This window comes from Rhinatrema bivittatum, chromosome 8, assembly GCF_901001135.1.
Source record: "Rhinatrema bivittatum chromosome 8, aRhiBiv1.1, whole genome shotgun sequence".
In the NCBI taxonomy this organism is placed as follows: Eukaryota; Metazoa; Chordata; class Amphibia; order Gymnophiona; family Rhinatrematidae; genus Rhinatrema; species Rhinatrema bivittatum.
In genome coordinates this window covers 45,309,860-45,378,129 of record NC_042622.1, presented here as the reverse complement: position 1 = coordinate 45,378,129, position 68,270 = coordinate 45,309,860, and the positions used below count along the sequence as shown (strand labels likewise).

General features: G+C 45.1%; 1 long non-coding RNA gene across 1 annotated transcript; it reads left to right on the top strand.

The window, feature by feature from the left end:
- The first annotated feature begins 20,791 nt into the window (after nt 1-20,791).
- Nucleotides 20,792-51,636, top strand: LOC115098048. Its single transcript, XR_003858398.1, has 3 exons — nt 20,792-21,215; nt 48,599-48,678; nt 51,268-51,636. It is a non-coding gene; the product is annotated as an uncharacterized LOC115098048 (long non-coding RNA).
- The last annotated feature ends 16,634 nt before the right edge of the window (nt 51,637-68,270 follow it).

Sequence of the window (68,270 nt, the reverse complement as noted above, 5' to 3'; positions counted from 1 at the left end):
CGCACTGTCTCAGATACAGACACACACTCTTTCTCAGACACACACTTTTGCTTTTCTGGCACAGACATACTTGCTTCTGCTACTGCTCATGTGTCACTTCCCCTGGAACTGACTAACCTATGGCACTACAGCATCATCACGTATAGTTTTCCACTTGCTGCTAGCCCTTAACCAGCCTGCAGCAGCCACCTTTACACTTCTTCCTCTTCCTTTAGGTCATAAAATCCTGGAGTTACACTCACGGCCGGGCCGTGCGCACGCCGAGCACATTTTAGAAACAGCCAAGCCATGCACGTATCTCCCAATACGTGCAGAAGTGCAGGGCCATCCAAAAGGGGTGGGCTTGGGGGCGGGGTATGGGCAGGGAGGGGTGCAACCGACCAGAACAGCAGCCAATAGGCCCTGGCCCGGAAAGCACGCACTGGCAACTGGCTGGCACGCCAAAGTTACTTCTGATTGGAAGGAGCAGTAAGTAATAAAACAAAAAAAATATTAGCAAACTAGGTAAAGGTTAAGGGTCGGGGAGGAGCGGGGAGAAGGTAGGAAGGGTAGTTAGGGGGATAGGGAAATTCTCTACCAATCTGCTCCTTAATTGGAGCAAACTAGGAGACGCACACATGTTATAAAATCGTCACGTCCATGTGCACACACCAGGAACTATACACACGTGGACGACCACGCGCATTTTCGAAAATCAACCCTTTACTGTATTCATGGCTGACTGCATTGCCTTTCTCTGAGATCAGCCCAGCCAGCTCACACAGAGGCCTTGTTAGTAGAGATGTGAAACGGAACCGGAATCGGTTCTAATTCAGGTTCCAATTCACATCGTAAATTTTTTTTCATGCGGCCCGATCGCATTTTTGTTTATCGGCTGCGCCCGAGCCAATAAACAAAAAACCCACCCCGACCCTTTAAAACTGATCCCTTAGCTTCCCCCACCCTCCCGAACCCCCCCAAATCTTTTTACAAGTACCTGGTGGTCCAGTGGGAGTCCCGGGAGCGATCTCCCGCTCTCGGGCCGTCGGCTGCCACTAATCAAAATGGCGCCGATGGCCCTTTGCCCTTACCAAGTGACAGGGTATCTGTGCCATTTGCCGGCCCCTGTCACATGGTAGGAGCACTGGATGGCCCGCACCAGATGGCGCTGGCCGTCCATTACTCCTACCATGTGACAGGGGCCGGCCAATGGCACGGATACCCTGTCACTTGGTAAGGGCAAAGGGCCATCGGCGCCATTTTGATTAGTGCAGCCGAATGCCTGAGAACGGGAGATCGCTCCTGGGACTCCCACTGGACCACCAGGTACTTGTAAAACATTTTGGGGGGGTTCAGGAGGGTGGGGGAAGCTAAGGGATCAGTTTTAAAGGGTCGGGGTGGATTTATGGGTTGTTTTGGTGTGCCGTTTTTTCTCGCCCACCCCCAAAACAATAAGAGAACCCCACAAACAATTTTGTGGGGTTTTCCTATCGGTTTCAGGGAGCCCCCGATTTCTGACGACATTGAAAATATCGTACGATATTTTCAATCGTCAGAAGCACGATTCACATCCCTACTTGTTAGCATGGCAGAGAACTTCCCTTGACTCCCAGTTTCACAGCAAACTCTGAAGATAAAATATACCCCCTCCTTAGTTTCTGTTCTGCTGCTGTAAGTCTATCTCAAGGTACTGCAACACCTGCTTTTTTTTTTTTCAGCTGTGATTTCTTCTTTCTCCTAGCAGAGAGAGCTCGGCTGTAATGTCATCAGAGTCTCTGGCAGTAGGGGATAGGGGAGAGATTGAACCAGCAAAGCCTGTTCTGAGGAGTGAGGGGTAATAGTGACAGGAGAAAGAGCAGGACCAGCCAGCATGGCACTCTAGCCAAAACATCTCACTCTCTTGTTGTTTCCTGTTCCATTCTAGCCAGAGGAGGTCTCATTCTCTTGCACTTCTTTTTGCTTGCAGATAGGTTCTGCTAAGTAGGAAAGCCAATGAAAATTTTACAGCTGTGAGAAAGTGTCTAGATTTGTAGCTAAATTGTCCAAAAATAGCTAAACTAGCTCCCTGTCTCATTCACAGTTCTAAAATCTCTATTTGGTTAAAAAAAAAAACAAAAAACCAGATCTAGCTACAAAATTGCTAAACTGGCAACACTGCCCAGGAAGAATCCCCTGCTTCCAAGTCAAAGGTTAAACATTTCTGTTCCCGCTGCACTGAACACAGCAGAAGCAGTGAATGTGCAGGCCGACCACCAGCAAGACTCACCCAAAGTCCCTGGTGGTCCAGGGTGAGTCTTGGGGGGGCAGGGGGTAGGAGGGGGGCTTTATATTTAATGAAATTTGAAGGTTTGGGGCAGGTTATGGGGGTGTGTTATTTTTTAAACAAAATTTTGAAGGAAAAAAATTCTGATCCGGGGTGGACCAAAATGGCCCATCCCAATTCGAAAATGAAATGGGCACAAACCCCCCCCCCCCCCCCCAAAACTGCACTATAGTATGTGTGTATAAGTCGAGCCAGATTTTTTGGCCTTATTTTCTGTCATAAATGTCTTGACTTATATACGAGTGTATACAGTAAACTCTCTGGGGAAGGCACCTGGAGCTAGTTGAATAAAGCACAGCCTGTCTGGATGGGTGGGTACCAAGAGCTCAACAGTAGTGCCTGCCTAAGAGAGCTTACCTTTGGAAATTTAACTCCTGGGTTTGAGGTGGAGTAAACTCAAATTTCTGGTGGCTAATGTTGTCTATTGTGCTAGTGTGGTACTCCATTTCAGACCCAGGAAGACTTACCATTGCCAATGTAAGTTCTCTGGGGATTCAACCTATAGCTGAACAATGTGTAAGCTCTCTAGGGTTGGCATCTACAGCTGAATAGAATGCCAAAGTCAGGAGGCACAACACCTAGTCCTGAGGAGATTCTGGCAGAGGAGACCCGGCATGCCATGAATGGAGTGCACGCCATTCGCAGCAAAGATGAAGCCCCGAAACACTGTTTGCAGCAAGATGAAGGTCCTGAGGTGCCACGAATGGAGCACACGCCATTTGCAGTGAAGATGAAGGCCCTCGCATGCTGCCAGATGCGCTCCGCTCATGGTGAAAATGAAGGCCCTGATGATAGTGAATGTGTGTAGAAGTGTGTGTGTACGTGTGTATGTGTGTGAGAGAGGGGAGGTGAGGGGGTGTGAGAGAAGGGAGAAAAGGGGGAGAGAGGAGGGGGAGGGGAGAGTGAGATAGGGGAGGGGGTGTGAGAGAGAGCAGGGGGAGGGGGTGTGTGAGAGAGCAGGGGAAGGGGGTGTGAGAGAGAGCAGGGGAGGGGGAGAGAGGAGGGGGAGGGTTATGAGAGAGAGAGCAGGGAGAGGGGGTGAGAGAGCAGGGGGGTGAGCAGGAGGGTGTGAGAGAGAGCATGGTAAGTGAGAGAGCAGGGGTGTGTGAGAGAAACCAGGGAGGTTGAGTAGGGGTGTGTGAGAGAGAGCACTGGGGGGGGGGGGGTGCTTGAGTGAGGGTGCCAGAGAGAGAGGAAACCTATATGAGGAGATTGTGAAGGAGTGTGTATGTGTGTGAGAGATTGGGAGCTGGTGTGTATGAAAAGGATTGTGTGTATGAAAAAGGGATCTTGTGTATGAAAAGGGATCATGTGTATGTGAGGGTGCTAGCATGTGTGAAGGGATTGTGTATGTGTGAGAGAGAGCCTGTGTGAAGGGGTGCGTGAGAAAAACACATAGGTAGCCTATGTTAGGGTGTATGTGTGAGAGAGAAAGGGAGCTTGTGTGGGTGTGTGCAAGAGAGAGGGACCCTGTATGAGGGGATGTGGTGTACGAGAGAGTGAGAGAGTCTGTATGAGGGGGGGGGGGGAAATATGTGCACTAGAAAGAGGGAGCATGTGTGTCAGAGAGGGAGAGACAGAAGGAGCCTGTGTGAGGGGCAGTACTGAGAATGGGGTCAAACTCTGGGAGTGATGATAGAGTAGAAGAGGTTGAGCCTAGAGCTGGAGGGGAGAGATACTGCAGGTGGAGGAGTTGGGGCCTGAGAGGGCAAAAGTGGCCAGGGGAGCAGGGAGAGCGAGTGGAAGGAACATTCTTACAGTGAATTTCTAGGGAAATTCTGCTCAAAATATTTAAATTCTGCATCCTTAAGTAATAACTTTTTTTCTGTATTAATTTAAAATGTAATTACTTAAAGACTCTCCTAACCACGCAGACCACTGAGTATGCAGTCTTGGACCGTTGGTGAATATGTAATCAATAACTTCACACTACCAAAAGGTCCATCCTTAACACTCAATTTCCAAACAACATGTATTAGATATTTATGACCTTCATACTAGGCTTCATCGTGTAGTTCTTCAACTTTAAAACTCAGCCTTTTATTTAATCATCGGTCATGTTATTCAAGTGACCCAATGTCCCCAATTCTGTGATGCAACTCTTATTTTGTGTCCAATTTTTTCTTTGTTATTTTGTATTAAGCTTTTTATTCTTATGATGCTTCACAAACCACAATTCAAATAATGAAATATGCATACAAATTCTGGAATATTTCTAATGAAATGTGATGATACACTTATCTGTGTGCCCAAATTTCATTACCGGTATCTTCTGACGGCTTCCATAAGATAATGAAATTTGGCCACACAGATAAGAGCCCTGCTTTTAACGCACATGTTAAGTGCAATCCATGCTATAATTTAACTCCGATTTTAGCATGGGTTTTATATTATCGGCCTGAAAGCAAGCCTTACCAACCAGTAAACCATAGTCCGGATGACAGGAAGGGACTTATGAGGTGATATTTTGTATTGGTAGCCGAACCTTAGGTAGAAGAACCATAGAGTTAAGTGTGTATTGCTGATACGGTGAGAGAGGACAACCCTCAGGCTGTTATGATGAAACAGAGTACATCCTTAGGTATTTTTAATTAAAATCATATCAAAAGGATTAAATAGCATTAGAATAGATTAGCATCCCAACATTACCGATTTTGAAGACAGAGCGTTCCTCTCCAAAACAAGAAAGGTCAAAATCAAGTGATTCTTTTGTACTTTTCAAGTTATTTATTATTTTATTCCCCTCTTTTCCTTCAAGTTGTTTTTCTTAATGCTTATGTATACATTCTTATTCCAAGAAATATATCCACCTGAGTTGTGGCAGGGCAAGCGGAAGATATTATAAAGAATTGAATGTACTCTCTGTTTTCCACTTTCCTCTTTTTAAGGGACTAGGAAAAAAAAAAAAAACACGTCACCACCGTTGCTGCCCTAGAATTCATTCCAACAGTGCAGTATGGTATTTTCTAGGTTTGCCACATAGGGTCTGTGCCACATGATAATTTGTGGATTCTAATTATTTTTTAAATGATATTGAAGGAGCTATATGCATTTGGGGTGGTCCAATGGAAAATTCGTCTTCATAATGTAACATCGCTCCCTTTCAATGGGGTCCTTACAATAAAAAAGAACTGCAGTTATGCAAAAAAGAAGTAACAGAATAAACCAAAAGAATGAACCAAAGAATGAAACAATCCTTTATCCCTTGCAGCTGGGCTGGTTTGGAGGGGAAAATAAAAAAAAGGAACAAGGATACTAGTTTCAGAGAACTACTTCTTTAATGCGATAATAAAATCCTTGATTGGCAATGCGAAGAGTGCAAACATTGGCCTAGATTAATCAAAAAACTATATTTATCCTGGGAATATCATGTGTTAGCGATGCATTAAAAAAAAGGGGATGTGGTTATGTAAATTTTAGAGATGCTGCATCGCACATATAAATATCGTACCTCCCGATAATTCTTTTTTAATCTCGGAACAATTTATCGAGGGCTGCGACACATTAGCGGGTTGCACACCCAAACCGGGAGAAATGCACACATGTCAGACCGACACACGCAGAACTTTTTTTTTTTTTATATGCCACCCGAGTATGCGTGTATTTCCCGTTTTCCCCTCACATGTGAAAAGTAGCAAAAAAGGGTTGGGGCATTGGCGTGTGGGGGGGAGGCCAATAGATGTGCGCATATAAACTTAAGTGCACCGGTACGCACTAAGGTCCCCTGCCTCATAACTTTACTATTGGTATGGATGGCATGTATGTCCTCAAAGAAAACTTTATAGGCTGGTCAGCATGTTATTATGGGTTGAGGCTAAAAGGGGGAAAGGAAAACATAAACTAGGGGGTTTAGGAAGTCCAATCCCTTGCCTGTCCAAACTGGGAACAAACTGGTGAAACTGGCGATGGTGTCGGTGCACCTCCCCTTTTAAAATTCCCCTACTTACGTGGTGGAAGCAGGATTTGCGCATGCATGCGCACATCCATTACGAATACATTGCAATGGACACAAAGGAGGGCATTTCACAACGTTTGTGTGTGCCTGTGCGCACACTTTGTAAAATGTGCATATGTGTGGATGTTGCCGGTTGTGCCCATACATATCAAATAGGGCACACATGTAGGCGCTTTCAGCCTATTTGATATTGTGTGTGCACGAAGGCGCGCATATGTAATAAAATGGCTGCCACCATTATAACATGGACGCATATATACGCGTTTGTTATCAAATAGGCTGAAAGCCCTTACATGTGTTTGCAAATCCCGATTCTAGCACATAACTGGATCAGGGAAGCAGCCAGTATCCCTCTACTATTAGACTTTCTCCTAACATAGAAAAGGGAGGGTATTTTATTTGGCCCAGCAGGGCTGAGTAGTGTGTGTGAGCAAAGCCCTCATTATTAGCCACCATTAGAGCTGCGAGAGTGGTGGCTATTCCATGATAAAAACGTTTTTCTCCCTCTACTGTACCAAAAAAAAGTGTTGTTATTTCCGACATTAAATCCCATGTTAGTGTGCGTAAAATTTTCGCAACATGCAGTAGGAGTCCTGCATTTGCATAAAAAGGTTAAATTTTGCATACACATTATCAAATTTGCATACAAACACGCAACGGGATAAAGGTTGCATGTTTATCATGTTAGACCCCTTTTATTGCACAAAGAGGCCCTAACACGATTTGTTGAACGACTGTGTTTATTCTCTAGCTGGGAAAATCAGGCAATAATATTGGGTAAAGCTGAGGAAAATGAAACGCCCAACATGGGGCACATTCAGAACATAAGAAATTGCCATGTTGGGTCAGACCAAAGGTTCATCAAACCCTGCACCCTGTTTCCAACAGTGGCCAATCCAGGCCACATCTACCTGGCAGGATCTCAAACAGTAGACAGAGCCCATAATGTTAATGCTCAGGAATAAGTAGTGACATTTCCCAAGTCTATCTGGTTAATAGCAGTTTTTGGACTTCTCTAAGAACTCCTACAAACTTTTTTTAAACCCAACTATGCCAGCTGCCTTTCCACATCCTCTGGCAATGAATTTCAGAGCTTAATTGTGCACTGAGTGAAAATTAAATTTTCTCCGACATGTTTTAAATTTGCAGCTTGCTCATTTCATGAAGTGTCCCCTAGTTTGTGTATTATTTGAAATAACCAATTCACCTTTACCTGTTTTATGCCACTCATGATTTTATAGACCTCTATCATAACCCCCCCCCCCCCCCCCATTAGCCACCACTTCTCCAAGCTGAACAGCCCTAACATTTTTAGCCTTTCCTCACAGAGGAGCCATTCCAACCCCTTTATCATTTCTGTTGCCCTTCTCTGTACCTTCCCCAGACATCTGTGCTTTTTAGAAACAGAGAGTAGGAGAGTGGTGGAATATGATCAGGTCCAACATCAGGCATTAGGTGGCATTGCCTCCCCCTCAACTGCCTCTCTTTCCTTACTGTATTACCCCCACCCCACCCTACCCTACCCTACCCTACCCCATCCCAGTCCTCCCAGTTCAGCAGGATAAGATTACCCCTAGCAGTGCTGCAGAACCCTATCAGAAAGAAGAGAGTGTGGGAATCACATCAAAGAGAAAGTTACGGAGATGTTAAAGCAGAAAGGAGAAAGTCGGAGAGGTAAAAAGGAGAAGTGTTATCATTTGTTTAGTGCCTCCTTTTCCATTGAATGGGCTGGGCTGGCAAGGAACAGAGACGGCGAGCAGTTCATGAGAAAGCATCCGTAGCATTCGCATGCACTCCCTCTCTAGAGGGGACTTAAGCTTCCTCCTCCCTTAGGCCTAGGATTAGTGCAGAGTTGAACCTTTCCAGATTAGGGTCCTGTCAGAGATGTAGACACAAGGTAAGTCACAGGGATGTTTATGTATTCCCTGCTAGGGTACAAAAACTAAAAAGAACCAGGTTCCTTACACTGGTCTGTGGGTTCAAAATACAGAGGTTGAGCAGATGGTGCAGCGCTCCGGGTATGGAGGCATTTTTGAGAATTCTCTCTACTGCAGTGGTTCTCAACCCAGGCTATGCAAATCTATCTCATGCATATTCATTTTGGATATCCTAAAAAAAACCTGACTGGCTAGGTGTGTCCAAGTTCTGGGTTGAGAACATCTGTTTTACTGGACAAAGCAACCTCCTTCCCTTCTGTGGCTTGAATAGATGTCCATTTCTGGATATGACTGCCTCTTTAGACCTCACCACAACTGCCAGGCATCGTCCACCTCGGAAGAACCTAAACCCTGGAAAAAGAATTCAGTTGATACTCTGGATATGGGTTCCAATAAGGCCAAATTTATTAAAGAAAAAGAAAAAACGAGTATAAGAAAAGCGTTCACAGGCTTCCATAGTAGAGAATTCAAGCAGCAAGTAGCAAAATAAAACACCTTAGCAGCACCACAAACGTCTCTCAGCATATGGAATTCATTTCTGATGCAATCCAGCACAGTTCTTCTGAGAATTTACTTATTTAATACTGAGGCTATATTTTCTTTTAATATTTAGCTCATGCTTTTTCATTGGCAGCTCAATGAAAATAAATGATGTCTTCCAAGGTAGTCTTCTCTCTTTTCATGGTGGCCTCATAATTCCTCCTAAGACTCCTCCCAACCATAAGCCTAGGAGTAGAGTATAAAAGTAACTCTTTCCATAGTTTCTGTAGTAGGGGGCCAAAATATAGAGGTCAACAGACTAAAGCTGGCAAAAAAAACTCCTGGACAAAAAAAATGAGCTGAAAAATGATCCCGCAAACACTGCAAATCTCATGTTTATATCCATACATGCCAATTTATGGCATCACCCAGGCTTAAATGCACATATACAACATTTACTGCTTTGATATTTAAATGAAACAGCAGACAATCAAGATTGTAAATAAACTAAATCTACCACTGGAAACTAATAGGGATGTGAATCGTGTCCTCGATCGTCTTAACGATCGATTTCGGCTGGGAGGGGGAGGGAATCGTATTGTTGCCGTTTGGGGGGGTAAAATATCGTGAAAAATCGTTAAAAAAATCGAAAAAATCGAAAAACCGGCACATTAAAACCCCCTAAAACCCACCCCCGACCCTTTAAATTAAATCCCCCACCCCCAAATAACTTAAATAACCTGCGGGTCCAGCGGCGGTCCGGAACGGCAGCGGTCCGGAACGGGCTCCTGCTCCTGCATCTTGTCGTCTTCGGCCGGCGCCATTTTCCAAAATGGCGCCGAAAAATGGCGGCAGCCATAGACGAAAAAGATTGGACGGCAGGAGGTCCTTCCGGACCCCCCGCTGGACTTTTGGCAAGTCTCGTGGGGGTCAGGAGGCCCCCCACAAGCTGGCCAAAAGTTCCTGGAGGTCCAGCGGGGGTCAGGGAGCGATTTCCCGCCGCGAATCGTTTTCGTACGGAAAATGGCGCCGGCAGGAGATCGACTGCAGGAGGTCGTTCAGCGAGGCGCCGGAACCCTCGCTGAACGACCTCCTGCAGTCGATCTCCTGCCGGCGCCATTTTCCGTACGAAAACGATTCGCGGCGGGAAATCGCTCCCTGACCCCCGCTGGACCTCCAGGAACTTTTGGCCAGCTTGTGGGGGGCCTCCTGACCCCCACGAGACTTGCCAAAAGTCCAGCGGGGGTCCGGAAGGACCTCCTGCCGTCCAATCTTTTTCGTCTATGGCCGCCGCCATTTTTCGGCGCCATTTTGGAAAATGGCGCCGGCCGAAGACGACAAGATGCAGGAGCAGGAGCCCGTTCCGGACCGCTGCCGTTCCGGACCGCCGCTGGACCCGCAGGTTATTTAAGTTATTTGGGGGTGGGGGATTTAATTTAAAGGGTCGGGGGTGGGTTTTAGGGGGCTTTAATGTGCCGGTTTTTCGATTTTTCGATTTTTCGATTTTTTAACGATTTTTCACGATTTTTCACGATATTTTACCCCCCCAAACGGCAACAATACGATTCCCTCCCCCTCCCAGCCGAAATCGATCGTTAAGACGATCGAGGACACGATTCACATCCCTATTAGTTTCCAGTGGTAGATTTAGTTTATTTACAATCTTGATTGTCTGCTGTTTCATTTAAATATCAAAGCAGTAAATGTTGTATATGTGCATTTAAGCCTGGGTGATGCCATAAATTGGCATGTATGGATATAAACATGAGATTTGCAGTGTTTGCGGGATCATTTTTCAGCTCATTTTTTTTGTCCAGGAGTTTTTTTTGCCAGCTTTAGTCTGTTGACCTCTATATTTTGGCCCCCTACTACAGAAACTATGGAAAGAGTTACTTTTATACTCTACTCCTAGGCTTATGGTTGGGAGGAGTCTTAGGAGGAATTATGAGGCCACCATGAAAAGAGAGAAGACTACCTTGGAAGACATCATTTATTTTCATTGAGCTGCCAATGAAAAAGCATGAGCTAAATATTAAAAGAAAATATAGCCTCAGTATTAAATAAGTAAATTCTCAGAAGAACTGTGCTGGATTGCATCAGAAATGAATTCCATATGCTGAGAGACGTTTGTGGTGCTGCTAAGGTGTTTTATTTTGCTACTTGCTGCTTGAATTCTCTACTATGGAAGCCTGTGAACGCTTTTCTTATACTCGTTTTTTCTTTTTCTTTAATAAATTTGGCCTTATTGGAACCCATATCCAGAGTATCAACTGAATTCTTTTTCCAGGGTTTAGGTTCTTCCGAGGTGGACGATGCCTGGCAGTTGTGGTGAGGTCTAAAGAGGCAGTCATATCCAGAAATGGACATCTATTCAAGCCACAGAAGGGAAGGAGGTTGCTTTGTCCAGTAAAACAGATGTTCTCAACCCAGAACTTGGACACACCTAGCCAGTCAGGTTTTTTTTAGGATATCCAAAATGAATATGCATGAGATAGATTTGCATAGCCTGGGTTGAGAACCACTGCAGTAGAGAGAATTCTCAAAAATGCCTCCATACCCGGAGCGCTGCACCATCTGCTCAACCTCTGTATTTTGAACCCACAGACCAGTGTAAGGAACCTGGTTCTTTTTAGTTTTTGTACCCTAGCAGGGAATACATAAACATCCCTGTGACTTACCTTGTGTCTACATCTCTGACAGGACCCTAATCTGGAAAGGTTCAACTCTGCACTAATCCTAGGCCTAAGGGAGGAGGAAGCTTAAGTCCCCTCTAGAGAGGGAGTGCATGCGAATGCTACGGATGCTTTCTCATGAACTGCTCGCCGTCTCTGTTCCTTGCCAGCCCAGCCCATTCAATGGAAAATGAGGCACTAAACAAATGATAACACTTCTTTTTACCTCTCCGACTTTCTCCTTTCTGCTTTAACATCTCCGTAACTTTCTCTTTGATGTGATTCCCACACTCTCTTCTTTCTGATAGGGTTCTGCAGCACTGCTAGGGGTAATCTTATCCTGCTGAACTGGGAGGACTGGGATGGGGTAGGGTAGGGTAGGGTGGGGTGGGGGTAATACAGTAAGGAAAGAGAGGCAGTTGAGGGGGAGGCAATGCCACCTAATGCCTGATGTTGGACCTGATCATATTCCACCACTCTCCTACTCTCTGTTTCTAAAAAGCACAGATGTCTGGGGAAGGTACAGAGAAGGGCAACAGAAATGATAAAGGGGTTGGAATGGCTCCTCTGTGAGGAAAGGCTAAAAATGTTAGGGCTGTTCAGCTTGGAGAAGTGGTGGCTAATGGGGGGGGGGGGGGGGGTTATGATAGAGGTCTATAAAATCATGAGTGGCATAAAACAGGTAAAGGTGAATTGGTTATTTCAAATAATACACAAACTAGGGGACACTTCATGAAATGAGCAAGCTGCAAATTTAAAACATGTCGGAGAAAATTTAATTTTCACTCAGTGCACAATTAAGCTCTGAAATTCATTGCCAGAGGATGTGGAAAGGCAGCTGGCATAGTTGGGTTTAAAAAAAGTTTGTAGGAGTTCTTAGAGAAGTCCAAAAACTGCTATTAACCAGATAGACTTGGGAAATGTCACTACTTATTCCTGAGCATTAACATTATGGGCTCTGTCTACTGTTTGAGATCCTGCCAGGTAGATGTGGCCTGGATTGGCCACTGTTGGAAACAGGGTGCAGGGTTTGATGAACCTTTGGTCTGACCCAACATGGCAATTTCTTATGTTCTGAATGTGCCCCATGTTGGGCGTTTCATTTTCCTCAGCTTTACCCAATATTATTGCCTGATTTTCCCAGCTAGAGAATAAACACAGTCGTTCAACAAATCGTGTTAGGGCCTCTTTGTGCAATAAAAGGGGTCTAACATGATAAACATGCAACCTTTATCCCGTTGCGTGTTTGTATGCAAATTTGATAATGTGTATGCAAAATTTAACCTTTTTATGCAAATGCAGGACTCCTACTGCATGTTGCGAAAATTTTACGCACACTAACATGGGATTTAATGTCGGAAATAACAACACTTTTTTTTGGTACAGTAGAGGGAGAAAAACGTTTTTATCATGGAATAGCCACCACTCTCGCAGCTCTAATGGTGGCTAATAATGAGGGCTTTGCTCACACACACTACTCAGCCCTGCTGGGCCAAATAAAATACCCTCCCTTTTCTATGTTAGGAGAAAGTCTAATAGTAGAGGGATACTGGCTGCTTCCCTGATCCAGTTATGTGCTAGAATCGGGATTTGCAAACACATGTAAGGGCTTTCAGCCTATTTGATAACAAACGCGTATATATGCGTCCATGTTATAATGGTGGCAGCCATTTTATTACATATGCGCGCCTTCGTGCACACACAATATCAAATAGGCTGAAAGCGCCTACATGTGTGCCCTATTTGATATGTATGGGCACAACCGGCAACATCCACACATATGCACATTTTACAAAGTGTGCGCACAGGCACACACAAACGTTGTGAAATGCCCTCCTTTGTGTCCATTGCAATGTATTCGTAATGGATGTGCGCATGCATGCGCAAATCCTGCTTCCACCACGTAAGTAGGGGAATTTTAAAAGGGGAGGTGCACCGACACCATCGCCAGTTTCACCAGTTTGTTCCCAGTTTGGACAGGCAAGGGATTGGACTTCCTAAACCCCCTAGTTTATGTTTTCCTTTCCCCCTTTTAGCCTCAACCCATAATAACATGCTGACCAGCCTATAAAGTTTTCTTTGAGGACATACATGCCATCCATACCAATAGTAAAGTTATGAGGCAGGGGACCTTAGTGCGTACCGGTGCACTTAAGTTTATATGCGCACATCTATTGGCCTCCCCCCCACACGCCAATGCCCCAACCCTTTTTTGCTACTTTTCACATGTGAGGGGAAAACGGGAAATACACGCATACTCGGGTGGCATATAAAAAAAAAAAAGTTCTGCGTGTGTCGGTCTGACATGTGTGCATTTCTCCCGGTTTGGGTGTGCAACCCGCTAATGTGTCGCAGCCCTCGATAAATTGTTCCGAGATTAAAAAAGAATTATCGGGAGGTACGATATTTATATGTGCGATGCAGCATCTCTAAAATTTACATAACCACATCCCCTTTTTTTTAATGCATCGCTAACACATGATATTCCCAGGATAAATATAGTTTTTTGATTAATCTAGGCCAATGTTTGCACTCTTCGCATTGCCAATCAAGGATTTTATTATCGCATTAAAGAAGTAGTTCTCTGAAACTAGTATCCTTGTTCCTTTTTTTATTTTCCCCTCCAAACCAGCCCAGCTGCAAGGGATAAAGGATTGTTTCATTCTTTGGTTCATTCTTTTGGTTTATTCTGTTACTTCTTTTTTGCATAACTGCAGTTCTTTTTTATTGTAAGGACCCCATTGAAAGGGAGCGATGTTACATTATGAAGACGAATTTTCCATTGGACCACCCCAAATGCATATAGCTCCTTCAATATCATTTAAAAAATAATTAGAATCCACAAATTATCATGTGGCACAGACCCTATGTGGCAAACCTAGAAAATACCATACTGCTCTGTTGGAATGAATTCTAGGGCAGCAACGGTGGTGACGTGTTTTTTTTTTTTTTCCTAGTCCCTTAAAAAGAGGAAAGTGGAAAACAGAGAGTACATTCAATTCTTTATAATATCTTCCGCTTGCCCTGCCACAACTCAGGTGGATATATTTCTTGGAATAAGAATGTATACATAAGCATTAAGAAAAACAACTTGAAGGAAAAGAGGGGAATAAAATAATAAATAACTTGAAAAGTACAAAAGAATCACTTGATTTTGACCTTTCTTGTTTTGGAGAGGAACGCTCTGTCTTCAAAATCGGTAATGTTGGGATGCTAATCTATTCTAATGCTATTTAATCCTTTTGATATGATTTTAATTAAAAATACCTAAGGATGTACTCTGTTTCATCATAACAGCCTGAGGGTTGTCCTCTCTCACCGTATCAGCAATACACACTTAACTCTATGGTTCTTCTACCTAAGGTTCGGCTACCAATACAAAATATCACCTCATAAGTCCCTTCCTGTCATCCGGACTATGGTTTACTGGTTGGTAAGGCTTGCTTTCAGGCCGATAATATAAAACCCATGCTAAAATCGGAGTTAAATTATAGCATGGATTGCACTTAACATGTGCGTTAAAAGCAGGGCTCTTATCTGTGTGGCCAAATTTCATTATCTTATGGAAGCCGTCAGAAGATACCGGTAATGAAATTTGGGCACACAGATAAGTGTATCATCACATTTCATTAGAAATATTCCAGAATTTGTATGCATATTTCATTATTTGAATTGTGGTTTGTGAAGCATCATAAGAATAAAAAGCTTAATACAAAATAACAAAGAAAAAATTGGACACAAAATAAGAGTTGCATCACAGAATTGGGGACATTGGGTCACTTGAATAACATGACCGATGATTAAATAAAAGGCTGAGTTTTAAAGTTGAAGAACTACACGATGAAGCCTAGTATGAAGGTCATAAATATCTAATACATGTTGTTTGGAAATTGAGTGTTAAGGATGGACCTTTTGGTAGTGTGAAGTTATTGATTACATATTCACCAACGGTCCAAGACTGCATACTCAGTGGTCTGCGTGGTTAGGAGAGTCTTTAAGTAATTACATTTTAAATTAATACAGAAAAAAAGTTATTACTTAAGGATGCAGAATTTTAAATATTTTGAGCAGAATTTCCCTAGAAATTCACTGTAAGAATGTTCCTTCCACTCGCTCTCCCTGCTCCCCTGGCCACTTTTGCCCTCTCAGGCCCCAACTCCTCCACCTGCAGTATCTCTCCCCTCCAGCTCTAGGCTCAACCTCTTCTACTCTATCATCACTCCCAGAGTTTGACCCCATTCTCAGTACTGCCCCTCACACAGGCTCCTTCTGTCTCTCCCTCTCTGACACACATGCTCCCTCTTTCTAGTGCACATATTTCCCCCCCCCCCTCATACAGACTCTCTCACTCTCTCGTACACCACATCCCCTCATACAGGGTCCCTCTCTCTTGCACACACCCACACAAGCTCCCTTTCTCTCTCACACATACACCCTAACATAGGCTACCTATGTGTTTTTCTCACGCACCCCTTCACACAGGCTCTCTCTCACACATACACAATCCCTTCACACATGCTAGCACCCTCACATACACATGATCCCTTTTTCATACACAAGATCCCTTTTTCATACACACAATCCTTTTCATACACACCAGCTCCCAATCTCTCACACACATACACACTCCTTCACAATCTCCTCATATAGGTTTCCTCTCTCTCTGGCACCCTCACTCAAGCACCCCCCCCCCCCAGTGCTCTCTCTCACACACCCCTACTCAACCTCCCTGGTTTCTCTCACACACCCCTGCTCTCTCACTTACCATGCTCTCTCTCACACCCTCCTGCTCACCCCCCTGCTCTCTCACCCCCTCTCCCTGCTCTCTCTCTCATAACCCTCCCCCTCCTCTCTCCCCCTCACCTGCTCTCTCTCACACCCCCTTCCCCTGCTCTCTCTCACACCCCCTCCCCTCCTCTATCTCACTCTCCCCTCCCCCTCCTCCTCCTCTCTCCCCCTTTCTCCCTTCTCTCACAACCCCCTCACCTCCCCTCTCTCACACACATACACACGTACACACACACTTCTACACACATTCACTATCATCAGGGCCTTCATTTTCACCATGAGCGGAGCGCATCTGGCAGCATGCGAGGGCCTTCATCTTCACTGCAAATGGCGTGTGCTCCATTCGTGGCACCCCAGGACCTTCATCTTGCTGCAAACAGTGTTTCGGGGCTTCATCTTTGCTGCGAATGGCGTGCACTCCATTCATGGCATGCCGGGTCTCCTCTGCCAGAATCTCCTCAGGACTAGGTGTTGTGCCTCCTGACTTTGGCATTCTATTCAGCTGTAGATGCCAACCCTAGAGAGCTTACACATTGTTCAGCTATAGGTTGAATCCCCAGAGAACTTACATTGGCAATGGTAAGTCTTCCTGGGTCTGAAATGGAGTACCACACTAGCACAATAGACAACATTAGCCACCAGAAATTTGAGTTTACTCCACCTCAAACCCAGGAGTTAAATTTCCAAAGGTAAGCTCTCTTAGGCAGGCACTACTGTTGAGCTCTTGGTACCCACCCATCCAGACAGGCTGTGCTTTATTCAACTAGCTCCAGGTGCCTTCCCCAGAGAGTTTACTGTATACACTCGTATATAAGTCAAGACATTTATGACAGAAAATAAGGCCAAAAAATCTGGCTCGACTTATACACACATACTATAGTGCAGTTTTGGGGGGGGGGGGGGGGGGTTTGTGCCCATTTCATTTTCGAATTGGGATGGGCCATTTTGGTCCACCCCGGATCAGAATTTTTTTCCTTCAAAATTTTGTTTAAAAAATAACACACCCCCATAACCTGCCCCAAACCTTCAAATTTCATTAAATATAAAGCCCCCCTCCTACCCCCTGCCCCCCCAAGACTCACCCTGGACCACCAGGGACTTTGGGTGAGTCTTGCTGGTGGTCGGCCTGCACATTCACTGCTTCTGCTGTGTTCAGTGCAGCGGGAACAGAAATGTTTAACCTTTGACTTGGAAGCAGGGGATTCTTCCTGGGCAGTGTTGCCAGTTTAGCAATTTTGTAGCTAGATCTGGTTTTTTGTTTTTTTTTTTAACCAAATAGAGATTTTAGAACTGTGAATGAGACAGGGAGCTAGTTTAGCTATTTTTGGACAATTTAGCTACAAATCTAGACACTTTCTCACAGCTGTAAAATTTTCATTGGCTTTCCTACTTAGCAGAACCTATCTGCAAGCAAAAAGAAGTGCAAGAGAATGAGACCTCCTCTGGCTAGAATGGAACAGGAAACAACAAGAGAGTGAGATGTTTTGGCTAGAGTGCCATGCTGGCTGGTCCTGCTCTTTCTCCTGTCACTATTACCCCTCACTCCTCAGAACAGGCTTTGCTGGTTCAATCTCTCCCCTATCCCCTACTGCCAGAGACTCTGATGACATTACAGCCGAGCTCTCTCTGCTAGGAGAAAGAAGAAATCACAGCTGAAAAAAAAAAAAGCAGGTGTTGCAGTACCTTGAGATAGACTTACAGCAGCAGAACAGAAACTAAGGAGGGGGTATATTTTATCTTCAGAGTTTGCTGTGAAACTGGGAGTCAAGGGAAGTTCTCTGCCATGCTAACAAGTAGGGATGTGAATCGTGCTTCTGACGATTGAAAATATCGTACGATATTTTCAATGTCGTCAGAAATCGGGGGCTCCCTGAAACCGATAGGAAAACCCCACAAAATTGTTTGTGGGGTTCTCTTATTGTTTTGGGGGTGGGCGAGAAAAACGGCACACCAAAACAACCCATAAATCCACCCCGACCCTTTAAAACTGATCCCTTAGCTTCCCCCACCCTCCTGAACCCCCCCAAAATGTTTTACAAGTACCTGGTGGTCCAGTGGGAGTCCCAGGAGCGATCTCCCGTTCTCAGGCATTCGGCTGCACTAATCAAAATGGCGCCAATGGCCCTTTGCCCTTACCAAGTGACAGGGTATCCGTGCCATTGGCCGGCCCCTGTCACATGGTAGGAGTAATGGACGGCCAGCGCCATCTGGTGCGGGCCATCCAGTGCTCCTACCATGTGACAGGGGCCGGCAAATGGCACAGATACCCTGTCACTTGGTAAGGGCAAAGGGCCATCGGCGCCATTTTGATTAGTGGCAGCCGACGGCCCGAGAGCGGGAGATCGCTCCCGGGACTCCCACTGGACCACCAGGTACTTGTAAAAAGATTTGGGGGGGGGGGTTCGGGAGGGTGGGGGAAGCTAAGGGATCAGTTTTAAAGGGTCGGGGTGGGTTTTTTGTTTATTGGCTCGGGCGCAGCCGATAAACAAAAATGCGATCGGGCCGCATGAAAAAAAATTTACGATGTGAATTGGAACCTGAATTAGAACCGATTCCGGTTCCGATTCACATCTCTACTAACAAGGCCTCTGTGTGAGCTGGCTGGGCTGATCTCAGAGAAAGGCAATGCAGTCAGCCATGAATACAGTAAAGGGTTGATTTTCGAAAATGCGCGTGGTCGTCCACGTGTGTATAGTTCCTGGTGTGTGCACATGGACGTGACGATTTTATAACATGTGTGCGTCTCCTAGTTTGCTCCAATTAAGGAGCAGATTGGTAGAGAATTTCCCTATCCCCCTAACTACCCTTCCTACCTTCTCCCCGCTCCTCCCCGACCCTTAACCTTTACCTAGTTTGCTAATATTTTTTTTGTTTTATTACTTACTGCTCCTTCCAATCAGAAGTAACTTTGGCGTGCCAGCCAGTTGCCAGTGCGTGCTTTCCGGGCCAGGGCCTATTGGCTGCTGTTCTGGTCGGTTGCACCCCTCCCTGCCCATACCCCGCCCCCAAGCCCACCCCTTTTGGATGGCCCTGCACGTCTGCACGTATTGGGAGATACGTGCATGGCTTGGCTGTTTCTAAAATGTGCTCGGCGTGCGCACGGCCCGGCCGTGAGTGTAACTCCAGGATTTTATGACCTAAAGGAAGAGGAAGAAGTGTAAAGGTGGCTGCTGCAGGCTGGTTAAGGGCTAGCAGCAAGTGGAAAACTATACGTGATGATGCTGTAGTGCCATAGGTTAGTCAGTTCCAGGGGAAGTGACACATGAGCAGTAGCAGAAGCAAGTATGTCTGTGCCAGAAAAGCAAAAGTGTGTGTCTGAGAAAGAGTGTGTGTCTGTATCTGAGACAGTGCGTCAGTGTCTGAGCTTGTCTAAGACAGTGCATGTGACTGACAGAATGTGAATATGCGTGTCACTTTCTGAGACAGCAAGAAAATATGTGTGAGCGTGAGCTACCCATCTTTCCCCACCAATATTAAGCTCACCAGCTTTGCTGACGCCACTGCACAACAACATGGTTTTAGCTACTTTTACCCAATCTGGAGACTTTTCACAGTGGATCTTATTCTTCAGGAAGGAGTTGGTAACACTGTTCCTGAGTGTTTTCCCCCTGTGTCTTCAGTCAGCTCTGTCTGGTCTGTGTGATTCAGCAGGTAATTTGGCCTAGCCCTGCAGAATAATCCTCTTCCTTCCTCTTGATCAGGGGTGGGCAGTTCTGGTCCTCGAGGGCCACAAACCAGTTGGTTTTCAGGATATCCCTAATATGCATGAGAGAGATTTGCATGGACTCTGCCTCAGTTGTATGCAAATCTATGTCATGCATATTCATTAGGATATCCTAAAACCTCGACAGGTTTGTGGCCCTCGAGGACTGGAATTGCCCACCCCTGCTCTTGATGCAAGACCAGTCCAGCAGAATGGGTTGTACCCTTCTGCCAGCAAATAGAGAAAAAAAACTCAAAATATTCACACACGCACCCTCCTCCTTTAAAGGTCTGGTGCTACCTTCAGCTCTTCAGTATTTCTTTGCTTCCAGCAGATGTTGCAGACATGCAAACTGGCCACTCCCAGGCAGGCTTTAGGTCTAGCTTCCTGGTGGAGCATAGGCTGAATCCTGGGGGTGTTCTAGGCAATGTTCCTTGTGGACTGATTTCTCCCTTCCCTCTTGGGAACTGACTCAGGGGCCGATGCAATACAGTGCGCTCAGCCGAGGCAGTCAGACACGGGTTGAATTGGCGCTAATGAATGCCCTAATGCAATAAGGGGATTAGCGCCTATTCAATGCATGTCAGATGGGGAGCGAGTCTAATAGCGCTAATCACAAACAAATGCATGTGACTGAGGCTATTAGCATTCACTCCAGATGGAAAAAAACAACGTGGGTCTAAGACACACATCTAGCGCTCAGTAATTAACGCCTGCTTGGAGCAGGCGTTAATTGCTGAGCACTCCTTAATCCAGTACAGAAAAGCAGAAAAAACTGCTTTTCTGTACTGCCTCCTACTTAATATTGTTGCGATATTAAGTAGAAGGAAAAGTGAAACTAAATAAAGTTAAAAAATAGAGAAAAAACCCACTGGCAGTCGGGTGCAGGAAACAGACTCTCGAATGACAAGTGTCTGTTTCCTGAACCCCCTGGCTGTGCAGGGTTTAGGAAAACCAACGCTGATAAACTTGGCGTCGGTTTTCATAACCGGCGGATCACCGACGCCGTTTGGGTTCACGATAGCAAGGAGGTGCTAGGGTGCGCAAGAAACCCTAGCGCCTCCTTACTAACACAACCTCTTAATTCCATCCTGCCATCTTCTCCGACCCGAGGCCTGCCGTTCCTGCCGCCCTGAGGCCTGCTGACCCGAGGCCTGCTGTCTCCACCAACCTGAGGCCCACCCCCTCACCACGCGCTGCCGACCCGACCTGGTGCCGCTCCGGTCCCACCGGAAGAGAGGGAGACACCACCGGAAGTGTAAGCGAGTGAGATACGCCGGGAAAGAGAAAAAGAAAAAAACCCTGATGTGAAAGATAAAGAAGAGCCGCTGACCCCCGTAGCCACTGAGAACGAGAGAGAGAAAGAAAAGAGAGAAAAGTAAGGACCGCGCCGACGTACTGTGCCGCCCACTCACCCTCCCTGCGTTCCTGAGCAGCCAATCAAGGGCTGGGAACCGCGTCCTGCCGACGCCTGGGAGGCCGGCTTTGCAGCCCTTTAAATCTCGGCTTGCTTCAATGGCACCGCGCGCACGAAGGAGCGCGACCTAAGGGGCCTGCCCCTTCGTGCCTCCCAATTTGGGCCCCGTAACACCATTTCAAATGGCTCTACCACAACGGCTCCACCCGCTACAAGTCTTTGAAGTGTAATCTGGGCTAGAAACTACTATCCTCCACCCCCCCTCAGCCCACGTCTCCCCAGAGATCTCCAATATCCTAACTCTGACCTGAGAAGGACTTGTACTACTACAACAACTCGCCTTATACCTTCTAGGACTACTCCTGGGAGTGATTCCTACCTCCCACCACCACACCCTACTTCATACCCACTTAGACACCCACCCCCTTCCTGCTAAAGAGTTTCTTATCCCATCCCAACTTTCCATCAATCACCCCTTCGCCCCCTACATTTACCTATCCTCTTCACCCTCTCCAACACTCACTGTGCTACAACTATGCACATGTTCTTCATATCCTCCATCAAACACTATCCCCTAGCACACCACTACCCCCTCCCCAAGTTCCCACCAGAGAGTCACAGAAACCTTCTTTCCATCATGACCACTCCCCTTACACAAATAATCAGCCTTACTACCTTCCTAATCCTCTTCCTAAATGCCCAATCCATCTCCAAAAAAACCTCCTTAATCAACGACATACTTACAGACGACAAAACGGACATACTAGCCATTACTGAAACATGGCTAAAGAACACTGACATCGCCCTTATCAATCAATTGCCAACTGAAACCTATGATATCTTCTCTATCCCCAGGCCCCCAAAAAAAGGGGGCGGTCTCCTCCTAGCAGCTAAAAAGACCATAAAACTCTCACATAAACCCATTCCCCCTCCTCACAAATTAGAAATCAGCATATTCACTGCTCCTAACCTACAAATCAGCTTAGCTTACGCTCCCCCAGGGCTTCTTGAAAAGAACCCCTCCCTCCTAATCGAATACATTTCTAAACACATAAATTAAATTGTCACTCGCCTGCCATCATCCTGGGTGACTTTAACATCCATTTTGATATCACTCCTATCTCACCCGCCTGTGATGCCATCCTAACTGCACTAGATGCACTAGGATTCAAACAGCTTATTTCTAAACCCACACACCGGGCAGGGAACACCCTAGACCTCATTTTCACTAATACCCAAATTCAATCCAACCTTCCCATTTTCTCCCCTATCCCCTGGTCCGATCACTACCGCATTGACATCACCTGCACTATAAATAACACCTCTACAACCATACAACCCAATAAAAAAACCATTCGCTTCAGACGTAATTGCAACCAAGAAGACCTAGTAGCAGCCCTCACTACAGAACTCAATAAACTTGATTTAACTAACGCAGACACTGCTCTTAACTCCTGAAGCCACTGAACTGACACTATAGCTAACAAACTCTGCCCCATTCAATCTTGTGTGATCGACCCAACGAAAACTAAAAAACAACCATGGTATACATTAGAGATGTGAATCGTTTTTTGACGATTTAAAAAATCGTCCGATATTTTTTAAGTCAAAAATCATTAGAGTGCGCGATACAATACAAATTCCCCCATTTATCGTGAAAAATCGTCAATCGGGTACGGGAGTTATTTGGGGGAAGGGTGGGAAAACCGACACACTAAAACAACCCCTAAACCCACCTGACCCTTTAAAACAAATCCTTTACCCTCCCGAACCCCCCCAAAATGTTTTAAATTACCTGGTGGTCCAGCGGGGGGGGGGGGGGGGTCCCGGCGCGATCTCCCACTCTCGGGCCATCAGCGCCATTTTGGCTGCCACTAATAAAAATGGCGCCGATGGCCCGATTAAAAAAAAAACCCACCGACCCTTTAAAACTTACCCCTTAGCCTCCCCCACCCTCCCGACCCCTCCCCAAAACCTTTTAAAATTACCTAGTGGTCCAGTGGGGGCGCGGGGAGCGATATCCCGCTCTCAGGCCATCGGCTGCCACTAATAAAAATGGTGCCGATGGCCCTTTGCCCTTACCATGTGACAGGGAAGCCGTGCCATTGGCTGGCCCCTGTCACATGGTAGGAGCACTGGATGGCCGGACATGGCCCGCGCCATCTTTAAAAATGGCGGTGGCCATCCAGTGCTCCTACCATGTGACAGGGGCCAGCCAATGGCACGGCTTCCCTGTCACATGGTAAGGGCAAAGGGCCATCGGCACCATTTTTATTAGTGGCAGCCGATGGCCTGAGAGCGGGATATCGCTCCCCGCGCCCCCACTGGACCACTAGGTAATTTTAAAAGGTTTTCGGGAGGGGTCGGGAGGGTGGGGGAGGCTAAGGGGTAAGTTTTAAAGGGTTGGGTGTTTTTTTTTTTTATCGGGCCATCGGTGCCATTTTTATTAGTGGCAGCCGATGGCCCGAGAGCCGGCGCTACCTTTGCCCTCACTATGTCATACGGGCGACGGGTCACCCGTATGACATAGTGGGGGCAAAGGTAGCGCCGGCGCCATTTTGAAGATTGGCAATACGGCCCGCATGCAGGAGGTCGCTCCCGGACCCCTGCTGGACTTTTGGCAAGTCTTGTGGGGGTCAGGAAATCCCCTCCAAGCTGGCCAAAAGTCCCTGGGGGTCCAGCGGGGGTCCGGGGGCGATCTCCCGCATGCGAGTCGTCGGGAGCCAGAAAACAAAATGGCGCTGGCGCTACTTTTGCCCTGTCACATGATAAGGGCAAAGGGCCATGGCGCCATTTCTCAACACAGCAGTGGCCAGAGAGCGGGAGGAGATCACGTTGGGACCCCCCCACTGGACCCCAGGTAATTTAAAACATTTTGGGGGGGGGGTTCGGGTGGGTTTTAGGGTTTTTTTGGTGTGCCGGTTTTCCCGCGCCCTATTTAACGATACAATACAAATGCCCCTGACGATAAATCGAGGGCATTTGTATTGTATCGCGTATCTAACGATTTTGGACGATTTTAAAATTATCTGACGATAATTTTAATCATTCAAAAACGATTCACATCCCTAAAAATCCAACTAAACAGGATCCAATTTGTTTCGCCTGAATAAAACTTCCTCAGGGAATGTTTCTCAGAACATATACTTATCCATCCTACACCATAATTCTTCCCATATCATTATCGATGTCATTTACATCCTCTTCAAGCACATGCTCAAATCAATATCGATGTCAATATCCTTAAAATGCTCTTCAAATACTTATTCACTTTAATCCCTCACAATCCTCTGTTGTTTTCCAATCAACTCCCCGTTTCAACTATCGCAGAGATGGTACTGCTATTTTCTCCAGTTTTCCTTCATAACGACCTCTGTCAACAGTAAACAAAGATATCCATTACAACTCTATATACTTCAACTCAAAATACAGTGACCCTAAAATCTCAAACTCACCCACATTTCCTTCTCACACCAATATTTCATATGCTGAATTTCTCTCCAACCTACCAACCTCCCGTTTTAACCACAACCGGATACTACACCACCACTATTATGACTTCTTCCGGTCCCCCGAACAATATTTTCAACACTTTCTTCTGTCTTTCCTCTATGTTTAAAAAATGTTTCAAAAATTATTCTCTTTACCATCAAAATCTATATGAAATATCCAACTTAACTCAGCTATCATAAAGTGTAACAATTACCTCCATGATTCACCTCCCTTCCCCAATCTTCTAGAAATTCAACTGCACATGGAACTCCTTCCACATCATTCTATCACATCAAAAAGACATAATACAAATATACATCATTATCTTAACAAATATTGCATCTACCCTTCAATCTAGAGAACCAGCCAAAAATAACAAATCTCCATATCAGTTACCTTCCTTCCTCGCGATCCTCAACGCTGCCTCTCGCCCAAATGCGGGCCTGCGTATTCCATCTATTTACTCCCATTTTTAAACTCCACAGCCTAACTATGCATTGATACTCATAATGCATAGTCCCCACTAAACTTCTACTTAAACTAACTACCTCTACATACAACCTCTTTTACTGCCTGTTATTTCAATCTCAGCCTTCAGTTGAACATCACCAAAATTCACATTCAAACCATTTCATGTGAATATAAAGTTTGTATTCCCCATAGGACAATTATCCCATTTTTTACACAGCTATTCATGTTCCAATCCCATAACCACCATCACACCACACCAGATAGGTCTATTATTCCCATTTTCTTCTTCATTTCCAACCCTTGACACAAAGTGACATTAGTGTTACATCTCTCACTTCTGGGGGCTTCTCACTCCAAACCTCTTATGGTTACACTGACCTCGAACCTCTCAGAGTCCTCAAACCTTCCCAGACTCTCCATATAATCAGCAGCATGCAGGATTTCCCATTCGCCTTCATTCTCTGGAACTCACTGTGGCTCACCTCCTCTTGGATCAATCCTATTCTCTTCCTTCTTCTAGTCTATTTTCCTCAATGGGAGGACCCACCACTTCTCCACTTTGACTCCTGGATATTCCTTCAAAGAGAGGAAAGCCTTCTACTCCACAACCTTGAGCCTCTTCCCTTGAGGAGAAAAGCCTCTGCAGGGCCCCAATTCAAAACTGGAGTAGTCCCAGGGCCCACCAGCTCACAGGCTTGCTACTACAGGCCATTACATCCTGGATGTTCTTCCCTCACCAACTCCAACCTGAGAGAGGGCAAATAATGGCCAGTTCCTGCCAAATTCTACCACATTTATACCTCCTAGTAAACCTTCTTCAACCAATCACGGAAACCCACATTCATAAGGGACCCATCCCTTAAACCCAAACAGTATTAACACAGCCTATAGCTTAGTTTCCCAAAAATGCCATTCAGTGGTCGTCATTCAACATTATTACAAGTGCAACAGGTAAGAAGTCCAAGAAAATGTCAAAATAATAACTCCTTGGGTCTCCCCCACCCAAAACATCTTGTCCTACTAGAATAGAAAAAGAAGAGAATAAATTTCAGGGTCTTCTCACATGTAAAGTAAGTTAAGCATGCTAGACTCTTTACCTCTTTCTTCACTCCAGAAGTCAAATGGGATATACCATGGGGGCTACAGAGTTACCCTCAAGGTCGACACATCTTACACAGCTCCATTTCGCAATGGAGTTATTATTGAAGGGAGATGAACTCCAGACATGTTAGAGTTCCTCTCTCCTACCCTCTCTGCCAGTGGAATTGACGGGGGCTTCATTCCATTACTTAAGAATTCCCTTTTTATTTTTTATTAATTATATGTTTATTAATTATATGATATCCTTCATACTACAGAATATAATAAAGCAATACATTGGTTAATCATAACTCAAACCAAGAAAATAATTCAATAGAAATATACATTTTAATCAAATTCAAGTCTACATCAAGGGGGGTATTAAGAAATATAAAAAGAAAGAAAAAAACACAATCATCAATCATGATGTACTGTTCTCTCAATACAACATTTTAAATACTCCACTGACATCATACTACTTAAGATCTTTTTCATCTTTACACCCCAGGTGCTTTATCATTAAGGAATGTCTCCAGGTGAGATGCATCTGAAAATACATAATTGTCTCCCTGAAAGTTCACTATACACTTTCAGGGAAACTTTAAGAAAAATGTGGCCACCAAGGTGAACGTTACGCTGCTTAAGTGCCAAAAATAGCTTCCTGCTTTGTTGCGTTTTACGGGATACATCTGCCCACTGCACTTTCTACTGCAGCCTTATATTTAAAGTATTTTTTAAACATTAATTCTATATCCATTTCTGAAAAAAAAGTAACTAATAATGCTCCCTGGTTGATATAAAATCCTGGGAATCTTGAAGAAATTCAGATAAATTAGAACTATCAATAAGTATAAATAGATCTAAACTCCCTTCAGGTTTAATCTCCCTTTTAAGTTCAGGAAGGTAATAACACTTAGATAGCTTTATCTCTTTATCCTAAGCAATCTGCAGAACATCACAGGTTAGTCCTGGGGGAATTCTCTGCTACTGTGGAGCGCAGAATTCCCTTCCTGCACAGAAATTCCAGTTTCTGTGGAGAATTTGGAACAGACCCCACTGTGCTGTAAGTGGATCCCATCCCACTCATGGCGAAGAAGGCCTTGGCGTGTCATGTCACGGTGAAGAGGGAGGAGGCCCTGGGGTGCTGAGGCACCGAGGGAGGAGGCCCCAGTGTGCCACAGTGCAGAGGGAGGAGGCCCCGGTGTGCTGCGTTGAGGCAAAGAGGGAGGAGACCCCATTGTGCCGCATTGCGATGAGGGAGGTGCAAGTCCCAACATACTGCAAGCGGAGCAGGCCCTGGTGAGTCTGTGTGTATTGGTTGTTTGTGTGAGAGATTGAGAGGCTGGGTGTAGAGGTATGTATTTCTATTTAAGGCTGCAAGCCAGTATGTGTGTATGAGAAAGAATGAATGAGGGTGGGTGTATGTGTGCCAGAAAGAGAAAGTCTTTGTGAGGAGATTGTGAAGGAATGGTATATGTGTGAGAGATTGGGAGCTGGTGTTTTGTGAAAAAGGGAATGTGTATGTGAGGGAGTGAGGGAGCTTGTTTGTGAGAGAAGGAGCCTATGTGAAGAGATATGTGTGTGTGTGAGAGAGGGAGCCAATGTGCAGGGGTGTGTGAGAGAGAGAATTAGGTAGCCTGTATGAGGGTGTATGCTTGAGAAAGAAGAAGCCTGTGTGAAGGTGTGTGTGTGTGTGTGTGTGTGTGTGTGTGTGTGTGTGTGTGAGAGAGAAAGGGAGCCTGTATGAGGGGGTATGTATGTGCATGAGAGAGAGGGAGCCTGTGTGTAGGGGAGGTGTGAGAGAGGGAGCTAATGTGCAGGGGTGTGTATATGAGAGAGAGATAGGTAGCCTGTGTGGGGGTATATGCATGAGAAAGAAAGGGAGCCTGTGAGGGGTGTGTGTGTGTTTGTGTGTGTGTGTGAGAGAGAGAGAGAGAGAGGGGAAGCCTGTATGAGCGGTTACATATTTGCATGAGAGAGAGAGAGAGTATGAGAGAGAGAGAGAGTATGAGAGAGCCTGTGTATGTGAGAGAGAATGATAGAGGGAGCCTGTGTGAGGGGCAGTACTGAGAGAGGGGTCAAACTCTGGGAGTGGAGATAGAGTGGAAGGAGGTTGAGCCTAGCAGGGAAGGGGAGAGATGGTGAAGGGTGAAGGAGCTGGGGGGTGCTTGAGAAGGCTAAGTGAAAGGAGACTGGCCAGGGGAGCAGGGAGAGAGGGAGGAATTTACATTTTTACAATGTACTTCTAGGGAAATTCTACTCAAAATATTTAAAACTCTGCATCTTTAACAAATAAATGTTTTCTGTATTTCATTTTAAATGAATTACTTAAAGATTGTCATGTATATTGTATTATTTTGACCAATATAAAGTATGTAGAATTTTGCAGAATTTTCAATTTTTGTGCACAGAATTTTAAAATTGTGTGTGCAGAATTTTCAGGGGTTTTTTTGCGCAGAATTCCCCCGAGTAATAGGTATACTTTTAAAACAATTCAGCTGCTGAAAGAAATCTTCATTTTGGAAAATTTGATATTCCCAAATTTTTGTACATCATTGTATTAACTAATAACTCTATTCTATTATGCAAAAATATGCAATCTTTAACATTAGAAGACACTGATAATTATATTTTCTTAACTGAGTTACTGGTAGCAAGCAGTTGCCCTTCCATAGCAGCTAACTTATGTTCAAGGTCCAAAACTTTACTGGAAGAACCTGCTGAGAAAGCACACAGGTGAGAGACTGACTGAGAAAGTAAAGACTCCATCCTAGAGACCAATTTCCAAATGTTATATTTACTGGCTTTTCAGTAGGCCACACTGTTGAGCTTCTGTCAGAAGCTAAACTAACTCATTGCCGAAGGAATCAGCCCCTGCGACAATACTCCCACTTCACACGGCTGCTCCCATTGTAAACACATGGTAGATGACCCCACAGCACAGGGTGTATAGGAGAGTCAGTAAGCTGTAAAGCGTTACCACTTTCACAGCCTCCCTGAACTAACTAACTCAAAAGTCACAGGTCCAACATTGGAGATATTCGTTAAAGATAGTGTTTCTCTCTCAATTGCAGGTCAGGGCACCCACACTCAGGGAAACCTTACCTGTTCCTCCTAGCTATTCCGGTTGTGCTGTAAACCTGATGAGCTGTTGATCCATTGGGTCCATCATGAGTGTCGAAGCCGAAGGGGTTACATTCATTTTCCCCTTTCTTTTCTTCCCTGTTTTAGTAACCACAAAAAATGGTGACATGCTACAGGCTGGCCACTTAAATCTCCAATGACCACCTCAGGACCTTTGGGCGCCTGCCTCCATGCCTGGTGGAATTGCAAGTGGGCGGAGACAAGACAGCACACCAGCGAGATGGAACAGGTCTCTACCTCTGCTGCAGGCTGGCCACTTAAATCCCTGATGGCCATCTCAGGACCCTTGGGTGCCCACCTCAATGCCTGATGGAATCGCAGGCAGGGGGAGACAGGACATCAGTCAGATGGAACAGCTCCTCCACAATTCTCATTTTTCATCTGCATGGAGGTTTTGTTATTCTGTAGATCCTCACCCATCTTTTGACCATTCCTATTTTTTGGGACGGGTTCAGCCTCTTAATATATTGTGCTGAATGTGCTTAAGAGAAAGAGACCATCTTGACTGAGAAGTTGGAGTGTTAGAGCTGAGGAAGGTGTTTTTTTATGTAATGTTTCTGGCTGGCCTCAAGGCTCACCAAGTAGAGAGTTTTTTGCAGACAGAGTGGAGAATTTTGTGATCTTGACTATTTCTCCAACAGGAGGGCCATTACACCCTTGCTGGAAGGGGTGGATTTCCAGTTACCTTATCCCTGTGCCTAGTTAACAGCGGGGACAGAGATAACTGGAATGGAAGAAGTTTTGGTACCCAGTTTTGAGTAAGAAACGTTTTTCATTTTTACCTCCTGCTTATGATTATGAAAGAGGAGACCTTTCTCATCCTTCAAGGGGAAAACATATTGGCCATTGATTCAGATCAGAGGAGGAAAGCTAAGAGGAAGAACACAATATAAAAGAAATTGCATTCCTTGAAGTTGTTCTTCTTTTTATGGTAATGATTTTTTCAGTTCTGGCATGGATCCTGCTTTCTCCGAGGACAAGCAGGATGGTAGCCCTCACACATTGGTGACATCCATGCAGGATCCCTCTTCAGTCTGTGGAGATGTCAGAATTGCGGTTGGATTGAGCTCTAACATTTTCAGCTTTTTGCCTCATGGAAAACTTCTTTTTTTGCATTTTTTCGCTGTCTCTCTTCAAAAGTCCATTGCTGTGTCTCTCATGGTGCCTCCCTGTAGTGTCCTCAGTCAGGATTTTCAGCGTTCAGGTAAGTTTTCTTTCATGGTCGGCTCTCCCCTGTGGTGGCGGTGCCTCAGTGCCTGCTTTACATCAATACCTGCTGCCATCATTAATCTTTCCTGATTGTTTCACCTCATCATGGCCATGTCTGGCTTCTGCCGATGCCCCCAATGCCCAAGGATATGTCGATCACCGATCCTCATGAGGTTTGCCTCCTCTTTCTGGGGGCATCACATGACATCCGGGATTGCTGCTTGTGTACCAGATGACCCAGAAGGGATGTCATCTTCTACTTGACAAGATGGACAACCTCTTCAGCTCAAAGAAGTCCAAGCTATCGGCATCGATGGCATCAGCAACAAAGGACCTCGGAGTCACACCAATGGACACCACGCCATCACCATTGATGGGACCATCGGTTCTGTCGAGGTTGCCGGTGCATAGGGGCACTGGAGGCTGACCGTTGTCGATCTCCTCCAGGCCAAGGACATCAGGCTTATTGTCCTCAACCTCAGCATCAGGGAAAAACTGGAACACGCATTGTGGGAAGACCAAGAGCCATCAGCACCGGTCATCATCTGCATGGTACCAGGCACTTGGATGCACCAGCTTTTGCCACGATACCTCCAAAGTGACCCCGTGTCAAGGAGTGCCAAACCTTCATCGATGCCCTGGCTCTGCAAAGGTCTCCACTGGTCCTATTGCCAATTGCTGATCCCCCTCGCAGGTCCAAGAAAGATCTGGCCACATCTCCTGCTTCTGAGGAGGAGCTTCAGAGTCGAGTCCGGTGCTGCCTGTGCTCATACTGCTTCTGGAGAAGCTCAATGTGTTTATTGGTGCCTCACCAACCCAGCTGGCGTAGATTCCTGGGACAGCATCAGTGCCCTGGAGGGCACCGAGGCCTCCCCTATTAATATGTTGCTCATCACTGGTTCTGAATAAGAGTAAACTCCGTCAAGGCCAGCAGAGATGCCAAGGCTGGTAGTCCCCTGTCCAGTTCCATTGGTGCCTGCACCTCTGGACATTAGTCCATCAGCTAACCCCCATCACCTCTGGTTATACAGTGAGGATGAGGGTCCCTATGACTCCTGGGGGATGATCAGACAGCATCCTCCAACAAGGATTCGGATTGTCTCCCGTCACACCATTCTCCACCTGAGGACATGATCTTCATAAGGTTTGTCAGGTGTTGGCAGAGACCATCCTATTCCAGCTTCTGACTGAAGAAGACGCCAGGCACAAAATGCTTGAGGTTCTTCAGTTCGTGGAGCCTCCTAAGGAGATTGTGGTAGTCCCAGTGCACGAGATCCTTATGGAGTTGCTGCTGAAGATTTGGGAATAGCCCCTCACAGTGCCTCCCATGAATAGAAAGGCTGCTGGATTCGATATCCGCCTTCAAGAGGGCCGAGGACTCTCAGATTCTCTCCTCGGCGCCCCCCGGGGAAGGACCACAGAGCGTTGGACGCTCTTGAGAAGAAGGTATTCCAAGTCACCATGGAGAGAAACTTGTTCCTCCTTTAGTCAGATATCCAACTATTCGGGGCTGAGAAACAGCAGGAAAGCCAAGGATTATGCAGTTATGGAAACCTGATGCTGACTGATGATTATCATGAATAGCATTTTTGTCCTTCCCAGTTTCTGGAGTTTAAGGAAGCTCTCATCTCTGAAGAAGAAAGTAACATAATAATATAGTAATGATATCAGAATAGACCAATTGGCCTATCAAGTTTGCCCAGTAAGCTGCTTAGTGTAGCAACTACTGCTCCATGCAGGTTACTCCCAAGCCTTCTGTTAAGAGTAGTAACTTATGATCTATGCAGGATTCCCCCATACCTTCTGATAAGGGTAGTAACTACCACTCCATGAAGGTTATCTTCATGTATCCTTTTCTTCATTTTCAACCTCTAACCTCTAGGGATCCTCAGTGTTTATCCCATGCCCTTTTTAATTCATTTATTATATTTGTCCTCATTACTTCTTCTGGGACGGCATTCCAGGCAACCACCATCCTCTCAGTGAAGAAATATTTCTTGATGTTGGTTTCTTTCTTTTTTTTTTTTAATCTTTATTGAAGCAAATTATGCCAGCTAAAGCTAAAAATAATCAGAAGAAAACAGTTTCAACCATTAAAATTAACCTGCATCAGTAACATGAATTTTGCCTCATGTAGTTTTTAACCTTTTTTGATTTACAACTCAACCTCATTCATGTCCTTTCATCCATCCACACTCAAACATTATTTTAATACGTTGATTATTTGAAGCACGGATCTCAAAATAAGCAAGATTTTACTTTTGCAACAAAATTTGCAAGTGTGACCACAACTAAAATTATTGTTTTTGTTTTAATAAATATTGTTGACCAGAAAGTTCTTGTTGCTTCAATTTTTCCATATTAGCATATTTCTGCGTTTCTGATTTATAAACAAGAATATTTAGTATTTCTTCATTATGCCAACAAGAAAAAATAACTTTTTTGTCAAATGTCAATTCTATACTAATCACTCCAGCACCACCTACAGGTAAGGCTAGTAAATTATCAAATAAGTACAGATACGACATTTTGCCATTCCAATTTATGGAACATTCGAACAATATATTAAGCAAATTGTAAATTGGTTGCAGAAATTGTATAGCTTAGTACAATCTGTGAGCATGTGACAGAGATCACCTCTGGCATTATTAAAGATCTGACATCCACCATTACATTTTTGCTCCCAAAGTTCAAAAAATATAAGTACAGTAGAGAATCTTAAATTTAATTTCCCTCAAATTAGCCGGCTGAATGTGCCTGTAAAGGGTGGAAAAAGCAATAAGAATATCTCGAATGTCCAATTGCATGCCCATATCCTCTCCCCATAGCTTAACTAATTTATTTACATCAGTATTTGGTAGAACTTGTTTAATATGTATCATCCAAATGCAAATTTTATTAAATTTGGATACTGTGTCTAAGAATGTCTTTTCTTCATCTGAAAACGCAACAGATTGTAAGTCATTCTTCACCAAAGATAAACAGTGATGCCTTGATTGAAGATAGGCATAGAAATTTTGCTTTCTGAATTTCCTATTCCTTTCTAAGTTGCTGAAAAGAACACAAACTTAAGTTACCAAGTTGAATTAGCTGCCCTAAACAATATAGTCCCTTTTTTTTACATTCTCTAAATATTCCATAATCTAAGCCACTGGAAAAATTTGGATTACCTGTTAAGAAAATAAATGGTGACACATGGACTGAGGCCTTGTTCATATCCTTCCACTACTTCCATTGAATAAATTAGAACAAAAAACTCCATCGATCTAACAGTAAATTTCAAAATGAAGAAGATGACTGGATACCTTAGTTTAGCCAAAATGGTCAGGATCGAATGTTGTGTGAATTGAAATCTAGTCCTGAATATAACAAAGTAAAGAAGCTACATTATATAGGCCCTTAAATCCGGTAACGCCTGACAACCTTGTTTTTTCTCTTTACAGAATAGATTATAATTAAGTTGCAATTTTTTCTTTTCCCATATAAAAGAAGTTATGGCTGATTTGAAACCTCGGACTTCCAATTTTCGGACACATAAAGGAAACATTTGTATGGCATATAATATTTTTGGAGGTATCACCATCTTTCACAGCACACCTACCCATTAAAGACAGCAGATAATCCATCTTGGTCATAAATGCAGAAAACAGAAAGACCCTCAGCAGATACAAAATAAAGAGATCAGAAAGTATAAACAGAAATGTGCTGAGAAGACTGAACTGGAACCCACAACTGTTGCACTGGAGGTGGACCCTTGGCCTGGTGCAGGATTGGTACGGCCCTCCGGTCGGACCCAGAGAGTGCCTGCCACCAGGAGGCAGAGCACAGGAGGAGACAGAGGCTAGCTGGAGCTTCAGGTTGAGCCCTTGATTACCCGGGCTGCCTGATCTTAGATGGGCCTCGCAGGGGCTCCTAGAGAGGAAGTGCACAGGAGTGCCCACCACGAACACGAGTGTGTGGTTGATATCCAAACCAGAATGTCCAGACGTCACAGGAGGCCAGAACAGAGAATCAGAATGAATAGTGAGAATCAAGGCCAGAGTAACAGTTCAGAATGATCAGCCGAAGCAGGGGTTAGTACCTGTAGTGAATCCGGAAGTAGTCAGGTCAGGCAGCGATCAGGAGAAGTCAGTGTTCAGGCAGAGGTCAGGTCCAGGCAGCAATCAAGAATAGTCAGGAGCAAGCAATGGTCAGTACCGTGAGATCAGTCTGAAGGGTACTACCAATGATGGAGAGACGAAGGAACAGAAGACGCTGGAACAGGAGACACAGGAGACGCTGGAACAGGAGACACAGGAGAGGCTGGAAAAGAGATGCTGGAACAGGAGACACTGGAACAAGAGATGCTGGAAGGCAAACTAGACACACCAGAGTGTACGACCTGATTGCCAAGACGAGGAAGTGGTGTCAGACCACTTCCTTTAATACAGCCATCAATCAGGGCGCGCAGCAGAGATGAGATCCGCCCCTGGCCCTTTAAGAGGTCGGGTGGTCCGCGCGGGCGCCTAGGGGTGGGGCCGATGCCATGGAGGATGCTGAGCTCTGCCGTGAGGCCTGGACTGGAGCCTGAGCGTGGGGGAGCTGGGGATGCTGCTAAGCGACTGCGGCTGCGGCGTGAGAGTGTCGGAGCTCGTGGACGGTCGGGAAAGGTGAGCAGGCCCGGCCATGGAGCGAACGTGGCCGGGAAGCACAAGAACAACAAGCCAGTCTCTATATGCAGAGCAACAATGGAAAAGAGAAACATTACTATTCTTCATAAAACATTAAATAATAAAATCAAGAAATATAAAACATCAATCATAATAGAAAAATCAAATTTCCCAAACATCAATAAAATATTTCAAAATATCTGATGAATAAAAAATCCAATAATTAAAAAATGTTCTATTCCCCCCCCAAAAAAATAAATATTTTGAAAGAGCAGAATCATCAAATTACACCCAGTAATTAGAACTAATAAGGATTAAAAACTCTTCTGCTTTCCCTACCTAGGATCTTCTGATTTCTAGTAACCCTGAGATTGTCATGTATTGGGGGAGGTAGGGCTGCACACATTTTGTCTTCTCTCTCACACACATACACAATAGCATATTCATTCTCTCACACACCTTCTCTAACTTATATAGGCTCCCTCTCCCTTTCAGGTGCATTATGTGTGTGTGTGTGTGTGTGTGTGTGTGTGCGCGTGTGTGCATGTGTGTGTACCTGTCAGAGCCTGTATGTGACACATGGGTTGTCACAGGCACACAAACATACAAGGACACAGGCTCTCACACAGTCACATTCATAGACACACAGGCTCTCACCCACTCACACACACACACACACACACACACACAGGCTCTCACCCACTCACACACACACACACACACAGTCTCTCACACAGACACTCACACGCACACAGACACACACTGGCTCCATGGCCTACTGACCTTCCTACTTCATGGTGGAGGGGAAGCGGAAGCTGTGGGTGGGTGCATGCACAACAAATAGAGAGCCCCAAAGCTAGGTGTGCCAAGTGGATTCCGATAAACCTTTTTTTTAAGTGCGTAACCCAGATTGCGATTTTATTAAATTTTGGAATAGTGTCTAGAAATGTATCTTCATCATCAGACAAAGATATTAGATTCAAATTCCCCTTGCACAGTTGGAGGCAGTAGTGTCACCCAGGCAAATAAGCAAAAAACTGCTTGTGTGGAATCCCCCAATTCATCTGCAGGTGCTGAAACTAATGAAAAATGAGAGGGTCATCATCAACCCACTGAGACAAGTTATGAAAGCCTTTCTTAGCCTATGGCCAGAAAACTCCACTCTCTCTTCCAGGCAGAAAGTCAGGGTTACCCACCAGAGTTAGAAAGGGGGAAACAAAGCTGTTTCTCTGAATAGAAGTTCGCCACCACGTCCATGCTTTACGTATAGCACCTAATCAAAACAGCATCCAGAAAAGGGAAGACGCTTTAGCCCCTGGGCATATGTAACAGTTTAAGAAGGTGATATGTAGTGATCCAATTTTGCATCAGGCCCTCAAAATCATATTTAGAGGGATCCGATACCCAATCTTGAACATAGCATAGAAGACACGCTGCATTATAAATCCGCAAGACTGACAAAGCTACCCCCCTGCACCTTTTTCAAAATTTAATGTGTGAGCATCTCCTGTGCCATATGAATGTTCCTATGGCTATCTTAAAAGCCCTTATGCCTTTATCCTTTATTCAAATGGACGATATTTGCAAGCAATATAGACATTTAGGGAGTATCACTATCTTAATCAATACTCACAGTCTCATAAATGATAAAGGAATTTCACCTTTTTAAGAATAGAGGTTAAATTAAGATCATATAACAAAATCCTGAGCAGCCAAGTGTATCCCCAGGTACCGGAGAGTGTTCTTTTGCCCAGGTCAATAAGAAATCACCAGACCATCTATCAGAAAAGGAATGATCCAGAGGAAGAGCCTCAGACTTATCATATTAAGTCATAATCCCGCAAAATTCCCAAATAATTCTATGCACCGTGAGGAATACCTTTGCCTTTCTTGGTGTCGAAGTGTGCTCTTTGTCAGGTTCACCACCCAACCCAGGGAGTGTAACCTCTACATGACCTTCTGCCCCAACTATTAACTCTGCGCTTCTGACTTTGCACAAATGAGCTAGTTATCAAAATATGGGTGGACTAGGATGCCTTCCTTCTGTAAGGTGCAGCTACTACTAGGGATGTGAATCGATACCGGACTCGTTTCCGGTATCAGGTTCTGGTAAAAACTGCGGGAAATCTTCGTTCCTGCGGTTTTTACCCATTTAAATCGGCTGTGTGGTGCCGAAAAAAACCCCACCCCAACTGTTTAAATTTAATTCTTTCTAATCCCCCACCCTCTCGACCCCCCCCCCCCAAAAAAACTTTTTTAAAGTACCTGGTGGTCCAGCGGGGGTCCCCGGGAGCGATCTCCTGCTCTCGGGCCATTGGCTGCCAGTAAACAAAATGGCGCTGATGGCTCTTTGCCCTTAGCATGTGACAGAATATCCATGCCATTGGCCAACCCCGTCACATGGTAGGAGTAATGGACGGCCGGTGCCATCTTTAAAAATCGCGCGGGCCATCCAGTGCTCCTACCATGTGACAGGGGCTGCCAATGGCACGGATACCCTGTCACTCGCTAAAGGCAAAGGGCCATCGGCGCCATTTTGATTAGTGGCAGCCAATGGCCCGAGAGCAGGAGATCACTCCCGGGACCCCCGCTGGACCACCAGGTACTTTAAAAAAGTTGGGGGGGAATAGAAAGAATTAAATTTACAGGGTCGGGGTGGGTTTGGGGGTTATTTTTAAGTGCCCTTTCTTCCCGCCCCCCCTCCCCCCCAAAATGATAAGAGAACGCCACGAAAAATTTTGTGGGGTTTTCCTAAAGGGGTTCGGGGGCCCCCTGAATTCTGACGAGTTTGAAAGTATCTTTCGATATTTTCAATCATCAGAAAAATGATTCACATCCCTAGCTACTACCACCTTCACTTTGGTGAAAGTTTGCAGGGCTGTCACCAGTCCATACAGTAGTGTTCAGAACTGATAATATTCTCTCAGGACCATGAATCTGATGATTCACACTAATAGCTATGTACAGATAAGCTGCTGTCAAAACCAACGAAGCCAGGAATGCCCCCTTGTGTACCGCCGCTATCACTGATCTCAGAATTTTCATTTGAAAATGCGGCACCATGAGGGCCACATTCACCTTTTTCAGGTTCAGGATGGACCGATAGGTTTCTTTGTTTATGGGAACTATGAAATAGATGGAATATCATCCTCTCCCCTGCTCTCCCAGAGGAACTGGAACTATAGCTTCCAGATGTTGCAGCCAATCCAATGTGGTGGGGGCCACCTCTCTTTTGACGGGATCCACAAGGGGAAACCATAAAGGCTTCTCGAACTGGATGAGCAAATTCTAAGGTGTAGGCATCTCTTATTATTTGCAGAACCCACTGATCCACTTGGTCTGCCCTTCATGGAAAAGGGCTAATCTTCCTCTTACAACATATATTGAATAGTGGACTGGCCTCACATCATTATGCGGGTTTACCTCCTCCAGCATTTTGACTGGAGCTATTCTGTGCTGGTTTCCGTGGGCCCTGAAAAGACTGCAACTTGCTAGAGTCTTGTCTCTGAGACAAGAGTAGCCCTTATTGGGGCGATATCTTCTTGAGTCCCGAAATTGAAATTGAAATTGTGAGGGAAAACTCCTCTTGTCCTTTTTTGCTTATTTTAGAGCAGCTTATGCCTTTTTGATTCTCCCATTTGTTTCACCAGCTGTTTCAGGTCCTCCAAACAACTTCTTGCCTTTAAAATGGAGATTACCCAGCTGTGACTTCGACTAGGCATCCACTGACTAATTCTACACGCACAGAAGCCTTTGGGCTGATTCAGCCAAAACCATAATCCTGGTGGATGTACAGATCAAGTCATATAATGCATCCACTACATAGGCCACTGCTGCTTCCAGGCACTCAGCCTGCTTGGCGAGGGCTGAGAGCACTGTACTCTTCACCTGCAAATGCTGCACCCAATGGAAATAGGTGTGCTGCATAAAAATACTACAGACCACAGCCCTGATGCCCAAGATGATACCTCAAACATTTTCTTGACGTGAATCTCTAGTTTCTGATCCTGTGTATCCTTCAAGACTGCCAACTACACCACTGGAATGGTGGTCTTCTTGGTCACTGCAGACATGGATGCATCTATCTTGGGAAGCATGAGCATCTCTAAGGTGCACTCGGGTAGAGCTTTGGCATCAATTTTCTTACCTTCAAGCCATCCTCAGGGGTATCCTCCCCTCTGACCATCAGCTTTTTCACTGATTTATGGAAGGAAAAAGCCTTTGTTGGCCTCTGCAGACCTTTTATTAGTGGGTCCACCCCTTCATAATTAGATTCCTCCTGAGGGGCCTTAATCCCCAGTTCTTTCAGCATATGTGAATTCGTGGGTCTCAACTCATCCTTCCTGAACAGCCTGACCACTTTCAGATCATCTCCCTCAGCCACCAGCACATTCTCTGGGTCGGCGAGATCCTTTTCAGTATCAGCATTCGGGGATCTATTCGTAGGGTCTCCTGTCCCCTTGGATCCATCTGATTCTTCTGAACCACTTCCCGACTGTTTTTTCAGGCCAAGCAGGTGGAAGATTTCTCCTGACCTTCCATTTATCTATCTTTGCTTGCTTCTGGAAAACTTGTGGATGGGATCATCTGTTTCCAGCTCTCCTCTTTGCCAGGTAAGCCATGTGGAGGAGGAATGCAAAATCAGAGGAAAAGTCTTCAGAATCATCTGACTTCTCATCCTTGTCTTCTTCCGCTGCTTCAGCACATTTCTGGATGCCCACAGAGTTGTCATTCACTGAAGATAAAGGAGGGGGGTGGGGGGGAGGAGACCCAGCCCTAGCCTGCTGTCTTACACATGCAGGCAAAATGGCCACCATTCCTGCAACTTCAGAGAGACCCTATCTGCCTGCCAATGACCAGATTGCTGCCCCACCTTCCTGTTCTGCACTGGCTGCTATCAAACTGACCTTTCCCCCCTTCCCACCCAGAGGCACATCTGCCACAGAGCCCCAACACATTAAGCCCCAAATGCTTGTCTCCACAGGCACAACTCTTCCCACGCTCAGCTGGCACTGCCTTTTTGTGCCACAGCATCCCTTGGGCTTCTGCAGTATGCGCCAGCTCTCCTCAACTCATCCGAGTCTCTGAGGCGCTCCCGGACTGATTCTCCTGGTTGATATCACAGCAGTAAGCTCTTTCCTCCCTTTGGCAACTCCCAGATTTCTCTCTCTCTTTTTTTTTTTTTTTAAAGAGACAGACCAACCATTGAGACCCAGCCAGTAAACCCAGAATTTAAATTCAGGTACTTCTCTTATTTACTGGTCTCACGGAGGGAGGGAGATCCATGGAGAAGAAGAGGGAGCCAGACCACTGGCTTTCAATTACCCCGATAGACTCCGGACAGAGCCACCTCAGGGTCACCAATCCCCTGCTCGCCTTTACTCTACCAGGGGTCTGGTTTTGCCAGCCACCTCACCCCCTGGGAACAATTTCTCTTCTGTCTTCCATCTCTTTTCTTTTCTTTTTTCTTTTTCTAATTCTCCAGACTGCAAGTTTTAACACCTTCACCATCTGCTGGAGACAGAAAAATACTGAAGTACTGCAAATGGCACACTCTGCTATGTAGCAGTGACAGTGAAGATTTGTTCTCTGCCTCCATCTGCTGGTAGAGATGAAAAACACATGCACCTGGACTGATCTGGGATATGAACAGGAAAATGAAATTGCAGATTTGTTACTGGTAGAGATTAGAGAGTGGCCAACTGTAACCCTGATCTTTAAAAAAAAGGCTCCAGGGGTGATCCAGGAAACTATAAACCAATGAGTCTGACTTCAGTGCCAGGAAAAATCATGGAAACTATTCTAAAGTACAAAATCACAGAACATAAAGATATGATTTAATGGGACACAGCCAGCATGGATTTACACAAGGGAAATCTTGCCTCACCAATCTGCTACATTTTTTTGAAGGGGTTAATAAACTTGTAGATAATGGTGAGCCAATGGATGAAGTGTATTTGAATTTTCAGAAGGCATTTGACAAAGTGCCCAATAAGTTCCAAAGAAATTAAAAACTCATGAGATAGGAGGCATTGACCTATTGTGGATGGCAAACTGGTTAAAAGATAGAAAAGATAGAATATTCCTAAATGGTCTGTTATGGCCACCGGCTGTGGCAAACCGTGACCGGGGCCGACCGTCATGGCCGCCTGCCGCGGCGGACCACGGTTGGGACCAGTGACTCACCCGCGACATCGGGGGAACCCGGAGGCTCCTGCTGGAGCAGGGAGCCTCCGTCCGAGGGAAATGAGGGACAATGGGAATGCTGGGAGGTGAGCAACAGCTTGAGCATGAGCAAAAGACACTGAAGACTGACCTTGAAGAAGACAAGGACCAAGGGCTGACTACCAGAGAAGACAGGAACTGAAGCAAAGACCAGGGCTGCCAAGACATGAATCAGGAACAAACTGGAATACAGGAAGAAGCTGTAACATGGAGAGGAAAAGCACTACTACCAATGGTAGTTGACCTATTGCCAAGGCACTAGAGGGATGTCCAGGAAGGCCTTTTCTACTACAGAGGTTGTGACAACATAAGGGCGTGCCTCCTGAGGTTTCCCACCAGTGGACCTTTAAATTTAGGGCAGTTGGGGTGCATACGCCCTAGAGAGATTGGGGCCAGACATTGTGCTGTGAAAGCAGAGTGGTATCTCACCGTGTTGGTGTGTGGCCTGTAGTGATGTCCAGAGGGACCATGTAATATTGGGGGATGCCCGGCATCAGACGTAAGCACAGTAGCTTATGGGAAGAGCCAAAAGCCACTGATCACAACAGTACCCTCGCTCTTAAACCCCCTCCCTGAAAGTTCCACTTTCTTAGGATGAAGGGCAAGGAACTCCAAAATGTTGGTGGCAGTTTTCAAGTGTTTTCTTCAGAACCATACCCTTTCCAAGAGATGAAGTACTCCCATTTCTTGCCCCTTTGGCAGGAAACCAAAATCTCTTACACTTCATAGACCTGATTCTCCTCGCTGTTGAGCTATGGTGGTATGGGTGGGACCCTGGAGGGCCAGGAGAGCACCAATGGCTTCAGCAAAGAAACATGGAAAACATTGTGGATATCCAATGAGGGTGTTAGTCTCAGTTGGTATGTCACTGGTCCTACTTGGCGGAGAATCGTGAATGACCAGATATATCATGGGGCAAGATGCATGGATGGCAAGCCTAAGGTGGATGTTGCATGTGCTCAACCAGGCTTTTTACCCAGGTTTAAACAGTGGAGCAGGCCTTTGGTGTGCATTGGAGATCTTTTTGGCCCTTTTGGCTGCCTTCTCAAGTATAGTGGAGGTACGGGACCATAAGTCTTGGAATTCCAGTAGGAAGGTACCAGGAGAAGCAGAGGAGACATACAGGGGCGGATTTTCAGAGCCCTGCTCGCGTAAATCCGCCCAAAACCGGGTGGATTTACGCGAGCAGGGCCCTGCGCGCCGGGAAGCCTATTTTACATAGGCCTCCCGGCGCGCGCAGAGCCCCGGGACTCGCGTAAGTCCCGGGGTTCTCCAAGGGGGGCGTGTCGGGGGGCGGGGCCCGGTTGTCGCGGCGTTTCGGGGCGTGTCGGCAGCGTTTTGGGGCGGGTACGGGGGCGGGGCTACGGCCCGGGGGCGTGGCCGCGCCCTCCGTAACCGCCCCCAGGTCGCGGCCCGGCGCGCAGGAGTCCCGCTCGCGCGCGGGATTTACGCCTCCCTCTGGGAGGCGTAAATCCCCCGACAAAGGTAGGATGGGGGTTTAGACAGGGCCGGGGCGGGTGGGTTAGGTAGGGGAAGGGAGGGGAAGGTGAGGGGAGGGCAAAGGAAAGTTCCCTTCTAGACCGCTCCGATTTCGGAGCGGCCTAGGAGGGAACGGGGGTAGGCTGCGCGGCTCGGCGCGCGCAGGCTATACGAAATCGATAGCCTTGGCGCGCGCCGATCAGGATTTTAGCCGATACGCGCGACTACGCGCGTATCTACTAAAATCCAGCGTACTTTTGTTTGCGCCTGGAGCCGCAAACAAAAGTAGGCTATTCGCGCTCGTCTGAAAATCTACCCCACACTATTTAGAAGGGCGAAGAGCGGTGGCACTATGGATGTAAGAATTATGTGAAAATTCAGCACAGGGCAAAAGGGGAGACCAGTTGTCTTGGCGTTCATTAATGTAGGCCTGGAGAAAGGTCTTGAAAGTGCTATTTGTGTTCTCAGATTGTTCATTACCCCTGAAGATGATATGTGTGGTAAAGTCCAACGTGATGCCCAACATCTTGCATAAGGCAATAGTGATCATGTTATGATTATTGCCAAACTGTCCCACCACTGTTACCCTCTCTCACCAAATCCTTTGCTCCACTGAGAAGTAGATCTAAAATTGCTCCCTCTCTTGTCAGTTCCAGAACCAATTGCTCCATAAAACTGTCATTTATTCCATCCAGGAATTTTATTTCTCTAGCATTTCCTGATGTTACATTTACCTAGTCAATATTGGGGTAACTGAAATCTCCCCAATATACTACACGTCCAATTTGGCTAGCTTCCCTAATTTCTCTTACCATTTCACTGTTCGTTCTCATTTGGCCAAGTGGATGGTAGTATACACCTTCCCCATCAAACAAGAGATTTCTACCCATAAAGATTAGATTGTGCATTTAGTCTCATGCAGGATCTTTATCCTGTTGGACTCTAAGTCATCCTGGACATAAAGCACCACCCTGCCACCAAGTTGCTCCTCTCTCATTGCTGTATAAGTTGTACCCAGGTAAAGCACTGTCCCATTGGTTATCCTCCTTCCATCATTTCTCTGCCAAATAAGTCTATGTCATCATTCACTACTATGCACTCTAACTCTCCCATCTTACCTCTCATACTTTTGGCATTAGCAAACAGACATTTCAGAGTGTGTTTTTTTGTTTGTATTAACATTCTGCTTTTCAGTTAACAGGAATAATTTGGAATAAAAACATAAGACCATAAGATATGCCATACTGGATCAGACCAAGGGTCCATCAAGGCCAGTATCCTGTTTCCAACAGTGGCCAATCCAAGACACAAGAACCTGCATGTGGTATTTTAGATACCATGTATTATCTCTGCATTAGACCATTTACCACATGGTAAAGCCCTAATATAGCTTAGTAAATCACCCCATGAGTTCGTACCCCAGGCAATAGAGGGTGAACTGAATTGCCTAAGGTCACAAATTAAAGAAGCAAGATTTGAACCTTGGCATCCCTGGTTCATAGCCTGCTGCTCTAACCACTAGGCTTCTTCTACCCTCCTAAGCCATTTATTTAACCTCAGGCAAAGTGTATCTCATTTTGAGCTCAAAATATTAAATAATAGGTACACCTATTTGTCTATTTTAAATTAATAGGAGATAGCTTACTATCTATTTTTGTGGGACCTCTCCTCACAGGGTCATGGTATTTTTACCAGACTCTTGCTTGTGGTCTCTGGTCCATTTTACTTTGTATTTTTTTAGATATTTTTTCATTTATATCACCCCACTTTCACCATTAAAAACTGTTATTAAATTTTTGCTAAATTTTTGTCAAAAAGCTGATGAAACCTTCAAACCACAGTCTGATATAGAAAATGTCACTTTAACTTAGTTTCAAAAGACGTTGTATATTCTGCAAAAGTACTTATCTGCTTCACCCAACGCGATCGCGTTTCGGACCCCCTCTCTTGAGGTCCTGCTTCAGGGGATAACCATTTCCATCTTTTTTTCTGTGACAAAAAAACAGTTAAGAAGAGTTCAATAGCTACATTCAATCCTTCTGCTGTTGTAGCCGCGATCCCAACGTAGACCGCCGTTGGGATCGCGTTGGGATTGCGGCTACAACAGCAAAAGGATTGAATGTAGCTATTGAACTCTTCTTAACTGATTTTTTGTCACAGAAAAAAGATGGAAATGGTTATCCCCTGAAGCAGGACCTCAAGAGAGGGGGTCCGAACGCGATCGCGTTGGGTGAAGCAGATAAGTACTTTTGCAGAATACAGCGTCTTTTGAAACTAAGTTAAAGTGACATTTTCTATATCAGACTGTGGTTTGAAGGTTTCATCAGCTTTTTGACAAAAATTTAGCAAAAATTTAATAACAGTTTTTAATGGTGAAAGTGGGGTGATATAAATGAAAAAATATCTAAAAAAATACAAAGTAAAATGGACCAGAGACCACAAGCAAGAGTCTGGTAAAAATACCATGACCCTGTGAGGAGAGGTCCCACAAAAATATATAGTAGCTAATCTCCTATTAATTTAAAATAGACAAATAGGTGTACCTATTATTTAATATTTTGTTTACAAACGGGGTACCCGGAATACATAAAGTGTAACAGAGCCTATTTTGATTCTCATTTTGAGCTGACATGATCATATGTTTTCTTTCATGACTGACTCAAACAGCTTTTCCTTATGGTGACTTATTAGCTGCCATTGAAAAAAAAAAAACATTGTCTAATCAGCTACTTGAACAAGCTATTCCTGTGAATAACTCACAAACTATGAGCAAATACCTGTGAAGATCAATCATACCAAAATGTGAGGTGCCAAATCAATCCGCAGTCTACTAGCTAGTAAGGAACTTGGTCTAAGAATACTAACAATGTTTTGTAATCTAATAAGAACATAAGAACATAAGAAATTGCCATGCTGGGTCAGACCAAGGGTCCATCAAGCCCAGCATCCTGTTTCCAACAGAGGCCAAACCAGCCACGAGAACCTGGCAATTACCCAAACATTAAGAAGATCCCATGCCACTAAAACAATTAATAGCAGTGGCTATTCCCTAAGTAAACTTGATTAATAGCCATTAATGGGCTTCAGCTGGTTATCAGCAGTATTGTGGGTGCTCAAAATAGACACTTAATATTATAAAGTCCCCTGCACTGGTGATCTCTTTTTTTGTTTTTTAAAGAAAAGTTCATTGTGTTGGCATTAAGAGGCAGACGTGAAACTGGAATGGAAGAAGACAGAAGGGTGTTCTAGGAATAGCTGGCCGACGCATTATCCCTCCCACCTACCCTAACCTCCCATCCCCTTCCCCCCTCCTCCCAATCCCCTAAATGTAACGTACCTTCCTTTTTTTTTGTTTTTTAAGTTTTTGCTCCTCCAGTCCTGTTCAATATCTTTGTGAGCGACATCGCGGACGGGATAGAAGGTAAGGTTTGTCTTTTTGCGGATGATACTAAGATCTGCAACAGAGTGGATACACCAGAAAGAGTGGAGAGAATGAGACGGGATTCAAGGAAGCTGGAGGAGTGGTCAAAGATATGGCAGCTGAGAGTCAATGCCAAGAAGTGCAGAGTCATGCATATGGGGTGTGGAAATCCAAAAGAACTGTATTTGATGGGGGATGAAGGGCTGATATGCATGGAGCAAGAGAGAGACCCTGGGGTGATAGTGTCTAATGATCTGAGGTCGGCGAAACAATGTGACAAGGCGATAGCTAAAGCCAGAAGAATGCTGGGCTACATAGAGAGAGGAATATCTAGTAAGAAAAGGGAAGTGATAATCCCCTTGCACAGGTCCTTGGTGTGGTCTCACCTGGAGTACTGTGTTCAGTTCTGGAGACCGTATCTCAGAAGGGACAGAGACTGGATGGAGGCGGTCCAGAGAAGGGCGACCAAAAAGGTGGATGGTCTTCATCAAATGACTTATGAGGAGAGATTGAAGAACCTAAATATGTATACCCTGGAGGAGAGGAGGAGCAGGGGTGATATGATACAGACCTTCAGATACTTGAAAGGTTTTAATGATCCATGGTCAACAACAAACCTTTTCTGTTGGAAAAAAATCAGCAGAACTAGGGGTCACAATTTGAAACTCCAGGGCGGAAGACTCAGAACCAATGTCAGGAAATATTTCTTCACAGAGAGGGTGGTGGATGCCTGGAATGCCCTTCCGGAGGAAGTGGTGAAGACTGAAACTGTGAAGGATTTCAAAGGGGCTTGGGATAAACACTGTGGATCCATAAAGGCTAGGGGATGGGAATAAAGAGAAGAGGCCTGTGGGTGGCTTGTTGGAATGGCTGCTACTACCTGGTGATTAATACCCTTATTCAATAAGCCTTCAAACGGTTAATGCAACTCCAACATTGCTCTCTGCTTCAACGGCAAGGGGAAATGGGGAAAAGAAGATTTGCATTCAGACAACAACCAACAAGGACTGAACTGCATAGTCTGGGTGAACAAATAAGCGTGGGAGTAGCTTGCTTTTTGTGGCAGTTAACTCCCTAAACCAAATATGCCTGATACTTCAAATTGAATGCATATCCAGCATTGCTCTCTGCTTCAAGGGCAAGGGGAAATGTGGAAAAGAGGATTTACATTCAGGCAACTTCTAACAAAGCATTGATCTGTGCATTCTGGGTAAATAAGCATTGGGGTAAGTTGCTTGATACGGCAGTTACTATCCTTTAACATTAAGCCTTATACATCACTTTTGATCCAACTTCAACATTACTCTCTGCATCAATGGCGGGGGGTGGCAGGAAATTAGATAACGGCCCTGAACTCAGCGGTCGGTGTAACAGATAAGTATGGGAAAATAAGTGTGGGAACTTGCTGGGCAGACTGGATGGGCCATTTGGTCTTTTTCTGCCGTCATTTCTATGTTTCTGTGTTTCTGTGTTGTGAGTCAATCTGTTCTGGGTTAGGAGCATCCATCCAACAGGGATGTGCTACAATTTTTAAACAACAAGGAAATCACAATGACATTTGTTTGTTTGTTTTGTGTCATTTCCCATCCAAAGTAACACATAAAAACAACAAAATGTCATTTCATGCCTGCATTTTCACTCCACACAAAATGGTCTTATCATGCACTAAAATACAGAAACAAAATTTAAAAAATGGTAAAGGAAATGGAAAACAAATATTTTTCCTGTGCATATCCCTAAGGACCAATCGCTTCAAAGCAGACAGGAAGGGAAAGATTTGGCTTCTTGCAAACTTCCGAACTTCCCACCAGAACTCTATGATGATGTCCAAAAAGGAGACCCTTCAGATGCTCCTGGATATTAGCCCCAATTTCTCCTCCAGCCCTTTCCCCATCAAGAATTCTGTGTATCTCCACCATTACAAAGGAGCAGCATTGGGCTGATGGAAATGTCCATGTCTTGTTATTCATCATGATTCAAATTGCATTTAACATTCAACACTCATGCTTGGTGAGACTTCCATAGTTTGAAACCCACACTGGCAACCATCTGAGTGCCAAGCTACAAGTTTCACCTCTATCAATGCTTACACCTTATGACAAGTTTTTCTGCAGTTGGCTCTGGGTTGCAGTCATCCCCAGAAGAATCATGGGTATCTTTTTCTTTTCTTTCAGCCACCATGCCAGCTGATGCTTTGGGAGAAAATCCTATAAAAACTATAACCTCATGGATTACAGAATGTATGAAATTGAATGTAAGTAATTGCCCTCTGCTTTATGCTCTGAGAGCACTGAGGTTTACTGGCACCTGAAATTCCTTCCTTGCTTTGGTGATGGTTATTTGTACAAAACAAAACAGAAAATATGTTATGAGACCTCACTCGTGGCATTTCACAAGTACTCATAGCGGACAATTAACAACTGTGTGTGGGTAGTTGCATCGTCCACAGAAATTTTTATTCTTTCTATCATTTCTGAAAAGAGAATTTGCTAGAGGTAAAGTGCTTACACAGATCTGCACCTGCTTTCTCTATAGGTGCTCTTCCCCTGCAAAACAACCCTGAAAATGCAAAACTATGAGCATTCTGCCCTTCTCTGACCTAACTCCGCCTCTGAGCCTGTCTGCTTTTCCCACACCTAAAAACATTTGCATTCTTGATCCCTGCATATACTTTTATCTGGGTAAAGGGTAGACATTTATCAGACAGACTATTTACCCAGGTCATATCTATTAACCTGGATAAACGACTTTTCAAAGTTGCCCTCATAGTCTTTATTCTACAAAATTTGGAGATGCTGAGGGGAAAAAAACTCTGTACAGGTGGCAGTTTGAATGGTACAAACTAAAATAACTCTAAAGTTATTTATTTATTTATTTATTTATTTATTTATTTATTTATTTATTTATAATTTTTATATACTGACATTCTTACATTAAAATGCAAATCATACCGGTTTACATAAAACAGAAAAAGCAGGAAAAATATTTCCATAGTCAAATACAGAGAACATTTATAATAAAATTGTTAACAAAGGCATAAGGTAGGAACTTGAAAAAAGGTTACTTAACAGAAAACGTAAAAGAAAAAATAGTAAATGAAGCACAAAGAGTTGACATCGGGGGAGTTATAATGAATATCTTTTTTTTTTTTAAGAAGTAGAAGAAGAAAAAAATGCCACAAGGCAAATTTTGCCAGATATTTGCCCATTTATGTGGCTCAGGTATTTTTCAGATTTGAGGCCTTTATTTTTAATTATGTGCTAGGGATGTGCAGAGCAAAATTTTATGTTCATATTTTTTATGTCCGAAAGGGGGTCCCACTTGCGGCCAATATGGACATAAAAAAAATCCAATGAGTTGGGTATATGTACATATGTGCAAAAAAAAAAATTAAACCCCCTCACCCTCCTTAATCCCCCCCCCCAGACTTACCACAACTCCCTGGTGATCGAGCGAGGAGTGAGGACGTCATTTCTGCAATCCTTGGCGAGAAGCATGTGACGTCGGTGGCACGTCGAGTGACGCGGCGTCACGTGATTCCCGGCTCGTTCGCGCCGGACGGCTCGTTCGGCCCAAAAAGAACTTTTGGCCAGCTTGGGGGGGCCTCCTGACCAATTTTTTAAGTAAAAAAAAAATATGAGTTGCGTTTTACTAATGCGGTCAATCCGAATGCACACCCCTATTATGTGCACCTTTAGTGTCAAGGAACTCTGTAACAATAAGATCCCACAGTGCTGTGGGGGAGACCTGGGTATCGTTCCCAGCTTCCACTCCTCAGATTGGTCAGGGCTGGGAATACCTCACAGGCTGCATTCACAGTCCCTGGGAGAGGAGGGAGTCTCAGACATTGCACAGAGGTAACATCTAGTTGACAGACTTGGGGTGCATGTGTACAAGCTTCCAAAAGGAGCCACTCTCTGTGACCCCTGGCCAAGAACTGTTGCTACAATGGCTAAGCTAGACAGAAGAGAGAGAGTTAAAAATTTGAATTTTGTTACTCATCTTTCCAAATCTGAGCTCAAGATGAATTACAAATTCTGGTACTGTAGTTAGTTCCTGGTCCCATAGAGATCACAATTTACATTTTTACCTGAGGCAATGGAGGGTAAAGTGACTTGCCCAAGGTCACAAGACGCCTCAGAAGGAAAGTGAGATGCAAACACTCTCTTCCCTACATGTGTGGTTGTTTATTAATTGAGACTTATAGAGTCATAGGCCAGGATAGTTCCAATTGAGTAGGAAGCTCAGAGTTACAGGAAGAACAATTTATATATATTTTCTTACAGCCTAGTCAAAATGTCTTCCAAGGTTCAACATTCTTCTCAATCTAACATCAGCAGAGAAGCACACTGACAAGATTAGACAAAAGTCATATTATTGTTTGATGTCCATATAATGACATTCTCAGATAACATTGTAGAATTGTCTGATGTCAGCTAAATTATTTTCCATTGAGTAATACCTGAATATGTACAAAGTGATTTTTTTTCCAGGAAACTGAATAGGTAGCACAGACCCAAGACATTGTGCAGTTCACTAGTTTTGATTTAAAAACAAATCATGTCTGTCTTGCACGGTCAGATTAATTGTATTTCAGTATGTATGACTTGTATAAAATGAAAGTCAGGAAGAAAATACACTTAAAATCAGAGATCTCGTTCATAAAAATAAGAGACTTATCGTATAGTAGAATCTTTTTATCTTGTTAAATTAAAATCTGCTTAAAATGTAACTAATTCTTGACCAATGACAGAACCTATCGAAGGAATAAACTCTTCATGCCATAAGATATACAGTAAATGTCTGAGAATTTAATTTACCTTTTTTTTTTCCAATATGGTAGTTTGATTTTACCAAACTTTCGGAAGGCCAACAGAATCCTGCGACAGCACCGTAAGCCTCCATACAGTGAACAAATGGAGTTTCTGTTTCTGATCACAATGAGAAAGAAGTAGAAGACTGAAGAACTCCAGATTGTGATGCAACATATGCCAAAATATTACACTATATAATTACTGCTATATCTATAACTCACTGCTTAATTTGATGTATCAGTGAAGACACAACATAACTAATTTGCTTGCCAATAGTTAATTTTTATAATTCACCTAGTAAAGTTAGAGATAGATTATAACACAATGAGTTGAATTAAGAATAATGGTATTTTGTGCCGTCTGTGTTCCTCTTTCAATAAATAATTCTATTTCCTTGGCTTCAACAGTTTAAAATGTATTTTTGTTCACTCCAAGTTTCTTTGCTGAACTTTAAACAATGAATTACATCAGAACAAGAAGAAAATGACAGATGGATCCAGTGATATAAAATATGCACCATGTAATTCTAGAATTTGTGTAGTAGCAAAGCACTTATAGAAATTACAGTCTAAATACTGGGTCCACAGGCCTCCACATTTCTAACCAACTTCCAACTCTATTACATTTCATACCTATACACCATAAAGTCCATATTCAAAGATCACTGAGCAGGTGAAATTAAGTGGATAACTTTATCTGGTTAAATTTATGTGGATATTCAGCAACACTTAGCTGCTGCTACTGAATATAGCCAGATACATTTATTTGGATAAAAAAACATAGGCACTCACACTCTCCCTTCTTGGCTCACCCACCATAAACAAAATCACACAACAAATTAAACTAATGGCAAAATAAGACAACAGCTTTATTAATAGCTTACTGTATTACATCAACTCAAAGGTTAATACAAACTACATATATAAAACAAGCATCTCAAAACATTCTTCTCCAAACCTCTCTCTTCACCCCTCTCCCAGATCAGCTAAAATCCCACTTAAGATCTTTGAATACATTGCTAGCTGGCAGCTAACTATACCACCTTAGGGCTACTAGCCCAAATCTAGGTACTACTGCCTAACTCAGCCACCTGTCTAGTCTGTGACATTTTGGTCCTAATGAGGTAATTGTACCCTGCAGATCACCTCCAGCTATATCTTCAATCCATGAAAACAATAGACTGTAAGGTACTCAAGCCCCTACTGAGAAGTGCTAAGTTCCAGAAAACTCCAATAATCCACAGTCCTGATTCCCTCGGAGTCCCAATCTGGAACAATGAGGGACTTACCTTTAGTCAATACCTGAGAAGCTGTGAAGACATAAATCTTGCCAAACTCTAAGCTGCAATTAGCAAAACCCAATTCTTTCCTCTTAATAACCCTCCCAGAAATTCAAATATCCTAACAACAGGGTGGAATGCAAGGAAGAACACCCAAGATCAAGTAGTTAAAGCAAGTGAATAAAATCATGGGGCCCGCCAATGCCAAGACAACGTCACAGAGGCCGTTGTTTGGCCAAATAAGATGCACCCAACCTCGACCGGTGTTTCTCCTCTGACATGAGTATCACTCGTCCAGTGAGAAGAGATACCTGAAGCACAAGTGGGGAGCCTGAGAAGATAGGCAGGGACTTAGCTATGTTATTTATTAATTTAATAAAATTTATGAATGGATTTCCAGATTTAAAAAAAATCACTGATAGTGATATAGATACACATAGAATAATACAATATCAATCAACATGAGAGAAAAAAACAAAATACAACTCAAAATATAAGCAATAAAATAAATAAAATCACCCCCCTTCCATCAGAAACACTGATCTTAGACCCAGTTAACCACTCCTATCCATATTATCCAACTCCTGTGCATCCCAGGACCCCTTTTATCTGATTAATTTTAGAGCAGTGATTTATCTGACCACAATTACCCAGCTAACTTGTCCCAGCCAATGCTGAATATCAGCATTGACCCTGCACAGCTAAATACTGTGCTGGCATCAATTTGCTCACATAAAATTTACCCCCTCCCGCTGTGTTTTTGGGACCTCTATGTGGTGTTAGCTCAGCTGATAAAAGCTCCTTTTGAGCCGCTGTGCTCCTGTGACCTGGTGTTATACCCAGGCGGGTCTGCATCTTGGAAGTCATGTCAAGGCTCATTCTTTCAGAGCCATGGCAGCTTTGGTGGCCCACTTGTGAGCCTTTTCCATGGAGATCTGCAAGGCTGCGACGTGGATTTCTCTCCACAAATTCAATTCACATTATTGTCTGGAAAGGGATGGCCAACATGACAGTAGGTTTGGCCAATCTGTCTTCTGGAACCTGTTTGAGTTATAAAACCCAACTCACCCAACCTAGGGCCCGTTGCTTGGGTCCAGGCTGTCTCCCACTCTTATACCAACAGCACTGGTGGAGTGTGCCCTTTGGCATCTGGTTAGGTGTCTGTTGGTCCCCTTTGTGTTGGGGAGCAGCCTGTAGCTAGGGTTTCACCCATATGTGAGGACAACCATCCTGCTTGTCCTCGGAGAAAGCAGAGTTGCTTACCTGTAACGGGTGTTCTCCAAGGACAGCAGGATGTTAATTCTCACGAAACCCAGCCACCACCCTGCGGAGTTGGGTTCTCCTATTTTTTATTTTAGCGTTATTCTTTGTTATGAGACTGAAGAGGGACCCCTGCATGGACGTGTGGTATAGGACATGCTGGGCATGTTTCCGCATTGAGCTCCATCTGATGATGTCACCCATGTGTGAGGACAAATATCCTGCTGTCCTTGGAGAACACCTGTTACAGATAAGTAACTCTGCTTTCTTCATTAAATAAAATCAAGAAACAAAGCATCAAGAATTTATAATAGTAAAACCATACTAATAAACTAATATTTTAAAATTACTGACAAACAGAATATTAATTAAAATCATATACATTTTTTTAAATTTCCCAAGCATTAATAAAATATTTCAAGACAGCACACATAATCAAACACCCAATAATTAAAACTAAAAAGGATATTAAAAAAAAACGCCCCTGCTATCCATACCTGGAAACTCTTGATTTCCAGTCACCCTGAGATTGTCGAGGATTAGGGGGCTAAGGGAGACACACAACCTTTATCCTCTCTCTCATGCACGCTCGCATGTCCATTCTCTCTCACACATAAACTGTCACATACACACACATACATGCTCTTATACATACCCACAACCTCTCTCTCTCACAGACACAGACACATTCACATGCACAGACCTTCTCTCTCTTCCCACTCCCCACTCCTCTACACACAAACTCTTACTCCCCCACAGGGGCGGATTGTGGGAAAATAGTGGCCCAGGGGAGTTTTTTCCATACTGGCCCATGGGTACCCAATTACACATACAATTTGGTGAGTCACCAAATACAGAATAAAGGGACCATAAAATATACACAGAAATGCACAGACAAACTGAACTGGAAATCACAACAAGTTAGACTGTATGTAAAGCAGCAATGGAAAAACAGAAAATACCATCATTCCTCATAAAACATAAAACAATAAAATCAAGAACTATAAAACATCACAATAGGAAAAGCATACTAAAAATATATATTTCAAAACTGCTGATGAATAGAACCTCCAGTAATTTAACTCAGGAAAATTTTCAAAAATTTGTATTTAACACCAATAAAATATTTCAAAAAGAGCAGACATCAAATAATATTCAATAATTAAAACTAATAAGGATTTTAAAAAGCCCCTGCTATCCCCTTCTGTGGGAGCTCTTGATTTCCAGTCACCCTGATATTGTCAAGGATTAGGAGGTTATCCTCTCTCTCACACACATACTCACATGTCCATTCTCTCTCACACATACACTGTCACATACATACACATTCATGCTCTTATATCCACCATAACCTCTCGCTCTCACTGACACTGACACACTCTAAGGCTCTATGACAATCTCTCCCCCTCCACCACAACACACACACCCACACACACACAAACTCTTACTCCCTTGGATTTTCTCATACACACCCATGCTCTCACACTCACTGGCCCCCTCAAATACACACCAAACACACCCACCCCAGGCAAGCTCCCAGTCATTCTCATACACACACACACACACTGACCCCCAGGTAGGCTCCCATTCATTTTCACACCACTCCCTCCCCATCTTCCAGGCATGCACACATTCATTCTCACACACACAGACCCCCAGGCAGGCACCCATGCATTCACACACATACACCCCCAGGCAGAGTCCCATTCATACACATGCACACACTAAAGGCAGACCCCCCCTCTCTTTTGCCAGCAACCTCGGAACCTCTCTCATTCCTCTGCTGCCACTGTCACTGCTGCCACATGGCTATTGAGGAGGTGCCGATTGCTGATACTGACACTTAAGCCCATTCTGCTGCCTCCTCTGTGCAGGCCCTGTGGGCTTCCACTTTCTCCATGCTGATCTCGTACATTGTGAGATCCGCATAGAGAAATTGCTATTCTTGCACATTCCCAAAGATTACATGTGCCAATCACTAAAAAGTAATTTTTTTTTTTTTTACCTTTGCTATCTGATCTTAGTTTTCTAATTGGTTGGTCACAGGATTTTTTTTTCCACCTTCCCTTTCTTATTTTTTTGCCAATTCCTTTTATATTATCTTTTTTTCTGTTTCTTTTCTCTCCATCTTCTTCCCTCAAACACACAGTCAGATTCTCATTCTCACATACATTTCTCTCTCACACACACACGCAGTCTCTCACTCTCACATGCTCTCTCTCATACAATCATTCATACACACAGTCTCTCACTGGCACATGCTGTCTGACTCACACACCCAGGCTCTCTTTCCCTCCCACATGCTGTCTTGCTCAAGCACAGGCTCTCACTGTCACATGCTCTCTCTCATACAATCATTCATACACACAGGCTCTCACTGTCACATGCTGTCTCTCTCACACACACAAAGGCTTTCTCATGTTGTCTCTGCAAACATTCAGGTCCTCACTCTCATACACAATCTCTCAACTCATCTCATATACACGCACACATACACACTATACAGACCCTCAGCCTCTCTCTCACTTCTGGGCCTCCTCTTCGCGGGTCGTCGCAGGATGGGCTCTGCAGCGGCCCTGATCTTCTCGGGCCGCGGCAGCCCTGCTACCGGGCCTCTTCCTCTTCTCGGGCCGCTGCGACTTGGGATTCGCAGCGGCCCATAAGCGCAACTCCTCTTCTGCACGCGCTGATGCTCCTCCTCCTTCCTGCCCACGCGGCTCCGGCAATGTTTACTTCCGGGGCCGCACTGGCAGGAAGGAGGAGGAGCATCAGCGCGTTTAAATGCGATCTTTTTCTTCGGGCTGTGGTGACGTGAGCCTCACCACGGCTCTGCCGATCTGCCTGCTATATGCGGGCATTGGCTCCCCTCAGGATACCACTGCTCGCGGCGCCCCCTAATACTCGGCGCCCTAGGCCCAGGCCTAGTTCGCCTAGTGCTTCCACCGGCCCTGCCCGCAGGTTTCTCTTCGGGCCGCAGCACCAGCAGACCCTCTTCTTGGCTTTGGCCGGGAAGTAAAAAAAAAAAAAAAGTCACGCGATGGGAGCGACCGGCCCTCCGGGGGAAGCCCGATCCCCCGGTAGACCAATCCGCCCCTGTTCTCCCAGATTCTCTCACACACAAACACACTCTCACTTTCACTGGCTCCCTCACATACACACATACCCAGGCAAGCTCCCATTCATTCTCACACACACACACACAAGAGCAGGTACCCATTCTCACATAGACAAACCCCAGAAAATCACCTATTCATTCTCATGTACAAACACACCCCCAGGCAGGCACCCATGCAGTCACACACACATACCCCCAGGCAGACTCCCATTCACACACATGCATATACTAAAGGCAGATCCCCTTCTCTTTGTTTTGCAAGCAGCTCGGAGCCTCTCTCGTTCCTTTGCTGCTGCTGTCACTGCTGCCACGAGGCTATTGGGGAGGAGCCGATCGCTGCTACTGGCACTGAAACCTGATCTACTGCTTCCTTGCTGCAGGCTCCGCTGTCCAGGCACTGAGGTATTAAAATGTTGTGAGGATTCCAGTTACTCCACATCACAAGATCAGCATATAGAAAGTGTTACTCTTGCATATTCCCAAAGATAACATATGCCAATCCTGTTTTTCGGCCACCAGTGGGATGGGATCCACAGGCGGTCACATGGACCTGCTTATGTCAGCCGTCAGAGCCCCCCTATGGCCCTGCGTCCCAACCCTTGGTAAACCACTTGTTGTGTCCTTCGGTCGCAGATGGCTACGACTGCTCTGTCTTACCTCTTTTCTTCCCTTTTCCTCCTCCTTGGCAAGATGGCTGCCTCTGGTGCTGAGTGCCGAGGGCCTCGCCATCTCCAGCTCAGCATGGGCGTCCCAGTCCGCCATGCTCATACCCATGGCCTCCTAGGGTGCGCGCGCGCACATCTCCTACCTCAAATACACGTCATGGCGGGAACCTCGGGGGCGTCCCCACCGCATGACGTTAATACCTCAGGGTATTTAAAGCCTCCACTTTGCTACCTCTTTTGAGTTAGCAAGGACTTCGGTTTAAGATACTCTGACCGCTCTAAGTTGCATGCTTAGATGCTGTTCTACTTTCCAGGGCCTCGCTCTTTAGAAGCTCTAGGCACTCGTTCCTCAGGGGTCTCTCGCTTCCATCCACCTTTCGGGGCCTCTACTAACTAGACAACCACTCCTCGGGGGTCTCTCTCTCTTATTCCTTTCAGTATCTCCAGACTATCAGGTACTCGCTCCTCGAGGGCCTACCAGTCTATGTATCCTGTACCACGGACCTTCGGTCCTTGCATCTGTCTATCAGGAAGACGCCTACACTCCTGTGAGTACCTCTACGATCCGGTGCTCCAACTCCACCCACCAGGCTCGGTGTTGCCCGCACCACGGGCTCCCACCTATCGTGAACATCAGGGTGAGATTCTACATCTGAGACTGTTGGACGTATTGGCACCTCACGGACCTCAGTGCCTTACCTTCCTGCTTTCTACCATCTATCTACAGCAGTACAATAAAGCCTTCCATTTCATCTGTCTGCTATCTGAGTTTAGCCTATCGCTGTGGTTCCCCATGGGGTCCCTCCTCATGGGAGGAGTCATCTCCACAGTGACCAAGGGTCCACAATGCCACAAACACAACACCACTGATGGAATCCCAAGAAACCCAACTCTGTATGCACTGCAGCACCAGAGAAAAAGAACCATAAATTCATTTTCTCCTGAACTGAGCAAAATGTGAAGGTATAAGAAATGCACATTCCCAAAGCTAACATACTCCACTCTCTAAAAATATTTTCTGCCTTTTCTGTTTGAGCATTTTATTTTTGTAACTGAGTCTTCTCCATTCCACTTTCCAATTCTTCTCTCCTCCTGTTTTCTTCCCTTCCTTCCCTACATCTGTCTCAGACATTGATCTTTCTCATTTTCTCCATTTCTCTCCTTTGCCTTTCTATCAACTCAGAATTACATTTCACTCCTTCTCCTCTCTCTATCCCTCCACTTCTTAGTTTCCCTCTCACCTATCTACCAGTTTTCCATCTCCTACCCCAAACACCCTCTAGTCCTCCCATTCCCAGCCTCTCACTCCTTTTCCAGTATCCTATTACCCTTTGTCTTTCACCCATTCCCTAAGTCCCCATTTCCACCACCCTGTTTCCATCCTATCCTCATCCACCTTCTTGTGCTCTCATCCCCTCACCAGCCCCTGCTCCTTCCCTGTCACTCATTCCTTCGCTGGCCTCCAGACCATTCTTCTGTCTCTTACCCCTACCCGCTTCCTCTTTGACCACCTCCCCAGCTCTCTTCCCACCATCTATCACCCCCTTCACAGACCCACCCCTTTCCTCACACCACTCCAGAGCCCCCCAATCCTTTTCCACTGCCTTTCATCAGCTCTCCAGTCCTCCAGGCTGTTTATAGCACCTCTCAATCTTTCCACACCCATCAGTCTTTTTCTCTTAACCCTATGTTACACCCTCATTCATACTCCCCCTAGCCAATTTATTACCCCTACTAGTAAGCACCCAATTGCCAAGTGCCCAATGCTCCACCAAATCTCAGCTTTCCACCATCCACAAGCCTCTGCTCTGCCCCCTAACCAGGGGCATTGCTAGACACTTAAAAGGTCTGGGGCTTGGGCCCAGAGATCCTTCCCATCCACATGCACCCCTCCACCCCCACAAATTTTGATAATTAAACTGAAAAGATAGGGGCAATTGGGATATAGGCTTTTCACTTCCTTACTTCCCGACTCCTCCCTACCCTTCTTACATCCATTTTCCAGCCCAACTAACACACCAGCACCCAATCTCCCAGTTTCCACTATTCTCCCAATGCTCGCTCAATCTAAGTTCCTACTGTCCCCCACTCTAATGCCCAAACCCTAACTGCTCGATTTTAAAAGCTCTACGTGTGCCGAAGATATGTATGGGACATGTGCGAACCCGCATGGGTATGCGCATATCTCCCGGTACACGCACAAAAATAATTTTCTCCAAAAGGGGTGGAGCGTGGGCTTGATCTGGGCAGAGAATGGGCGGGACATTGGCAGGTCGGACCAGTACAATGAATTCTGCACCTAAGTCTTTACCTGCACAAGTGCGCGCCAGGAGTCCCATACCGCTGAACTTTTCTTCTACTGTGGAGGAGGTGTAAGCAGAAAAACAAAAAACCTAGGCTACTCAGCAGGGTTTCAAGGATTGGGGCAGGTAGGGTAAGAGAAAAGCTAGTTAACGGGAAGAAGGGGGTGTCTTATCGTTTAACTGGGCGAACTGGGAATGGACTGGGGAAATGGGCATTGCCGACAGCACACATATCTTACAAAATCCCCCAGTAATGTATGTGCAGCATTTGCATGCACCCACATAAACTTATACGCACATGTACGCGCGTCCTACTGATTTTATAACGTGCATGCACATACGTGCGTGTGTTATAAAATGGATGTGTCCATGTGTGCGCGACAGCAAACACGCACACATGTACACCCGCGCACCAGAATGAAAGTTACCGTCTCAGCTCTTACTGTACCTGTCCCCCATTCCTGTCCTCACTCCCCCCTTTCAATCCCCCAGTTGCTACTTTTCCCCTCTAACTCCTCATGTCCACACACTGCCCCTGCCTCAATTCCCCACTACTCCCACCCAACTTTCAGGCCGATTAAGTAAAAGTCGTGGGAGAGCGAGCGAGCGCTCGCTCTCCCTGTGTGCACACAGGCCACTCTCCTGTGCACGCGATTCAGGGGGGAAGAAGATGCAAATTAGGGCCCGTGGTAAAAAGAGGCGCTAGGGATACTAGCATTCCCTAGCGCCTCCTTTTTGACAGGAGCGGCGGCTGTCAGCGGGTTTGACAGCTGACGCTCAATTTTTCCGGCTTTGGTTCTTGAGCCCGCTGACAGTCACGGGTTCGGAAAATGGATGCTGGCTAAATTGAGCATCTGTCTTTGGACCCACAGGCCGACTTAAATTTTTTTTTTTTGTAATTTTTTGATTTTTTTTAAATTATGGGGCCTCCGACAATATCGCTATGATATTAAGTCGGAGGGTTTACAGAAAAGCAGTTTTTTTCTGCTTTTCTGTACATTTTCCCGGTGCCGGCAGAAATTAACGCCAGCCTTTGGGCAGGTGTTAATTTCTGAAAGTAAAATGTGCCTCAGGGATCTATATTGGGACCCATACTTTTCAATATATTTATAAATGATCTAGAAAGAAATACGATGCGTGAGGTAATCAAATTTGCAGATGATACAAAATTGTTCAGAGTAGTTAAATCACAAGCAGATTGTGATAAATTGCAGGAAGACCTTGTGAGACTGGAAAATTGGGCATCCAAATGGCAGATGAAATTTAATGTGGATAAGTGCAAGGTGATGCATATAGGGATAAATAACCCATGCTATAGTTATACAATGTTAGGTTCCATATTAGGCGCTACCACCCAAGAAAGAGATCTAGGTGTCATAGTGGATAACATATTGAAATCGTCGGTTCAGTGTGCTGCGGCAGTCAAAAAAGCAAACAGAATGTTGGGAATTATTAGAAAGGTTTTGGTGAATAAAACGGAAAATGTCATAATGCCTCTGTATCGCTCCATGGTGAGTCCGCACCTTAAATACTGTGTACAATTCTAGTCGCCGCAGCTCAAAAAGTTATAGTTGCGATGGAGAAGGTACAGAGAAGGGCTACCAAAATGATAAGGGGAATGGAACAGCTCCCCTATGAGGAAAGACTAAAGAGGTTGGGACTTTTCAGCTTGGAGAAGAGGGGGGATATGATAGAGGTGTTTAAAATCATGAGAGGTCTAGAACGGGTAGATGTGAATCAGTTATTTACTCTTTTGGATAATAGAAAGACTAGGGGACACTCCATGAAGTTAGCATGTGGCACATTTAAAACTAATCGGAGAAAGTTCTTTTTTACTCAACGCACAATTAAACTCTGGAATTTGTTGCCAGAGGATGTGGTTAGTGCAGTTAGTGTAGCTGTGTTTAAAAAAGGATTGGATAAGTTCTTGGAGGAGAAGTTCATTACCTGCTATTAATTAAGTTGACTTAGAGAATAGCCACTGCTATTCTCTAAGTCTCTAGGTGGGAGGGAACTAGGGAAGGCCAGGATGTCGCTGCGTGAAATGTGCAAAACTGTACTCCCCATGTCCGTGCCGCACGCACATGAGCACGCGGATTACAAAATCCGGCTCGCATGTGCGCGCAGCCTTATGATTTTATAACATGCGCCGCCGGGAAGCGCGCACACCTTAGAAAATCTACCCCTGAGTTATGTTGCATGACATTCACATGGACAAAGACCATGGGGCTCATATTCAGTAGGAAATTTAGTGGACAAGTTATCCGGCTACAGGTAGCCGGATAACTTGTCCCATGTATTCAACAGGATAAACATCCCACTGAATATACTTGCTTAAAGTTATCCGACTAACCATAGCCGGATAACTTTAAATATAACCGGATATTATTTTTGAATATCGCCGGTTATGTATAAAGTTATTCAGCTATAGTTAGCTGTATAATTTTAGAATTAATTAAAAAAAACCCAAAACATTAGTGGACTGTCCCCCACCTCCCTCCCACTCGAATTGCCAAGGCCCTACGGGGCGAAATAGCCACCCCCGAAAACGGTGCATTTAATTGTAAAAATTACTATTTGTGGCGGGAGAGCCCCCCCCCCCCCACTCTCCCACCTCCTGTGCCTACTTCCCCATAAACAAAAAAAAAAATCTATCCGGCGGCCTCCAGAGTCCCCCCCCCCCCCAACTCTTTCCCTCTTCCCCCACCCCGTACCATTTGTTCAAGGTTCCTGGCAGAATCGTGGCAATCTGCTACCGCCATCCGGGACCAGAAGAGGCTCCATCGAGGCAGCCTAGCAATGGCAGAAGTGTTCCCAAAAGCGCAGGTCCCGGATGGCGGTAGCAGACTGCCAGGAACTTTGAACAAAAGATACAGGGTGGGAAGAAGGGAAAGGGTTAGGTAAGGCCATTTTTGGAGGGGATAGCTAGTTTGGCCCCTTAGGGCCTTTGCAACTCGGGTGGGAGGCTGGGGACAGTCTGTTAATTTTTTTTTTTTTAAATGCAAAGCAGCTTTACCAGATATATTCTTTTTTGAATATATCCTGTTAAGTCCAAAGTTATATGGCCACACGAGGCTGGATAATTTTAGACCTGCTAGAAGCAGCTAACTTAGCCGGATACACCAGATATTCAGCTAAGTTAGCTGGATAATGGGACTACTCCCGTCAAAATGCCCTTTTCATATCTGGCTAAATTAAAGTTGAATATGCCGTTTAAGCCATTTAGACGGATACCTTGTGAGTTATCCCTCTAAATGGCTTTTGAATATTTACCTCCTATATATACTTATTGAAGCATTTATGAAGCGCACTAAGCCATGGTACCGTACAGTAAGATACGTTCAGGTACAATGAATTCCTGTGCTTGAGAGATGATTATTAAAGTAGATCCCTGAGGCACTGGCATACCGAAAAAATAGTCTTCCCTCCTTGCTTTACCAGCTTAGTTATAATTTTCCTCCATTCATCCTTCTGCTTTCCTGCTGACCTTCCCTGTTTCCCTCAGCTTTTCCAGATATTCTTCCCTGTTTTTCCCTTTCTAATGCCCTTATACTTTTCTGAAAACCCTAATGGCCTCTTTTCCCACTTTACTTTTATTTACCGTACTTTCCTAACATAAAGATCTTTGGCCCTTGCTACAGCTCCTTTTTAGGTTTGTCCACTATTCTGCTTTAGAAAGAACTTCCCACCCTGCCACTATTTCCTTATCCATTCTCCGTGGATTTAACATGGTCAATGCAATATCCATGAGCATTCCCGATACGATTTTTGTTTTACAAATTCTGAGGATAGCAATTTGTAGAGGTTCAGGTCTGTTTCTTGGCAGGTCCTGTTTATGGGGAAGTCTGTGCCAGGCCACAACGAGAATCCACTTTCAGTAGGAATATAAAACTTACCAAGGGATTCAAGACTTTGTTGATGTTAAATTTCTTATTCACATATGGAATCACCTTTGATACATCAACCCTAGGACATTTAAAATAACTTAGGCTAGCATCTGTACAACTATATTTTTTACAGCAGTAGAGAGCAGTAGAGAGCCATGATTAATAAATGAAGGAAAGCAAAACAGAACAAAAAAAAAAAAAAAGGAATTCTGACAGAAAAAGTGAGCTAGTTGGAAAATACATAGGAATAAAAACTTTTATGAACATGTAGACTATAGAAGAGTATGGATATTTGCACTTCTTCAGGTCTTTTTAACTTGTAATGAAGAGCCAAAATGAAATATACCTTACTGCAACAATTCCATTGCTTTTAATGGAATCACCATAGGATTCCCAAGATCAAATATGTCTGATAACCATGAGCAAATGATCCTCGATTGTATTATAGATGATCAGTGAATCATAACATAGAAATTTATCATATGTCTCATCAATATCATCATTATTGAAATTGTTAAATTTCATTTTTGCAAAATAGTATTTGAGCTTTAAGATTTGTGATATGGGAAAAAGAGCGAGAGAAGGTCAGAGCGGGAAGTTGTGACACAGGGGTAGATTTTAAAAGGGTGCGCGCGGGCGTACATATGCGCACGCTACCTGGCGTGTGCACATGTACACCCGATTTTATAACTTGTGTGCGCAGGAGCGCGCAAGTTATAATATCTGAGGTCGGCATGCGCAAAGGGGTGCACAATTGTGCACCTTGTGCGTGCCTAGCAGTGCTGCCTTCCCCCATTCCCTCCCAGGCTACTCCGAAATCGGAGCGGCCTGAGAGGGAACTTTCCTTCCCCCTAGCCTAACCTTCCCACCCCTTCCCCCTATCCTTCCCCCCCCTAGCCCTACTCTAACTCCCTTGACCTTTATTTTACCTTTTGTGCCTGCCTCTGGGCAGGCCAAGTTGTGCGCGCCGGCCAACTTCCGGCACGCAATCCTCGGCACAGCACCAAATGGCCAGGAGCCCCGAATCCCTCCTCCACCCCAGGACTGCCCCTGACCCCACCCTGCCCCTTTTTGCAAGCCCCGGGACTTACAAGCGTCCCGAGGCTTTACGCGCGTTGCCGGGCCTTTTTAAAATAGGCCCGGTGCACGTAACCTTTTCAAAATAAAGTGGAGAAATCAGAACGAAAGATAAAAGTGAAAAAACAGAGGAGGAAAATTCTGAAAATATTCTGAGAATTAGTGATTGGCAAACAGGTTTTTACTTATTTATTTCTTTGGGGGGGGGGGAGGGGTTCTGCTTTTCAGCACTTCAAAGTAGATTACATTCAGGTACTGTGGATATTTCACTGTCCCTAAGGGCTTGATGCACTAAGCTATTTTCCCATAGACATAGAATGGGAAGAAAGCTTTAGTGAATCAGGGCCTAAGTTTGTATCTAAGGCAACAGAGGGTAAAGTGACTTGCCCATAGTCACAAGGAGCAGCAGTGGGATTTGAACCCTGGTTTCCCTGGTTTGTAGCCCTCTGATGTCACCTCATTAACAGCCACAAAACAAACCCACCAACACACCAATTGTGTATTCCAGTAAACTGATTTGTAAACAAAATCCAAGCAATAGTGTACTGGTATTCCTTATAATGCACCTCACTGCCATTAAAGTATGTTGGACCCTTAAAACCCGAGTCAGTATTCAAACAGACTAGTTTGTGATATCGGATCACTTTGCTTTTATTTAAATAACATTAATATTTTGATCATATTTTATAGGGATGTGAATCGTTTTCCATATCGTCTTAACGATAGAAATCGTGTGGCAGGGCAAGAAAATCGTCTTAGGCACGATTTTTTAGTTAAAAAATCGTTAAAAATCGTTTTTTCCGGTTAGTGCGCACTAACTGGGAGTTAGTGCGCACTAACTGAAAATGATACAATTTGACACTTTTCAGGTCAGTTAAGGTCAGTTTAGGAATGAATATGTATTCCTATTGGCTGCCCTCTTATTTATTCATGTTACCAAGTTTCCTACTGACAGTATATGGGGGATGGGAAATGGAAACAGTTGGTAGCTTGACAAAACAAGTAATGTGATCAGTCAATGTGACTAGAACTTGTGCCCTAACCCTGATACCAGGGGTATTGTGATCTTCCTGCACACAGTGCCCTATCCCTATTAATACCAGGAGTGTTGTGATCTTCCTGCACACAGTGCCCTATCCCTAATACCAGGGGTGTTGTGATCTTCCTGCACACAGTGCCCTATTCCTGATACTGGGGGTGTTGTGATCTTCCTGCACATAGTGCCCTATTCCTAATACCGGGGGTGTTGTGATCTTCTTGCACACATCCCGGTATCAGGGATAGGGCACTGCATGCAGGAAGATCACAACACTCCTGGTATTAATAGGGATAGGGCACTGCATGCAGGAAGATCACAACACCCCTGGTATCAGGGATAGGGCACTGTGTGCAGGAAGATCACAATACCCCGGAGGAGTGAGGGTCAGGCAGCTCCCCCCTGTCTGTGAAGCCAGCCTCTCACTAGTAATGCAGGGAGGGAGCTGTCTCAGACTTCACCATCCTCCCCCCCCCCTCACCCACACACCATTCACTAGCTGGGACATGGGGGAAGTCAGGAGTGAGGGTCAGGCAGCTCCCCCCTGTCTGTGAAGCCAGCCTCTCACTAGTAATGCAGGGAGGGAGCTGTCTCAGACTTCACCATCCTCCCCCCCCCCCTCACCCACACACCATTCATTAGCTGGGACATGGGGGAAGTCAGGAGTGAGGGTCAGGCAGCTCCCCCCTGTCTGTGAAGCCAGCCTCTCACTAGTAATGCAGGGAGGGAGCTGTCTCAGACTTCACCATCCTCCCCCCCCCTCACCCACACACCATTCACTAGCTGGGACATGGGGGAAGTCAGGAGTGAGGGTCAGGCAGCTCCCCCCCTGTCTGTGAAGCCAGCCTCTCACTAGTAATGCAGGGAGGGAGCTGTCTCAGACTTCACCATCCTCCCCCCCCCCCTCACCCACACACCATTCACTAGCTGGGACATGGGGGAAGTCAGGAGTGAGGGTCAGGCAGCTCCCCCCTGTCTGTGAAGCCAGCCTCTCACTAGTAATGCAGGGAGGGAGCTGTCTCAGACTTCACCATCCTCCCCCCCCCCCTCACCCACACACCATTCACTAGCTGGGACATGGGGGAAGTCAGGAGTGAGGGTCAGGCAGCTCCCCCCCTGTCTGTGAAGCCAGCCTCTCACTAGTAATGCAGGGAGGGAGCTGTCTCAGACTTCACCATCCTCCCCCCCCCCCCCCCCCCACCCACACACCATTCACTAGCTGGGACATGGGGGAAGTCAGGAGTGAGGGTCAGGCAGCTCCCCCCTGTCTGTGAAGCCAGCCTCTCACTAGTAATGCAGGGAGGGAGCTGTCTCAGACTTCACCATCCTCCCCCCCCCCCCTCACCCACACACCATTCACTAGCTGGGACATGGGGGAAGTCAGGAGTGAGGGTCAGGCAGCTCCCCCCCTGTCTGTGAAGCCAGCCTCTCACTAGTAATGCAGGGAGGGAGCTGTCTCAGACTTCACCATCCTCCCCCCCCCCTCACCCACACACCATTCACTAGCTGGGACATGGGGGAAGTCAGGAGTGAGGGTCAGGCAGCTCCCCCCTGTCTGTGAAGCCAGCCTCTCACTAGTAATGCAGGGAGGGAGCTGTCTCAGACTGGTATCAGGGTTAGGGCACTGTGTGCAGGAAGATCACAACACTCCTGGTATTAATAGGGATAGGGCACTGTAAGAGATGACTGTAGTAGATTGAATAAAGATCTGATGTTTCTGCTCTCCTCACACCAAACAAAAACAACACACAAGCAGAGAAGCCCTTCTTACAAAGCTGAGCTAGTGAGTTAAGTAGGAGGAAAAGTAAACATACTGGTGCCAGTGTGGCTACTTAAAAAATACACTTACCAACAATCAATTACATATATTTGAACTGTGTACAGTTCCAGCCAGGACCACCTTTCTAAAATGCACAGTGATTGGCAAATTCAACATGCACTAGCATTTCAGGTGCCTGCTAACAAAAATAATAAACAAACAAGTTCTAGTCAGGTGAGTGCTGATCATTACATTACTTTTTTTGTCAAGCTTCCAACTGTTTCCATTTCACATCCCCCCAACCATATTGGTAACATCAATAGATAAGAGCACAGCCAGCCAATAGGAATACATACATACATACATATTCATTCCTAAGTGACCTTTACTGACCTGGGAAGTGTGAACACTTTGTTTCATTTTCTGTTGGTGTTCGTTAGTTTCCAGTTCCATTTCCCATCCCCCCAACCATCACCTCAGTGGTAACCTTGGTAACATCAATAGATAAGAGGGCAGCCAGCCAATAGGAACACATATTCATTCCTAACTGACCTTCAGTGACCTGGAAAGTGTTTATTTGTATCATTTTCAGTTAGTGCGCACTAACTCGAGTTAGTGCGCACTAACACGATTTAACGATTTTTAACGATA